We start from the raw sequence: 72,089 nt of genomic DNA on the forward strand, positions 1-72,089 counted from the left end.
TCCAGAAATAAATCCTCAAGTTTATGATCAATTGACTTTCAACAAGGGTCTCGAGACCATTCAGTGGAAAAAAAAATGTATTGTTTTCAGCAAATGGCCCTGGGATACCAGTCTCATTTAAAAAAAACGCAGGACTTCTCCTTCATACATGTACAAAAATTAATTTAAAATAGATCGAAGACCTGCATGTAAGATCCAAAACTATAAGACGTCTAGAAGAAAATCAGATAAACATATGCCTGACTTTGGATTGGGCAATGACTTCTTAAATTCAGTACCAAAAGCTGGACTTAACACTTTGTACAGGAAAATCTTTCCCAGTTTCAAATTCAATGTGGATTTCTTGGTTCTTCATGAGATCATCTGGCGCCTAACCAGCCCCACTACCATGTCTGTCCTTGAAAGGAGGTGTTGGGGTTCTGATGCAGCAACACCGGAGGGGTGCCTGCATGCTGATTTCCCTGCCCCAGCTGCTGGGAGGGAATCTTTGGCCGTAGAAGGCCAATGACCACCGATGAAGGTGATCTTGTTCTGTCTTTTCTATGTGAATAAGACAGTCTACTCAGTGCTTGACTGACTTTTATTTTCCGTGGTGACTCTGATACCAAGAGGGAGTGGGCAGGAAGACTTGGATTTCTGCTCCTGGTAATTTAGGCAGCAGGTACCACTTGCCTAGCAGTGATGGATGCACAACTCTGAATATACTAGTGGCCATTGAATTGCACACTAAGAGTGTGAATTCTTATGGTATATGAATTGCATTCCAATAAATCTACTTAAAAGATGTGTTATTGAGGTGATTAAATGGAGTAAATAATTAAACTGCAATAAGATAGATAAGACAATTCATTAAAATAACGTTATTGTAAGCATTTGATAAATATTAATTCTACCACTTATTATTTTGTCATCCTCCTCATCCAGTCCCTCCCAACGTTTTTATTAATAACTTGAAGATATCCTTTATTTGAAATGCATGATTTGTCATTTTGTTTTGTTCTTAACTGAATACTGACATTTTCACGCAGAAGGATAACTATTTACAGATCTAGTTCTGCTTTTTCGTAAGAAGCTATGGCTAGTTCCACTAACTCCTTTGGAAAGTAGAAGGAAGCCCTCAGAGCTGGAGAGCCGAGGCAATAGAACAGGGCACCTGTGTTGGCCAGTAACAAAGTCAGCCCACTGGTACCCTGGGCAGCATCCATCCCTACACCCCCAACATGGGCACAAGAGCAGCCACTTGTATGAACAATAAAGTTACCTTTGCAGATGTAAAACCACTCAGTACACCAAGTCAAATCTACCTTTTCTGACAAAGTGTTTATTTTGCAATATTAAAACTAATTTTCTTTAATTATAAACCCCTGTAAGTGATCTAAATACTATTTTCTAAAATCAGATATATACATTTTCTGGGTTTACAGATGAGCATCAAGAAGTCACTATATGAGACATATGCTATTAATCTTTTTTCCATAATTTATAATAGCAATTTTTACTTTTTCAAATTCAAAATTTACTTTTTCAAATACTAATACATATTAAAATAGAAAAAAGGAAACTATAGAAGACATAAATCAATACAAAGATATCCCATGCTCATGGATCAAAATACTTGATATGGTAAGATGGCAATACTTCCTAGATTGATCTACAGACTGAAGACAATCACTATCAAAACCCAGGTGATTTCTCTGCAGAAATTAACAAGCTAATGGTTATATGTACAGCCAGGCATCACTTAAAGAAGTAGATATGTCCTGACAAATGCTCCCTTAGGCAATTTTGTTATTGTGTGAACATGATAGAGCGTACTTACACAAACCTGGATGGCAGAGCCTACCACACACCTAGGCTATGTAGTATATCCTATAGCTCGCAGGCTACAAACCTGTACAGCACGTTACTGTTGGAAAGTAATAGTATTGAATACTGTAGGAATTAGAACACGATGGTAATTATTTGTGTATCTAAACATAGAAAATCTTCAGTAAAAGCACAGCATAAAAGATTTTTAAAATGTCTAGGTCTAGGCCACTTAGCATGAATGAAAGCATGAATGAAGCTTGCAGGACAGGAAGTTGCTCTGGGTGAGTCAGTGAGTGAGTGGTGGGTGAACATGAAGGCCTAGGACATTCCTGCACTATGCTATGCTATATACTTTTATATGACTGGCAGCACAGTATCTAGCATCACCACAAACACCATGTGAGTAGCACATTGTACTGTGACTTACGAGGGCTACAATGTGACTAGGTGATAGGAATTTTTCAGCTCCATTGTAATGTTATGGGACCGCCTTTATATACACAGTCTGATGACTCACATGTCTTTTACACAGTGCATGATTGTATATGGAAATGCAAGGAACCAGAATAGACAAAAACAATACAGAAAAAAAAAAATACAGACAAAAACAATACAAAAAAAATACAGAAAAAAAACAAAGTTTGGAATCAAAGACTTCTTGATTCCAAAGCTTAGTACAAAGCTACAGTAATCAAGACAGTATAGTACTTTCATAAGATTAGACATGTAGATCAATGGGAAAGAAGTGAAGTCCACAAATAATGCCAAGTGCTTAGTGAGGAAGTGGAAACATTTCAGCACTCATTCATTACTGGTGGAAATGTAAAGTGGTGGTGCAGTCACCTTGGAAACAGCTTGGCAATTTCTCAAAATATTTAAGATACAGGTACAATATGTCTTAGCAATTCCACTCCACACAATTCCACCCAAGAGAAATGAGGACACCCACACAACAACCTGTGCATTAATGTTCATGACACCATTACTAACAATAGCCCCAAATGGAAACCACCCAAATGTCAACGATAAGTGGATATTTTGAAAGTAGTTTATCCATATAATAGAATAATATTCAGCCATTAAAAGGAATAAAGTTTTGATTCAACATGGATGAACCTTAAAAATATTATGCCAATTAAAAGAAGCTAGTCACAAAAGTGAACTTACATATATTCCATTTACATAAAATGTTCAGAACAGGTAAACATGTAGAGACAGAAAGTAGATTAGTCATTTCCTAGAGCTTTATGGGGTTGGGAGGTGATATGGTTTGACTGTGTCCCCACCCAAATCTCATCTTGAATTCCCACTTATTGAGGGAGGGACCTGGTGGGAGGTGATGGAATCATGGGGGCAGGTCCTTCCTATGCTGTTCTCATAATAGTGGGTGGGTCTCAGAAGATCTGATGGTTCTAGAAGGGGGAGTTTCCCTGCACAAGCTTTCTCTTCTTGCCTGCTGCCATCCATGTAAGACTTGACTTGCTGCTCCTTGCCTTCTGCCATGATTGTGGACCCTCCCCAGCCATGTGGAACTGTAAGTCCAATAAACCTCTTTCTTTTGTAAAATGCCCAGTCTCAGGTATGTCTTTATCAGCAATGTGAAAATGCCCTAATACAGAAGGTAAATTTTCTAGAGCTTTGGGGTGGAGGAGTGATGGTTGATGTGTATAAAATCTATTTTGGGGTTAATGAAAATGCTTAAAAATTGCTTGTGGTGATGGTTGTATAGCTCTGTGAAAATACTGAGTTGTACACTTGAAATAGGTGAATTGTATAACGTGAATAACATCACAATCAAAAGATACAAAGGTACCACTGCATCTAGCCAAACAATTGCAATGTTTAAAAAATTATCAAATAATTTAGAAGGCAGTTTATTAAACTCAAACTATTTATTCTATACATACTAATGGCTTTCTTTATGTTTTTTACTACAAATAAGAAATTTTAAAAGATGACACAAAAGATGTGTGCTTTTGTTCCTGGGTGGTATCTGTTCACCATCATCCAAACCTCCTAACACATCAATGAGGAAACCATGATATTTTCCAGAAAAAGTGATAGGTAATATGCAGAGACTCTTTAAAATAGGTGATAAGGAGGTGGCATATCATTCTGTTTTACAAATTCAATTATTGGTAAAACCTGGGACAAAGTTTATCTAAATTAAATGTTTGCAAACCACAACTGGAAAAAAATAATATTGTCAGTATTATTGTTAAACAAGATTGGCTTGTTTACTTTGTGATTACTTTTTTGAAAATAAAATTTTTGCATGATTACAAGAAATAATTGTAATTAGGATTTGGAAGAGCAAGGGGAACTAAATTTAAAATGCTCATCTTTTATTAATCACATACATTTTTTATAAGGAGGTTATTTTTACTGGCTCAGGCTAATCGAAAACCGTTATTTGACAAAATTGTGGAAACAATTGGCCCATGACAATTTAATGCTGTTTTTCAAAACTATCATCTGGCATAGGCTTAGATTAGCTAAACTCACATGGGTATTTTCTTAATTTCTTAATCATAGACTATTTGCAAGGTAGTTCCAACAGGCTAGCAGTTCACATGCGGCTGTAGAGTGTTATTAGCTCTGGTATAATAATCCCTAATTTCCAGTACAATGCTCTGAGTAGGAAAAGAAAAACAGAGAGCCACAGCTGTGGGCACTATCCAACTAGTTTCCCCAGGAATGTGTTCCCACATGGAAGCTCCTATCTTCTGAGCTAAATCGCAAGAAGAAAAACTTCCTGCCTGAAGATTAGAAGAGCAAGACTGAATGCTCAGTGCACTGGAGTTTTTAAATTATCCTTGATCTCTCCATGGCGTATGACATCACAGACACAGAACAACAGAGAAATAAAGCAACTTCACACAATCTTGGCAGGAAGCCATATCTGCATCGCGAGAAGCGCTGCATCTGGCTTTAACTAGGAGCGGCTGAATCAAGATTCAACCTATGGCAACCGGACTCAAGCTCGTTATCTTTCCACCATACACTGCTGTATCTGTGTTTATTGGTGGGAAGTGGAGTTTTCCAGGTGCCATAGAGAGGCGTAATTAGGAAAGTGTCGATTTTAGAAAATCCCCCCTTTTTTTTTTGAGACAGAGTTTTCCTCTTGTTGCCCAGGCTGGAGTGCAATGGCGCGAACTCGGCTCACAGCCACCTTCGCCTCCCGGGTTCAGGTGATTCTCCTGCCTCAGCCTCCTGAGTAGCTGGGACTACAGGCGTGTGCCACCACACCCGGCTAATTTTGTATTTTTTTTTTTTTTTAGTAGAGATGGGATTTCTCCATGTTGATCAGGCTGGTCTCAAATTCCCGATTTCTGGTGATCCACCCGCCTCGGCCTCACAAAGTGCTGGGATTACAGGCGTGAGCCACCCCGCCCGGCCTAGAAAATGCTTTATTGAGAGAATTAAGTACAAGGCTTTCAATGAGGAGGAGGTAACATGAGATTTTGTTTTCAACTCCAGCTAACATAAATCCTGATTAAATACTATAAATATATAAAAGAGTTGTGGTTTTACGAAAAAAGAAGTCTAGATATTGGCCGTTCATGCCGCGGTGGTTCATATTGTATTCAAGCGCCCAGCCTCCTTCTCTCTGCTTTCACCAGCTTCAGCAGGTGACTCCTGTGGTGTGGGCATGAAATAGCTGCTCTATCACCACACTTTACATTTATACTCCAAGGAGGTAAAAGAGGATACCACCAACAGGCTTATTCTCATAAACCTTTGCTTTTAATTTGAATAGAGCTGCTTTCCCTAAAAATGTTCATAAATGGCTTTAACTAGGTCACATGATGCTTAGTTGCAAGAGGATCTGCAAAGTATTTTTACTCTCAGTCTGTGTGGTAAAGAAAGATGAAGAAGGAGAAGCAGAAGGATGGTGCCAGAGAAAGTGTCCATCATAAGGGTCCGTCATAAGACACTTAAGATACATAAGACATAAGACAGTGTCCATCATAACATAGTGAATCTTATAGTAAATAAAGTATTAATGGTTCTTCAGGGAAACAGAACCAATATGATAGACGGATGGATAGATAGATAGATAGATAGATGATAGATAGATAGATAGATAGATAGATAGATAGATAGATAGATAGATGATATAGATATAGATGTATAGATTTAAGAGGATATTTATTATGAGAATTCACTTACGCAATTATAGAGGTTGAGAAATCCTAGAATGCATCATCTGCAAGCTGAAAAAACAGGAAATCAGTGGTAAGATTTAGTCTGAGTCTGAAGGCCTGAGAAGTAAGGCGGGGTGTTATTCTCCATCTAAGTCCAATGGACTGAGAACTGGGCCACTGGTATAAATCCTGTAGTAGGAAGTCCCAAAAACGGATACTTCCAATGTCTTAGGGCAGGATAAAACAGATGTTCCAGTTCCAGAAGAAAAAGAGAAAAGTTACTCTTTCTTGGCCTCTTTATTCTATTCAGATCCTCAACAGATTAGATAATGCCCACTCATAGTGGTGAAGATAGATCTGTTAGATTGTTCTGTGTGGGAAACGGGCAAGGGGAGAAGCAAAGGCACAGACACAATACCTTTAAGGGTAAACAAGCTTTATTCCACGTAAATGGCAATTGAGATATAATAAGCAAATGATATAAGAAGGAAATTTCAATGGGAGGGGGAGAAGGGAAAAAAAAAATATATATATATATATATGTGTGTGTGTGTATATACATGTATATATTTATACTCACCAGACTATTGAAGATTCACCACCAGACTGGGAAGTAATAGCCTGGGATCCAGAGTCGGCGACTTGTCCGTGCACAAACAAGGAGAGGTCTCATGAAGCTTTGCTGCAGTCTGAGACCCTAGCTCTTTTTGTAACAAGTTGTTGGGCATGAGGCCCAATCACAAGGGCCTTTCGTGACTTGGCTCAAGGAACGCAAAATGGTCCACCTGTTTTTGCGATTGTCTATTGTTTTTCAATAACTAACATATAGGAATAGATTGAAATAGAGATTTTTCTGAAACAGCACTAGATGAATGCCTCAAGGGGCTCACACAACCCATTCCAGGACTTGGTGACCATTGCTTGTGTCCATGTTCAACTAAGTTCAAATTTAATATTTAACTTTTCCTCCACGTAGGTGCCAATCATAATCCCAAAGTTAAGACAGAATTAAGATACAGTCTCCAAAAGATACAGCCTCCAACATTATCATCCCAAATGTTGAAATCCTAAAAAGTCAAAATTCCTGAAGACCAAAATCCTTAAAGTCAAAATTCCTTAAGACCAAAATCCTTAAAGTCTAAATTTCTCAATTCTAAAACCCTGAAAATTACTTGTACACATTTCTTTATGAATAGGGTTCACCTTCTCATTACCACTTACCCTTGTAACTATCCTTAGTATGTCTGAGTGTTTATGCTTGCAAAAATATGTGTGTTATTATTGCCTGTTTTATTATGTAAAGTGGTCTATGCAGTGTTCTGTCATGGTTTAATATGTTTCTTAAATAAATCCCATTTTTAAAATGTAAATAAATGCCTTTGCAATTATTTTAAAATTATTTTCCCATACTTATATTTTCAGAATTTCGATCCTTCCAGATCATGGTTCTTGGAATTTTAGACTTAAGGGATTTTGCTCTTTTGGGATCTCAACATTCATCTTGACGGTGATTGAGACTGCCTTTCGTGCTTATGGGCTAAAGCTTTACCAGCTATCTGGGCATCCCTTAACCCAGTCCAGTTGACACATAGAATTAACCATTATAATAAGGAATGCTCCCAGAACCTCAACAGAGTAAACACAAATTCCTAGTTTGTATTTTCAATGCATTTTATTTTATCTTATCTTAGAAATTATCACAGATACTGATGACATGATTTTGACGATTTTTTTTTTTTTTACGAGCATACCATTAACAAAAAGCATAATGATGGTTGCAGTAGGCACTCATGCGGTAAAGTAAGTATATAGTGGGTAGGGAAATGGCCATCAGAAGATGGAACTGATGAATTAGTGCTAAATATGAGTTTGCTGTCCAAAGAGAAATAATGAAAAGAAGAACAGTGTAAATTATTAGGTTTGTGGCACTTCAGTTCCACTAAAAATACATAAATAACCAGTAGACAGCTAATAAAGCTGATACTGACATAAGGGTTTGCTATCCAATGGAAACCTGTGATACACAGCATTTAAAATAAATCTGTTTCTGAGAGAGGCCGCCGTTCTCTTCGACATGATTGGGTGTTCCTTCCATGTGCGAACTGTGTATCTCACACATCAGTGAAAGCAGACAACAGCGTGTAAACTTTCCTATTGCATCTGCAGGACAACAACATATCCTTGTTTTATGGAGGTATTTTTGTGCTCAGTACCACGGCTAAAAGAGATAATAATTAAGACAGGGTGAGAACAAAGATCAAATGAGCTGTAAAGTTCTGCAAAACCATCCTGGGAAGCAGTTGCCATGCTAAAAGAAGACCTTGTACTCAACTTGGCAGGAAATCGGGGTCCCCTGGGTTGCAACCTGAAGTGGCATGTTTTCAATTCCAAAGCATCAAGCCGTTTTGAAGGATTCCTTTGACACTTTCATCACTGTTGTTTTACTTCTATCGAAAAAGAGATGCAACCTTGGAACATGTTAGAGACGAAGGCTGTAACTTCCACGATGGTTTTTCTCCTTACTTCTTGGTGGTCTGTGTAGCCATACCTTCATTCATGTTATTTCTTCTGGCTAGAAATCCCTCCCTCCAAACTTCCACTGTTGAGGAGCTTCAAACAGAAGTGCAGACCTGGCTCTGGAATAAAGAGGAGACACAGGTTAGAAGGAAATGATCCAAATGCTCAGATATCGCCAAGGAAGAAGCTGTCATTTTATATTCATTTTGGTCAGAACGCTAAATATAAAATATAAAGGCTCACATACATATTTTTGCCTCAATTAATCTCACTGCTTTTTCTATTTAACACGAGGATGGCATCTCTAAGAAAGACCAATGTGTCCTTATCTGGCGATTTCAGTCCATCTACAGAGATCAAGTTTCACACACAGTAAGTCATGTCTACTCATGAAAGGACACAAAGACCTCAGTAAACTCTGCTCTTCTTCCCTGTCTCAACAAAAATGGCGCATTCTCTTTAATTCCTTTGTTTCTGGAAGTAGAACTTCTCCCAAAGGAGGCTTTAAAAGATGAGCAAATGCTCTCAGATCCAAGGATGTGTTACATCTGCACTGGTATACTGCCTGTATTCCAGTCCCATTTTTACCTCTGGTCCAGAAGGAAGCCTGTGTCTATCATAATTAAAAACACAAAGAGAAATTACAGCCAGTAAAGACTGTTGCTAAAGGATTCCCTGCAGCTCCTCCCTGCCCACACTGGCCCACTCCTGAGATCTTTCTGCATCTCATTTTGGTTTTACAGGCACACGCGTGCACATTTTCCAATATTCCCTCATTCTGTACTCGCCCTGGTTGCATTTCATTCTGTAAACGGACCAGACACATGCTCCCAGCCCTTCACTGACAATACTGTGCAGCTTGTTATTGCTTCTTTGTTATTGCTCCAGGACAGAAACAGTGATGTCCAAGCATTATTAGACCCAACCCTCCCACCAAGCCTGTGAAGTAAGTTTTAATGTCGTCCCATTTTACAGAAGAAGAAACTGAGACACAGAGATGAGTCATTAAGCCATTAAAGTTGAAATGTAAGCCAAGGCAGTCTAACTCCAGAGTTTGCATTCTTAACCATTATACCAGGTATAATTTTTGTTTTCAGAAGCAGCTGCTTATGATGGGAGCAGTATTTGTGGCTAATCTGATGGCATAAAGCAATATCTAGAAGCCGTTACCTGGTCGAGGATTTCCTGCTAGGGACTAGTTCTTGACTGGCATTGAGCTCATTAAGGATTTAACACTATACTGAGCATATTAAAGGTGCAGAATAAATGTATGTAGATGTCCATGAAGTAGGAAATTACTGAGACATAGGAACAGTATTCAAAATATGTTGAGTGCCCCCACAGTAGGACAAATATGCATCGTACACAGTAACTGTGTTAGATAGAATGCCAGGTAGGCACATCAGTTTGTGTTTTAAAATAATACTCTGGGCAAACCTCAATCAGAGTGAGACTTTAATAATGTTTCACAACACTCCCAATGTTTCCATGTCCTTTCCCTTTAGACAACACTTCCTTCCAGGCACTTGAGTTCAATTCCTTTTTTTTTGGATACAGTCTTTCTCTGTCACCCAGGCTGGAGTGCAGTGGCGTGATCTCGCCTCACTGCAACCTCCACCTCCCAGGATCCTTGTGCCTCAGTCTCCCGAATAGCTTGGATTACAGGCTCGTGCCACCTACATTTTTTATAGAGATGGGATTTTCCCATGTTGGCCAGGCTGGTCTTGAACTTCTGACCTCAGCTGATCCTGCGGTGGCTCACGCCTATAATCCCAGCACTTTGAGAGGCCAATGTGGGTGGATCACCTGAGGTCAGGAGTTTGAGACCAGCCTGACCAACATGATGAAACCCCCTCCCTACTTAAAATACAAAAATAGCAGAGTGTTGTGGTGCATCCCTGTAATCCCAGGTACTCAGGAGGTTGAGGCAGGAGAATCACCTGAGCCCAGGAGACAGAGGTTGCAGTAAGCAGAGATTGCACCACTGTACTCCAGCCTGGGAGTGAGACTCCATCTCAAAAAAAAAAAAAAAGAAAGAAAGAAACTGGGCAGCAGCTTCTGCTTCTGGTTTTATTGGTATCAATGGAAAAGAAAATTCATAACACTTCCACATTCTTCAAACATTCTATGCTATAAATTACTGTAGGAATCAGCATATAGGCACACTGTGCATTGGGTTTGGTCCTGGATGAGCCCAGATTATAGCCTAGCACAATAAGTTTTAAAATCTTCTTAGGGTGATAAACTCCAATACCGGAGTGAACAGCAAGTGATGAAGTGTGAGGTGTGGGAAACCACAGGGACCATGCCGAACCCAGAAGCCCCTGCAGGGTAGAAAGGTGCACTCTCAGCTGTGGCTGATTGTTGCCCAGTAGGAACTCAGGCCAAGAGTGAGCAAATCTTCTAATAAAAGCAGAGGAGGCTAAAATATTAATGTTTACCTGAGACCCCACTATTACAAATTGTTGGTAATTAATTAAAATTAAATTTAAACACAGAGCATTTGAAGAGAAAAATATAGGGAGGATTTTATCTGAAAATTGCCCTTTTGCAATCTCTGAACTACATTTGGTAATTCATTAAAAAGCCATGGTGTCTATGAGAATATATGACATCATCAGATTGAAGTCTCCTCTTTCATTGGTGTAATGTTTCCAACATACTTTACACTTAAATTTAAAAATGCTTATATGGCTAGACTTAGAATTATATAGGGAAATGCAATCTACATTAGAAACCCAAAGTGATATACAGATGCTCCTCGATTTATGACGGGATTACATCCTAATAAACCCATCCTAAATTGAAAACAAAGGAAAGAAAATTAAGTAACCCCAGTGTGAGAAATCAGAGCTACCAGGTGTACTATGTAAAATAATTATGCATGCATTTAAATCTGCTCTGCTCATTGAGCTGATGAAATTGTAGAATGCTATTTTACATTCATAGCTACAAGCACATTAGGTATGAAGGGCTTTCTGGAAATTGTTATACAAAATTACTTGTTTTTCATATTAATTTCAATATTAAAATGACCGAGATTTTTTTTAAAAGACTTTACATTCAAATGAAGCTGGTTTAAAGAATAAGATTTGGAAAATAAGCATGTTTCCCCTAGACCCGTGTTATTGGAATCCAGATGTGAATTTAATGAATCTAATTAAATGTATACGTTTCCATCAAGTGTCAACTCACAGCCATTTTTATTACATTATGTGGAATTTGGGATGACTGAATAATCTTTACTATCACAAACAAGCTTGCAAGTCATGATTTTGGATTTTTCTTTGCTTTTTCATAATAGAAATTATCTTGCTCTCTGTTATAATTCCTAAGTTCTTAGAGTTGGCTTATGAGTGGAAGTAACAGGCATAGGCATATTTCAGAAAATGAATATCTTTTGGCTGTAAAGTACTGGGAAATAAAGTGCCTGGACCTTACATTTTCAGCTTACTTTTTGCTACTACAAAATCTGGTTGAATAAAAATTGAGATTTTTTTTAAATAGACATCTTCATTTTCAGCTCTCTCTTTTCTTTTTCTCTTGTTTTTTCCCCTTCTTTTAAGTAATTGTTGCAACAGTACTAAAATTTGAACACAAATGCCATCAACACCTGCGAGGGGGCCTTTCCCATGACTAATAATGGCCTCATCAAGGCACTGATAGAAGCCCCAGGAGAGTGTGGGGCCTACAGTGATCTTTATTTCTGGCTGCAACTCCCTGCATCCATGCAAAGGCTGAGGGGCCAGATTCTGAATTGGGGGCAGCAGAAATAGAAGCCACAGAAGAGGAGCAGTGTCACCTTTGGAGCTGGCTTTGCAAGAAAGACTTGTCTTGTTATTTGGAGAAAGTGAGGAGGCTATGACTGTTCCCATATTGATAATCATGACAACTGTTGCTCTTGTTCACATCTCTCTTTGCTACTAAGCTAAGGGGTCCTGGAGGAGAGGCTCTGTGAGTACTCAGTACGTGCTCAACAAACACAACTTTAGTCAATGAATGCTCCACTAAAACTCCAGGTTACTGTGGAAGCTGAGATCCTCACACACTTGAGTGAGTAGCTGAGCAGGGACCGGAGCCCACCATCTTGTGTTCCACATCCTGTAGTGTAACTTACTGTCTGAAGGGTTGTTGTCCGAAGCTTAGACAGAACCAATTTACCACGACAGAGGAATTGCAATAGAGAAAGAGTTTAATTCATGCATAGCCAGCTGTATGGGAATACTGGAGTTTTATTATGCCTCAAATCAGTCTCCCAGAAAATCCGGGGGTCAGAGTTTTTAAGGATAACTTGGTGGGTAGGGGGTTGGAAAGTGGCGAGTACTGGTTGGTTGGGCTGAGATGAAATCTTAAGGAATTGAAGCTGTCCTCCTGTGCTGAGTCAGTTTCCGGGTGAGGGCCATAAGACCAGACCAGCCAGTTTATAGATCTGGGTCTTACCAGTGGATCCATCAAGAACAAGGCCTGCAAAATATCTCAAGCACTCATCTTAGGTTTTACAATAGTGATGTTATCCCCAGGAGCAATTTGGAAAGGGTCAGAATCTTGTAGCCTCTAGCTGCATAACCCCTAAATCATAATTTTGAATCCTGTGGCTAATTTGTTAGTCTTGCAAAGGTAGCCCAGTGCCCAGGCAGGAAGAGGGTTTGTTACGGGAAAGGGCTGCCGTGGTCTCTGTTTTAAAGTTGAACTATAAACTAAATTTCTCCTAAATTTAATTTGGCATATGCCCAGGAATGAACGATGACAGCTTGGAAGTTGGATGCAAGATGGAGTGAGTTAGGTCAGATCTCTTTCACCATCATAATTTTCTGTTATGATTTTTTCAAAGGTGGATTCAGTAGTAGCCAAGGCCGAGAGCAGGGTCCTCACCTTGTGAAGCCCTTGTCTGGGCCAGGAAAGAGGAGTTCGCACAAGGTCAAAATATGGTGATCGGTGCCCAAGCCCCAGATGCCCTTGCCCTCACAGGAGCACATTCAGTGCTTAGACGAGGAGCAAGAGGGCCCTTCCCTACTTTCCTTGCTTCTGCCTTGGTCTCTTTCATATGCAGATTAGAGGAGCCAGGGATCACTGGGTAGCTGTGGGCAGCTGAATATGCAAGGGGAGTTCAATGTCCTTGTCAGCGGTTCCCTTTGGAAAAATTCTGAGTGAACATTAAGTCATCTATTTTAATACAACTTGAAAAAGTAAAACACTCAGTGGGGAGGCATTAGAGAAATGACCTGGCCTAGAAAATAGAGGCTGGTAGGATTCTTTCCTCCATCTCTTTCTCTCCCACTTTTTATGTGATACTAGTCGTTTATTTTGGAGAGGAGAATACATTAAGGCCTTTCACCACTATCATTCATCAGAAATATCCTCCTCTTTCCTAAAAATGGAAAGAAATCCATCCGTTTAGTGAACATGTGTGGAGGATCTCGCAAATGCGTTCTCAGAGCAAACAACCATAGGAAGGAAAGTGTCTTTTAGCATGCTAATGCATTTCAATGAGCAGCCAGAACGACCAGAGTCACTTTTCATGGTGGGATGCGGCTGGCTTCTTTATCGCAACCTGTTTTATCAGCAGGGACTTTATGACCTGTATCTTGAGCCAAGCTCCTTTCTCCTCCTGTGACTAAGCATACCTAACCTCCCGGGAATGCAGCCCATAGGTCTCAGCTTTATTTTATCCAGCACCTGTTCAAGATAGAGTTGCTCTGGTTCAAACACCTCTGACAAAATCATCTCCTGCTAAAAGACACTCCCACCAGTGCCATGACAGTTTACAGATGTCATGGCAACATCAGGAAGTTACCCTATATGATCTAAGAAGGGGATGAAACCTCCCTCGGTTCCAGAAATTGCCCACTCTTTTCCCAGAAAACTCATGAGTAATCCACCTATTGTTTAGCGTATAATCGAGAAGCAACTTTAAGGACACTAAGTCTAGGAGCCCATGCCACCGTTCTGCCTATGGAGTAGCCACTCTTCTATTTCTTTGCTTTTTTTTAATTTTTATTTTTTAATTTTTATTTTTTTTTGAGACAGAGTCTTGCTCTGTCGCCCAGGCTGGAGTGCAGTGGCGCAATCTCGGCTCATTGCAAGCTCCGCCTCCCGGGTTCACGCCATTCTCCTGCCTCAGCCTCCCGAGTAGCTTGGACTACCGGCCCTTGCCAGCATGCTCGGCTAATTTTTTTGTATTTTTAGTAGAGATGGGGTTTCACTGTGTTAGCCAGGATGGTCTCGATCTCCTGACCTTGTGATCTGCCCGTCTCAGCCTCCCAAAGTGCTGGGATTAAAGGCGTGAGCCACCTCGCCCAGCCTCTTTGCTTTCTTAATAAACTTGCTTTCACTTTACTCTATGGATTTACCCCAAATTCTTTCTTGAGTGAGGTCCAAAAACCCTCTGTTGGGGTCTGAATCAGGAGCCCTTTCAGGTAACAGTTTCACAGAGATATTAGCTAAGTGTCTCCATGAAACTACTCAGCATATTGCAGGCAGATAGGTTATTATCTAAGTGAAGTTTGATAAGAAAACTTTAAAGAGATAGCTGAGGTTATTTGGGGGTCATGTGTCAACTTTCACATATAGAATATTCAAAGATACTTAAAAAGAGGGACGAACCAGGGGCAAAAGCCTCCAAGCTCCCTTGAACACCTTCTGTTCAATTTTATCCAGCTTCCTTCCACTCTACATAGGACTTAACTATGTATTATTATTATATTTCTATTATCAGGATGTAGGAAACATTTTCTTGCTGAATACCTGAAGCCCTAATTGTTGCTAAAAGCAACTTGATTTTGTGTTTCCAATCTGGTTCACACAAACTTTTACATCAAGTGGCTGAGGCGCACACTTTACAGAAATTATTATAAAAGAACTCAGTAAGGTATCACCACTTATTCAAAAACGACACCGATATTACCATCCCCAACCTTCTATAAAGATTTAAAGGATGAAAGATTGAAAGGATTTTTAACTCAAGAATGACCAATGAATGACATTCTTAAGTTAAAAATAACAAAACATTCAGAAAACTTTGAGATCATTTAACCAATGGCACTAGACCTTATGCCAATTTGGTCCATTCCTTCAATGACATGTGAGTCATCCTCCTGTGACTTGGTAGCTGGAAGGTTCATTTAAATAGGGCTTTCGCCTCTTGATAACAAGACTCTTCTCTGCTGCACAGGGATATGGCATTCCTATATTCAACAGGTTCAGGTCACCTTCCCACAACACTCTTCCTTAGTGATCTTCAATCCAGAGAATTCATTGGCCCAAAAAGATATCAGGAATAAACTTCCTAGAACCCCTTTCGGAAGTGACCATATAACATCAACAAATATAGCAGTGGGTTCACAGTTTGCAACTTAATGTAGAAATTCAAATTCTACATGATGGGAAGGCTACTTCAATCAAGGGCCTGAAAATGAAGTTTTCAAAGATCCTCTAGAATACCCCACATACAGCACTAAACAGTTGACACAAGACATTCTGAACCAGCTGATGACCTTAGATAGCAGGCAGCTTCCTCCCCACATGTAGAACCAAGACCCTTGTCTAATTCCTGTTTTGTTTTCACCTGCTTTATTATAATCACTCTTCCTCTCGATGTCTATATATCTCTGGCATCCACTCATAATGGCCCTTTTACTCTTTTCTTTCCTCTATAATTGTTGGTTCTGAACATACTCATTCTAACGTTACCCTTAGATTATTCCAAACAGTAGCCTGTGCCCCTCCCCTTACTGGCTGCTGGACATGTCATCATCACCAGACTCCCATGACAAAAATTTCTGGGCAATTTTGGTCTCATTGCATGAGACCTTTGGGAATTACAGCCAACGGCCTTTCAACTTTCACCTACCTAGAAAATAACATCCCTAAACAAATCAACCTCTCACTTTTCTTGCGTTCATCTCTTCAAGAAAAAGAAGGAATTATTACAATCTATTGTTCAGACCCCATGTAATTCTACATTTGAATTCAACAACCTCCATAGTGCAATGGGCCAATTACTCATTCCCAGAAACAGACTAATGGAGATTTCAAATATTTCAGCTGATGTTAGCCCTTGGTCGGACCTGATGGCATTAGCAACTCCTCTTCCCAGATCTCCATGGGGCTTTCTAGACACTGCTTCTTTAGTGCCCAGGACCCCTGGTCCTGTTTGCCTCAAATTAACCCCTTATGCATGATAGAAATTGTATCCCAAGACTTGATTCCAAAATCACCAAAGCTGCATATTCTGACTCAGACATTAGCTCCACAACAAGGCTACCCTTAATTAGCTATTTAGGCACTCTAACTAGGGGAATTGTTGACTTATTATTTATGCAAACAATCTGAGCAATGTTTTCAATGGTGAGAGTCATATAAACGAAACACACTTTGGGCTCAGTGGTTCATGCCTGTAATCCCAGCAATTCAGGAGGCTGAGGCGGGCAGATCACTTGAGGCCAGGAGTTTGAGACCAGCCTGGCTGACATGGTGAAACCACATCTCTATTAAAAAATACAAAAATTAGGCCAGGTGTGGTGGCTCATGCCTGTAATCACAGCACTTTGGGAGGCCAAGACAGGCAGATTGTGAAGTCAAGAGACAGAGACCATCCTGGCCAAAATGGTGAAATCCATCTCTACTAAAAATACAAAAAAATTAGTTGGGTATGATGGTGTGTGCCTATAGTCCCAGTTACTCAGGAGGCTGAGGCAGAAAAATCACTTGAACCCAGGAGGCAGAGGTTGCAGTGAGCCAAGATCACGCCACTGCCCTCCAGCCTGGTGACAGAGTGAGACTCCATCTCAAAAACAAACAAACAAACAAAAAATTAGTCTGGCGTGGTGGCATGGGCCTGTAATTCCAGCTACTTGGGAGGCAGAGCCAGGAGAATCACTTGAACCTGGGAGGTAGAGGCTGCAGTGAGCCGAGTTAGTGCCACTGCACTCCAGCCAGGGCGACAGAGTGAGACTCCGTCTCAAAAAAAGAAAAACAATATTAAAAAAGTAAAATAAATAAATAAATAATACTGTAAGAAGACTATAATTAAGCCTGGCAGAAGTTATTAATATCACCTGCAGCTCATAGGAGAACCAGTCGCCATCTGAGAAGGCTACAGAGGTTTTCATCACTTTTTATGATGTATCAGTTCACTTCAAAACAGTGAAAGAAAATAAAAGGCTTTTGGGGAGTGATTTCCAGAAGCGATGAAGAAAAGCATTTAATATGAATATTTATCTGGAGAAGACAATCAAACACAAGCATTTTAAAAGTAGAAAGATGCATAGCTTCTTTTCGGATTTTTTTTCTTCTCTTCTCTTGATGAAAGTGAATTATTTAATGCCATCTATAACTTCCCAGTTCAATTTAATGAGATTTACCAGCTCCCCACATTTGACAATTTATTTTCTATTAGGCTTTCAACTAAAATCCAGAAATAAAAGTATGTTCCTTCAAAGCAATGTGATTTTCTTTTTGTATCCAATATATTCAAATGGCATAAATTCAGACATATTGTATCGGACTTCACTGAAAACCGTATTAAAAGTTCCCCTGTTTGTTTTCAACGTCCCTGTAAATCATTCCCTTCCAGGCTATATTGACCTTTATGAAAAAAAAGGAGTAATGTTTGTCTATGTAGATAAACTTATTTGCAAAAGCCCACAAATATAGGGTCACAACAACTAAGGCAAATCTTGAAAGTGTAAGAGAACGCATAAGAGAATTAACAAAATAAAAAACGCAAAAAGCATATAAAGGAATCTTAAAAAATGGAAAGTCGTTGACCCCAGGTTTAGAATGAATAGAGCAGTTCTGGTTACTTACTTTGTCACTGTGTTCCATGTGAGTTCTGTTTCCAGAGCCCACCCTCCAGCACTAGCACCTCCTGCAGCCCACACAGGTGGGAGCTGGGGGCAGAGGACTTGGGAAGAAAGGAAGGCTGTGGCCAACTCTGCCATTAACCCACAGGCCTCTCAGTCATTTTGACGAAGTAGAAATATTATAGGCCTGGGTTTTCTAGGCTGAAAGATGTGGTGAAGTTTCCTTCCTCTCAACTCAGAGGAAATGGAATTTGCATTCTGTACAGGTAACATGCTTTTGGGTCAAAGATTGCTTTGGAAATGCGCAACAGAGCTCCCATCTGTCCCTGATGGCTTGTGCAGAATCAGGTTATGAGCAGGTGTGGGACAGGTTTGGTTCGAACTTGGCCTTGGCATGCACTATTTAGTGTCTTTGTTCAATGTGCTTCACCCCTCTGACCCCCAGTTTTCTCATTTATAAACAAAAACTTGTTGGTACAGCAATTCCTCTTCCCAATGCTGCTGTACAGGTGAACCATCATCGTGCCTTTACAGTGGTTACCTGGCATATACTAACACCACTTATCATTACCATTATTGAAAAATAATAACCAGGTTTTATGAAGCCCAACAGAGTTTGTGAGTTATATTTGCAAACATCAGGTTATTTTGTCAATATATCATCTGTAAATTCGGCTAGCCGATAAGAACACCTGGGTTGGGAGAAAAGTAACTGCCTCAAAGCTGCAAGGCCAGTAGCGAGAGGAGAAGCGCTCACACCTATGGACAATCTTTCAGTTCCTAAGCCCGTGGTCTTCCCTTTCTGTCCTGTTATCTCTTCAATAGTCAAAGATCCAGGGTGCCCAGCTCATGACACTCACACATATAACATTGCAGAAAAAGGTGCATGAGATAAAGTGTCTCAATCTCAGAGTTCCTTCCAGGAATTGCAAAATGGTTCGTGTAGCCAGACTGCAGATGGTGTGTGACTGTTTAATTTGGCTCTCAAGCATTTTTTTTTAATTTTCTATTATGGAAAATTGCAAACATACAGAAAAGCAAAAAGAAGAGTATAATGAATCCCTGTATACCCATCATTCATTTTTAGCAATGCCAACTGGCTTACCCCTAGAGAGCATTTAAAGGGTCTCATAATTGGCACTTATTTGACTTGGAATCAGAGCAAGCAAAATTAGTAATTATTGGTTTAATCCAACCTGCCTTATGCATTTAGTTACCAGCCTGGATAGTGACGACGTGTGTGTTTGGGACCTTTTTCAAATGTTGATGCAAAATAGAGATGAAAAAAGTAGTTTCTGACTTCAACTCACATTCACATGAGATAAAAAATAAAAAAAGACAAACCATCTACAAACCAAGTACTGACATATGGGGCACATTAATTTGTTAGGGAGTGGAACGTGTTATTTTGGCAACTGATAAATTGCAGGTAACTTGGGGCTTCTCAATCTGGAGTAACTGCAGAGAACAGAAATAAGAGCTTCATGTCCTCACTCAAATCTCCTTCACCCCAAATAACTACCACTCTTGCCGAAAACCTACAATCAAAAGACAGGCACTTGAAGTTTTACATGGGGAATATTTTGCTCTGGCAAATGTTGAACTGAAAATTATTATTGCTGAGGAGGAAAAGAGGTGCCGAAAGTGAAAGGGAAGGAAATACACTTTAACAACCCTGTCTCTGTGAATTCGGCAAACATGTGTTAACAAGATAAATATTCACCAAGGAAAGAATCAAGTCCGACATTCATTCAATTTTTATTTATTGCTACACAATTCTGGTTGGTGTTTGTTGATAGCCTTAAACATGTCAAAATTAGGTCTTTAGATATTATATTTCACAACTTAATTTAGGAAGATAAAGTAAAATATTCAAAGTAAAAGATACCTATAAGTATACCCTGATTCTATCGGTTTTCTAATACAGAAATCCAAGTATTTGGGGTCATCAAGGATTTGTTTTGAAATAATATAAAATAATGCTTTAAGTTTACCGTGAAAGATACAGACATATTTATGTAGCCACCAACAACATTGAATAGTTATAACTGGGTATTACTTCCCATAGAACATTTGAAGGAAAGGGCTTGTGTCAATATTGATAGCAGAAAGTGGTTTGTCTCACACGAGTGCATCTTCAGATGCTCTGGTCCATCTCCTCCGGACCCCCTAAGACCTGTTCTGTTCATATTGTTACTTTCTCCCCATTTTCTCCTTTCCTAATGGCTCTTTCTCATTAAGATTTTTAATAAACTGAAAACCAATTCCACATGAAGGAGAATCAAACTCTCTGGCTCTCTATTCGCCATCCCCTCTCCCTCTTCCCCTTCTCAGCCTAACTTTTTAAACCCCTTTTTCCCTGATCATCCCAAATGCACTCCTCAATCCACTGCAGTCTCTTTTGGTTCCAATCACTCCACTGAAACTGTTCCTTAAGATTAGTAAAATTGGGCCGGGTGCAGTGGCTCACACCTGAAATCCCAGCACTTTGGGAGGCCAAGGCAGGTGTATCACATGAGGTCAGGAGTTCGAGACCAGCCTGGCCAACATGGTGAAACCCCATCTCTACTAACAATACAAAAATTAGCTGGGCATAGTGGTGTGTGCCTGTAGTCCCAGCTACTAGGGAGGCTGAGGCAGGAGGATCACTTAAACCCAGGAGATGGAGGATGCAGTGAGCTGAGATCATACCACTGCACTCCAGCCTGTGCGACAGAGTGAGAAAAGAAAAAAAAAAAATCAGTGAAATCTCCATCTTGCTGAGTCCAGGACATTTTCAGTTTTCATTGTGATTGAACCCGTGAAAGAATTTGACATTGTTAGTAATGCCATCCTTCTTTAAACACTGTCCTATTTTTGTTTCACACATTTATAGAATTTCTTCCCATGCATCTTTCCTGCTCCATCCTAATCTGTTTGATGGATCCTCATTCTCCACATACCCTTCAATGCCTGACTCCTTCGCACACAGTCTCTGGATTTATTTTCTCCTCTTCAAGATGAAGAGCTTGCACTCATTAGTGTCTAGAAGCACCACCCAGAAACATATTGAAATGCATGTTCTTTGGACTTACCCAAGAAACAGGGCATCAGTTTAGACTAAGCCCTAGAAAAAACGTTTTTAAATAAACATGTCAAGAAATTATTTCTACCTGCTGGGCTCACTGAGTCCAGGGCCTCCATCGCTGTCTAATTTTGACAGCTTTCATTTGTATGCCTCCACCCAAAACCTCTTTTCTTGGCTTCAGACCCACACATCCACCACCCGGGCAAATATTCACACTTGGAAGTCATCAGAGAACTCAAAGGCGAATAACTCATAACAGAGATCATCATCTTTTTTCCAAAGTTGGTTCTCCAACAGCAGGCTCTATGGGAAACAAATGGAAACTTTTTATCTACTGGGCACTGAGAATAATGTGGGAACTATCCTTTATTTTTCTCTCTCCCTCTTTTCTTTCCTAGCCAAATGTCTAGTACAATTAATTCCATCTCCCAGATATCTCTTGACCCCATTAATTTATCTCCATGTCCAGCACCCTAACAAAAATCCAGGCGACCATCATCTCTTACCTGAATTATTAAGATAGTCAAAAGTCTCTGCCCCTCTACTCTTGTTCACTCTCATGTATTCTCTACACAACAACCAGAATGATTTTTCTAAAGCAAGATTTTTATCATTTCATCACCCTGATAAGTACTTTGTAATGATTTCCATTGCTTGTAGGGTAAAATCCAAACTTCCTAGTGTGACTTTTCATCATTTCTCTCCTGTCTACGTCCTCAGATTCATCTCAAACCAGTTTCTCTGAATTCTGAGACTTTGCACAGGCAACTCCCACTGACAGTAACATTCTCCCCTTCCTCCTCAGACTCTGGTCTCAGCTTAAAACCCTCTATCTTGGGGCCACCTCTCCTAAGCCTTGTATGTTTCAGGTCCCTTGTTGTGTACCTCTAGATCCGCCTCACATAACACTGGGCATATTTTATTTAGTATTTGTAAGATCTGCTTTAGCCACTCCAGGATAAGCTCTGTGAAGGCACAGATGGCAACTACCTTCTTCTGTATCTCCAACACCTGGGATGATGCCTGTACACTTCATGTTCCCAAGATACCCATGTGAGTGAATGATTCATAAACTATCCCAAGATTCCCGGTCTTTCCTTTTCCCTACAGTTGCCTCTGGCCAATCCTGTAACAATATCTGATATTAACCTTTCTGTTAAATTATTTTTAACATAGACCCTAAAATATGCCATTGAGCATCCCAGATTTAACTGATTGAATGTACTTGTTCATGTACTCTTTTCTCTTTGCCAGATAACCATATATCTTTCTTTTGCACTTAGCATAGATTCTCATAACCTAAGGAAAAAATGCTTCTCCAACCGGGTAAACAATTATAAGTTTACATAGGAAAGCACGTGTCTCTAAGAAAAAATTCTGTCTATGGGATAGATCATATAATTTACATGGTCATCTTATAATCAGACCCCTATAGGAAAAAGTCAGGAAGGCTGTGACTGAGGAAAGAATTGTGAGAGAAAGGCAGCTTTTGCATCTTCACAAAATTTTATTATGATGTGAAGAAATATAAACAGGTAATATACTTAGGGCTAGTGCATAATATTCATAAATGTACTTACTGTCATATTAAAGGAAATAAGTGATACAAAATTATATGCACTAAGGAGAAAAGTATATTTACATAAATGTAGAAAAAGCTTTTGGCAAAACATGCTGTTATCCACAACAAAAAAATAACTACAAAACCTGGAATAGAGAGGAATTATATTAATCTGATAAATGGATTGAAGGATGTGGACTTCCTGATTGGAAGATTCTACAACAGGCACAGCACAATCGAGAACAATAGAGCACAGCGATTTCGGAACACTGGAGACAGTCAGAGATCTGTGAACTTCCAAAGACTAAAACATGCTAAGTTCTGATGAGACATCCACCCTTCCCACTAGGACAATTCAGTGCCCCGATGCCTTTCCTCAAATTTCTCTTTGCCTCAGGATATTCCTGTCCTGCCCAAAGCTCCTCTCTCCCTCAAATACCCCTGCCCATAGGATCTCAGATGTTATACATGATGTGTGATCAAAAGGAAAAAGATTGACTTCTGTAAAAAGAGGCAGATATATCAACTCCCAGTCCTACCCCCACCACCAGTCCTGCTAAGAAATGCTTATTTGCCAAGGTCCCTAAACAAGTTTTACGTAAGCTAAGAAAAGAAAAAAGAAAAAAAAAACCCTTCACGTCATTACCGTGTCTGTCCCATTTTTTTCTTCTCACCTGCCAGTAATCAGGGCATAGAAAAGTTGAATTTGAAAATTCTGAGTCTTTATTTCTATTACCAAAACAACAACAACAAGAATTACATTGTCTACGGTCTTCTCAATAGCAACATCAGAATGTCAAAAACAATGGAGCAATGTCTTCCAAGTTGTTAAGGAAATTGATTTTATGTTAAAGTTTAATATGGAACAAATAAGAATAGGATAGAATAGGTATTTTCCACACATGTAAGGTCTTGGAAATTACTTACCATGCACCCCTTTTCAGGAGGTTGTTGGATAAAGTGCTCTACCAAAATGAGGACATAACCCCAGCAAGAGACATTCATAGAAACTGTTAAAAAGAGGAGCTTATACAGGAGAAAGGCAAAGGGAGGCCCCATAGGATGTTGAAAAAGGTCCCTAAAATGGTAAGTGTGTCCAACAGGCATGTGTCAGAAGACTGCAAAACTGGATCTTTCAGGAAGGCCACATGAATGAAATAACTAATTTTTCTAAACAGAAAAACAAGAGAGTTTGACAAATGGCAGAGAGTTTGGAGTTAATAGTCAATGTATAGAAAATCACGCACATATATCTGCACACAAAAGAGATAATTATTAACTCAAGACAAAACAGTAAGTATTCAGGAAAATGAAGTGTGTATAGGAAACTACACAAGGCTCGGCTTGAATAAGATTTGCATAGTGCTACACAATGAGCCTGAATACGCAGACAGAGAGCTGGAACTTGTGTGGCAGTAGAACTCCCTCACAAAGCTCAGGCTCTGCAACAACCAGCACTGGAAAGCCCAACCTCAGCCTCCACAGCAATTTGCCCAGAATGCTCAGAACTTGGTGAGTGACTTCCAGTTTCCCTGCAATTCAAGACCAACTAGAGAAAGCCAAAGTTGCTCCCCAGCCCATTACGTAAGATACCTTCTTCTAGTTAATTCACCTCCAGCTTCCCTGGGCCAGTAACCTGGGAACTGAGCATACCTGAAGCCTTATTTTTTCCCACTCTAAGCTCTCCCACTCCTCCACCTGTGATCTAGTCCCTGCCAAATGCAAGGGATGGTCCCTGACGCCCCAGCCACCGCAAGCACTGAGTAAATAGCTTGTATTGGTTCCCATTTTGGCCACAGCAAGCTCTGAGTGAATAGCTTGTGTTGGTTCTCGTTTTGATGGTCTTCATTTATTTCCACAACAGAATATTGATTTAGCCACAATGTATTACTACAGTGGGGGAATGGAGGTTGGAAAGGAGGGATGCGGGAAGACGGCAGGCATATGTGAGAGATTAATACGTGTCTTCTAGAAGGGGAAAGCATAAACAATGACTAACACTGAAAAAAATATTCAAGCGCCACTGTAAGTATGTTACAGAGAGATTTGGAAGTAAATCCCAAAGGAATCAGCTAGAAATGCTTTCCATTAGGAGAGAAAGAGGAGGATTGTAAAGGGATGGCTGACTGACAAGCCTTTTAGAATTATCTGGTCCTATGTGAAAATATGGCTTAGGTAAGACTAAAAGAAACCAAACCATGTGTATTTAGAAATCTCCAGATTAATCCTATTCATGTTAAGTAACACACACAAATTCAAAAACCACCACCACAACAATACATATTGTACAAAGCTACAACTCCTAAACAAGACATATGTCTATGTCTATACGACAGAGAATGAGATGCAAGTAGGAATCTGAAATGAAGAAAGAAAATGAAATAAAAGAAATGCAATATCCTGCCTAGGGCAATGGGATGTGCCTTGAAATGAGAAACGTGCAAAAATCAAATCTCTGCATTGGAGGTTAATAAAAGGGTGGTGGCAGGATAAAAAAAGACTCTTAGAAAAGAAGAGAAGAGAAGAGAAAGGAAAGAAAAAGAAAGAAAAGAAAAGAAAAAAGGAAAAGAAAAGAAAAATTAAAAACATCTTTGCCGAAAACTCTTCAACCCTCTGGAGAGTGACTGTGAATCTCTTAGCAAATCTTGTTCTGACATAGGAATTAAAACATTTGTAGTAATATTAACCCTGACCCTAACCCTACCCAAACCCTAACCCTAGCCCTAACCCCAACCCTAACCCTAAACCTAATAATTAATCCAGTGTTCAAACCTCATCCTACCACCTACTTTCTACGTGATCTTGGGCACATTTCTGAGGCTGTTTCCTCATCTGCAAAGAGGAATAATAATACCCACTACTCAGTGTTGAGAATTAAATGAAATAATATGTAAAAATTTCTAACACAGGACTTGCCAAATAACGAATCTTAGTAAATGTCTGAAATTATAATTATCAGATGCTTTAGGATTATTTGTGTTTTCATTGGGATTTCCAAAATAAAGTCTAAGTCTTATAAGAAAAACAGATGTTTTAATCTCCTTTCTCCCTCTCATTCTGTAACTCTCAAAAAAGTCATTTGTGTATTTAATTGTCATTGAGTGAGAAGAACTCATTTTGGTAAGAATTACAAAGACTGCTAAAGAAAGAGAAGAGACCTCATGAGTCTAGACTATGGGAATTGGTGATGTGGGGTTTTTAGCCTGTAGATAAAATACTTGGACTGAGGTGACTATTATAATATTCTTAGATAAAATTTTTGAAAGTCAAATGTCACCAGGGCCACTGTTCTGGAAATTAGCAGCTCTCTCACTCAATATTTTAAATAAAGTCTCACTTTAATAGAGACATAGGTACAACACATATTTCTCTTCATTATTTCTATGGAGGAAACCACAAAGTGTGAAGATTAATGGCATCAGACATGAGTCCCCAGTGAGGGGGAGAAACAGTGCATGTCAGTAATTTGTCTACTGAGGACAGAGCAGCTCATGTCTGTTGAAAGGAGGAGGCTGAGCTCAACTCCCTCCAAAGGTGCCCCATACATAGAGGGCAGACGCAAGGGTGGCAGGCCTTAGATCATACAAGAAACTCTATGAATGCAGATTGCAGTATTAAATATCCTTAGTTTTAAATATAGGCTTACATATTACAAAAATCCTAGGTCAGCCAAACAAAATGCGTTACACATCTGCAGACCAAATATAGTCCAACAGTTTGATAAATTTTGATCATTTTTCTAAACTCACAGGACAGGAATTATTTTGTGTATTTTTGATAGAGATTGGAAGACTGAGGCCCAAAGAGGGAGAAAAGTCTTCTCAAAGTCAGTTGTGAACAACAGTCCAGGCATGAACAGAAGCCCACTGTATGAGTCTGTTCTCACACTGCTTATAAAGACATGCCCCAGACTGGGTAATTTATAAAGGAAAGAGGTTTAATGGACTCACAGTTCCACATGGCTGGGGAGGCCTCACAATCATGGCAGAAGGTGAAGGAGGAGAAAAGTCACATTTTACATGGTAGCAGGCAAGAGAGCGTGTGCAGACGGACTCCCCTCTATAAAACCATCAGATCTCATGAGATGTATTCACTACCACAAGAACAGCACCAGAAAGAACCACCCCCATGATTCAATTACCTCCCACTGAGAGGTGACAATGTGCTGACAGCCCTCGCTCTCTCTCAGCACCTCCCCGGCCTCGGCGTCTGCTCTGGCTACGCTTGAGAAGCCCTTCAGCCTGCCGCTGCACTGTGGGAGACCCTCTCTGGGCTGGCTGAGGCTGGAGTTGGCTCCCTCTGCTTGCGGGAAGGTGTGGAGGGAGAGGCACGGGCGAGAACCAGACTGTGTGCGGTGCTCGCAGGACAGCACAAGTTCTGGGTGGGCGTGAGTTCCTGTACTTGGAGCAGCCGGCCCCAGGAAGTGAGGGGCTTAGCACGCTGGCCAGCAGCTGCGGAGGGGGCGCCATGTCCCCCAGCACTGCCAACCTGCCCGAGCTGCGCTCAAATTCTCACCAGGCCTCACCTGTGGGGCATGGCTCCAGACCTGCAGCCCACCATGCTCGAGCCCCCCCACCGCCCCGCCCAGCCCACGGTGGGCTTCTGCACTGCCTGAGCCTTCCCGACGGGATCCGCCCCCTGCTCCGCGGCACGCAGCACCCGCTTCCATCAACCGCCCAAGTGCTGAGGAGTGCAAGTGTGCAGCGTGGGACTGGTGGGCAGCTCTGCCCACGGCCCTGGCACGTGATCCACTAGGAGAAGCCAGCTTAGGAGAAGCCAGCTGGGCTTCTGAGTCGGGTGGGGACTTGGAGAACTTTTATGTCTGGCCAGAGGATTTTATATGCACTGGTCAGTGCTCTGTGTCTAGCTTGGGGGTTCATGGATGCACCCGTCAGCACTCTGTGTGTAGCTAATTGGGTGGGGACTTGGAGAACCTTTATGTCTAGCTAAAGGATTGTAAATACACCAATCAGCACTCTGTGTCTAGCTCAAGGTTTGTAAATGCACCAATCAGCACTCTGTGTCTAGCTCAAGGTTTGTAAATGCACCAATCAGCAACCTGTGCCTAGCTCAAGGTTTGTAAACACACCAATCAGTGCTCTGTGTTTGGTTAATCTGGGGGGACTTGGAGAACTTTTATGTCTAGCTAGAGGATTGTAAATACACCAATCAGCACTCTGTGTCTAGCTCGGGAATTTTAAACGCACCAATCAGCACCTTGTCTAAACAGACCAATCAGCTCTCTGTAAAACAGACCAATCAGCTCTCTGTAAAATGGACCAATCAGCTGTCTGTAAAATGGGCCAATCAGCAGGATGTGGGTGGGGTCAGATAAGGGAATAAAAGCAGGCTGCCCAAGCCAGCAGCGACAATTTGCTCTGGTCTCTTTCCGCACTGTGGAAGCTTTGTTTTTTTGCTATTTGCAGTAAATCTTGCTGCTGTTCACTCTTCGGGTCCATACTGCCTTCGTGAGCTGTAACACTAACCGCAAAGGTCTGCAGCTTCACTCTTGAGGCCAGAAAGACCATAAACCCACTGGGAAGAATTAACAACTTCCGACGCGCCATCTTAGGAGCTGTAACACTCACTGCCAAGGTCTGCAGTTTCACTCTTGAAGCCAGGGAGACCACGAACCCACCAGAAGGAAGAAACTCCGAGCACATCCAATGTCAGAAGAAACAAACTCTGGACACACCATTTTTAAGAAACTGTAACACTCACCGCGAGGGTCCGTGGATTCATTTTTGAAGTCAGTGAGACCAAGAACACACCAATTCTGGACACACCACCAAGTCACTCCCATGACACATGGGAATTATGGAAACTACAATTCAAGAGGAAATTTGGGTGGGGACACTGCCAAACCATACCACCTGCATTCTCTGACCTCCAGTCCAGAGAAAAGAATACAAGGGAGACACAAGCCTGGCCTGCAACATGAGGTCATCCTCCAACAGGAGGGAGCCCAGATCTCAACCCTCAGCTGTACAGCTTCAAAGTCAGAATGTGGAAGGGTGTTGTAGGGCCTGTGCATTTGGCTAATAGGTAACTTGTAAATTATGAAGAGCATACATATATTGACTTATATTATTAATATATTAGGAAGTGTGAATTATTAAAATATAAATATTTAAAACATTTTTGTCATATTTTTTGATACTTCTTCATTTTTGACATACTGGGGGGCCTGAAAAATAAAAGTGGTCTAGTCTGTCTGCACCTGTAAGAGATCCTGGCTAGATTTCATTGGCTTCTTTTCCCTGGTGTGGAAAATGGGGAAGGTATTCTTTTATCCAAAAATGGGGAAGGTATTCTTATATCCAATGAGTATTCTGAAGGCAGGCTGTACTACATATATTTATTAATCCAACCTCCCAATTATCCTAGAGCAGAATTACATTTTACATATTAAAAAATCTAGTAACATGCTCTTATTTGAAAACAAAATTATTTTCCCTCTGCTTATGTAAACTAACGAATCGTGTACCATTCTCAAGTTGTTTTATATGCGTTAAGGCATTCTATCGTAAGAGAAAGTTGTAAGTCTGTTCTATAGTTTTTAATATAAATAACTTCAGTTGTTTCTAATGTTGACATATTGATTTGGTCACCTTCTTTCTTTTCTTATTAAAAGACCACAGCAGAGACACATATTATCTCACATCTGAAGAAATTTCAGAAAATATTCTTCCCGTAACTTCAGCCTATTCAAAATTAATTTCCTATATCTTGTCCCACTTTTGTATTCTTATCCACAGATAAACCTGTGGCTCTCAATGGTAGCGCAGCATGCTTTGAGGATCAGGATTCAGTCCACGTTGTCATTCTCAGGGTTTACTGCTGGTTTAACTTATCTTTCCATTCATAATCTCCTTACAAAGAGAAAATATTCTATGACTTTTATTTAAGCTACAGTGATTTGACTGTTGCAGTGATCAAACACATATTTTGTTAGCAGATATGTTTGCCAGTAAAGACATTCTCAGGTTCATGCGTTTGTGTATATTTACTTAAATTGCACAAAAGACTTCATAATTACGAATTAGGAAAGCTTTAGGAGGTGAGTGTAAATTCCCCCATGTTTCTCATCTGATGAGTATTATTTATTTTAGCAAAATTTATCTGAAAATGTTCAGATAAGAATAAGACTTTGTTAGGCAAAGAGACTCAGAGAAGGACTATGATACAGTTAATTGAAACTCTTTTGTTCTAGGAGGACAAGGCGGCATAGAAAAAGCTGCTATCCAAGGTAGAGAAAGGTAAGGAAATGGATGAGATGCAGCTCAAATGCCCTAGTGGGCCAGGCTGGGAGCCTTGGGTTTTCCATGGAGTATGAAGGGAATTTGGTGTGTGAAGGAAGTGAATTTTGAATTGGGCTTGAAAGATGTTCGTGCCAAGAAGGAGGAAAGCTACTGCTGGTGATGGATACACAACAAACACAGAAGCCGCTTTATAGAATGCGCACTTAATGGGATTATGTCACCCAGGAGGTAAAGAGCTTTACACTTTTTAGGTATAAAGCACAAATATACATACAGCAGTAAAAAGATATGCAACATATTTGGGGTATTAAAATAGCATGTGGGATGATTGTTTAGGGTAACAATAATGAAAGCTGAGCAGCACTGCTTCAGAGATGTAAGATATGTTCCATCTGGAATATTTACATTTTAGAAGACAGAACATGATGGGTAAAAGTGTTCTCTTCAGTGAGGGAGGGAGGAAGAATTTTCTGAACTGACCCCAGTGGCCAAAGATGGCTGCATATATGATAAACGAAAAGCAAGGGTCTAGACTTTCCCCAAAACCAGGGGTACTGCCTCATGTTTTACCATTGCCTGTCACTTCCTTGGGTTTATAAAACAATAGGTGATGATGGTCCCAGAGTAATTAAGACTTCATATTGATTTTATAGACCCCTGAACAACCTGAAGAATCACATATGAACATATACTGCATGGATACGTCTCAAAATTGGCGTTAAATGAAACATTCTAGAAACAGGACAAGAGTCCAGGCACCATTATTCATACTAAAAACAAACCCAAAATTTGCAACTTGTGTTCTATGCATGTTTTGGGACAATTGCCAAACACATTAGTATCTCTGGGAAGAAAGGAAATAGAAGTGAAGAGAAGGAAAAAAACTAGCATGAAGCAAAAAGGAAGCACTTCACATAAACCAACAACAATAGCATGATATTTGTGAAATACTATAATTGAATCCACTCTGAATCTGCAGTCCAAATTATTTAAAATAGGAAATAGGTGAATGAAAGAAAGTTCATAGATTCTTATCTTGATGGGATCTCAGCACAGATGTCTGATTTGCCAATTAAATTATTCGAATTCAAGATTTTCATCTCTGGACTTGTGGAGTAACTGGGACCTAATATACCCTTTAGTCTTAGCAATTTTTAAAGAGTAAAATTATTTGAGATGAGTTTTCAGGCCTTAGATAACAAAAAATGCAAGGTTAGGAGTTGAGCACTTGGGCTGAGAGAACGTTGTAATTGTCCACAAGTTTACCTCTAGTTTAAACAGAAGTTTGCCCACCTGTTTTTGCTTCCTATTGAAATTATTGTGAAATGTACATAAGCACTGGGTTAATTTATTGTGGGAAGGGATGCACTTCAGAAGGAATATTTGAATTGTGAATTAGAAAAAAGGGTGTAACAAAATCTGTGATTTCTGGGGAACTATTTTAATTCACTTTTGCTTGAAATGGGAGGTGGTACACAGCATCTGTCAGATTCCCTACTACAATGTGAATACAATGTTCCATTTGTATTCTGTTTATATATTTCTTTCTGCCACCTCTCAAACATTCTCTTATCCAGTGAATGGTAAACGGTTACAGATATAATTTTAATTACATATACCTGGGGCTGGTATGGACAGAGTGTCATTTTGATATGTATCATGATTTGCTTAAATTATTGCTCCAGCCTGGGTGTCAGAATATGATAATTATTGCTTGGCACAAAGCAGACATCACTGTGATTTCTTCCTCCTCTTGCCACTTCACCTCCAAGATCTGTCCCTTTATACTGAATTCTAGCAGATATAAACCAAGTTACCTGAATACTGTCACAGAGCTTCCGGGTACATTTTTCGGTGTGGTGGTCACCATAATCATTGTTTCGTAGCAAAGCCTTCTTAAAAACCTATCCAGCCATGTGTTCATGCCTGTCCATGAATAGGTGGAAAAATCCAACCTGTTCAACGTGGGAAATGGCTCCGGGTTCAACAGGAATGCTAAGGGAGATTTCCCTTGTGATAAAACACAGTGCCAACTTCTTAGCTGCATCACTGCAATATGAAACAAGAAACAGTCTAGGGAAGTACCCTTCTAGAGAAAATGGACTTCACCTTCAGGAACTCCACAGGTAAAAGCTAAAACCTGCATTAAGCACAACCATGGTTTGAAGCTTAAGATGGCCCCAGATAAAAGTGAGTCCAGTGTGAGCAGAGTGAATTCTAACTGGGTGACTCTAGTTAGGATCAGGTGGGGATTTTTTTTTTTAATATACTTGTCAGGTATTGTAGGGGCAGACAGATCCACAGTTGGAAGCAGGAGCAAGGTAAGGATATGGAATTCATAAAGGTTTTCTGCACTGTCTGTGGCTCAATTTGAGATCACTGGCTGACGGGCCTTTCCTGATATTGATCTTACAGGTGATGCATAGCAAGAGATGCTTTAACACAAAGCAAATTCACTGTCTCTCTCTGATCAGAGGACATCAGTCACTCAACCTTTCTATGTATTTGTTGCCATACATGATACTTAACCCAATTGCAAAGTCCCACAGATGAAATACAAAGTTTAAAAATAAAATTCCTACACAATGTGAAACAGCTGTGCCTGGACCACTCCACTTCCTATCATTTTATACTTTTATGTACACACATTCTCACTGTCCTTTGAAAATAATCCCACCTCCCGTAATTAGAGAGAATTTGTCATCAAGGGCAAGAAAATAGTTTATATTTTGCCAAATGCTGGAAATCAAGCATCTGTTCTACACACAAGTTTAAGTGATCGGCTATCATTCAGATCAAAGAGAAAGCAACCAGAAAAACCTAAATCTAGATCAACTTCAGATTGGTCTGGAGTCTGCCTTCCTGTGACATCTGGTGTGCTCTGCTTGTTTGGTACGTATCAGCTATGAACGTGAAGACTGAGTTGCAATTCTAAAAAATAATGCACATTCAAATGGCAGCCAGGTACTAGAAGCAGACATTCCTGCAAATGCAACTGTGTCTTGCATACCTGGATATCTTTGGTACATAGCATAGACATAATGCTTAATGTTCATTGAATTAACTAATTATCCAGATAAAATGATAAATAAATAGGGTGCAAATGAGAAGGCCAATGTACTGAATAACACTGGGGAGTTGGAATCTAGTTTTAAGTCTGTCACTTCTTGACCTTAAATAATATAACTTTCTCCATCACAGCTATAGAGAAACCCTCTAACTAATGAAGAACTGACTTGTGTGCTGTATGAGGCCCTGGATTTTTGTCATCGTAATTATATTCCAGATCAAAGATAGGCATGGGTGTCTACGTGCAAGGTTATGACTATGGACTCTAAATGAACCAAATGGGCAGGCCAAGGCTCAGTCTTAAATGGTCTGCGGTAGGGGGCATTGCTTTGATTTGGAGGAAGAGGAGGTAAGCAATTGACCAGTTCTGGTTCCAACAAGCAATATGTCAAGTCACATTAGTTGCAAATTTAGACGCACTTTTTGGGAGATAATGTTACGTGGAAATGCTTTTCTACCTAATTTATTTTCTTTTTTGGATATTTTACTGCTTTCATTTTCAGTTTTATTTTAGCTTCTAGCACATAGAGATTTCATATCTTTCTTGAAGCATTTGCTAGGCATTTATGAAAAAAAGATCTCTAATCTAACATGTCTAGGTTATTGCAAATGAAAGTATTTATTGGTCATTTTACTCTTATTGTTTCCTTTTTCTTTTCTGGATTTTTTTTTTCTTTCTTTTTTTGAGACAGGGTCTTTCTTGCTCTGTTGCACAGGCTAGAGTGCGGTGGCACGATCATGGCTCACTGTAACCTTGAACTTCCAAGCTAAAGCGATTCTCCCGTCTCAACCTCCATAGTAGCTGAGAATATAGGCATGCTCCACCACACCTGGCTAATTTTTTATTTTTTTGCAGAGACTGGGATTCTCGCTGTGTTGCCCAGGCTGGTCTCAAGTTATCCTCTCACTTCAGCCTTACAAAGCACAGGTGTGAGTCACTCAGCCAGACCTTTTGTGTTCTTTATACTTTTGTGTCTTTAACTGTTTATTCCAGCTTCCTGGAACCTTCATATATTTGAGATTGTTACTTTCCCACCATAGCTTAATGGCCTCTTTTCACTCGCTTTCCCTTCACAGTTAAAGAGTTTTTGGTGTTCTCTCCTTATTTCTTATTTATCAAAAAGCCCTTTCACCTTATTTATCTCATGAGGAGTTGGTTTTTAGTCCACTGAGAACTCTTCTTTTTTTCCCCCTTTTTTTCAAACAAACATCTATACAAGCCAGGGTTTCTGATGGGCAGAAGCTGGGCCTACAAAATAGTTCTCTTACTTGGACACTCTGGGCTTCTGAGTTACACAGTTGACCTCCCAGGATGAGGTTCTTACTACCTTTGGAAAACTGCATTTTCCAAAATGGCCACTGCAGTTTCTCCCACCCCGCATGCACTTGCTACAATCAGGGGTTTTTAGTTTTGTTTTGCTTTGTTTTCATTTGTTTGTTTTTGCTGGAGTGCAGTGGCATGATTTCAGCTCTCTGCAATCTCTGCCTCCCAGGTCCAGGCAATTCTCCTGTCTCAGCCACCCGAGTACCTGGGACTGCAGACGTGCACCACCACACCCGGCTAGTTTTTGTATTTTTAGTACAGACGGGGCTTCACTATGTTGGCCAGGCTAGTCTCAAACTCCCGACCTCAAGTGATCCACCCGCCTCAGCCTCCCAAAGTGCTGGGATTACAGGCATGAGCCACCATGCCTAGCCATAGATAAAAGAAAGTGGCAACCAAGGAGATGTGGACATAACTCTCACATTGTGAGACATTAAATAATTTAATGGCTGTATTTATATTCTTGTGGGGAAATAAATGCCAAGGTACAGAATTTAAAGCCATGACCTTCTTTATCATTTATAAAGATTGGACTGCAAGAAGAGTGAAGCCTTCCAGAGGCTGAGACCAAAACATTCTAGTTCCTAAGACACCAAAATTGCGAGCTTTTCTTTATGCCTGAATTTATCCAAAATTTCTCCAGTTCCCTGAATCATTCTAAGCATTCTTTGTGATCTTCAAGAGAGAAGGGACTTTTTATTCATTAGGAATATAGCTTTGAAATAAAATTTAATATGCACTTAAAAAGAGATCAATATATTTTTTGAAAAGAGATGAAATATACCTTTGAAAACAAGAGGGGGTCTCAGTATTTGTTCAAAAGAACAAAAGAGAGTGTGACTTTGAAATTCTATAAAGGGGTTATGATGTCTGTTTGCTTGAAAAAGAGAAGCATTAGGATATTTTTAATCATTGGGTTTTTAAACAAACCAATGTCAGGAAATTCTTTTGATTCTGGAGACTGCTGTCCTCGTCTATATCCCCAATATTTGGTATGGTGTAGGCATGCATTCAGTGTTTGTTAAATAAATAATGGCTGAAATCATCAAAGGCCAAGCATTCAATATTCACGTTAACCTCACGATGTGCGGAAGTACCACTTATTATCAACTATTTACTAGATAACCTAACTATGGCATAGGAAGGATAAATAACTTCTCCAAAGACACATAGTAAAAAGGCAGAGCTGGAACTTCAACCCAGGCAGTCTGACTTCAGGGTCTAAGCCCCAAATTCCCAAGAACTAAGTGCCAAGAGGGGACGCAGAAAGTAGGGAAAATAAAGCAGAAAGAAGAAAGGTGAGAAAGAAAAAAAAAGAAATGCTGTTGGCCATTAGAGAATCATTAACAATATTACGCAGGGCAAATTCAGAATATTTGGGCGAGAAGCATGAGTGGAGCAAAATGAGGACTGAATGAGGAGACAGGATGTTGAGATGAGATCTAGTCCTTTGAGACAGAGAGGAGACAAAGACAGACATGCTATGGCAGATAAGGGCAACAGGTGGGACAGCAGAGGCAGGGGAATCCTACCTGAGTTCCCTGTCCCTCTAGGAATTGAGAAGCAGGTGCTTTCCAATAGCACAGAGGGTAGGGATTAGCTGGGCGGTTGGGGGAAAGACCCAGTGAGGAAGATGCCTGGATTCATGTCATAGAAGACTTGGGTGGCCATGAGGTCAGCTCAGGGCTGGAGACCACGAACTAGCAGAGAAATCAAGTCCACTCCTCTAGGATATTCTCCCAATAGCCTTTGACAACCTAGGTGCAGATATCATCTATGTGGGTGTTGGAATTTGTCAAGAGTTTATAATTGGCTGGGTAGGCACAGTGGGAAGATAAGAGAGCTAGATGTTGATGATCTTTTTACAAGATAATTAAGAGGAGATCCTGCGACGTCTACACTGGATAGGAAGTTCATCAAAAGGAATTTAATTGACTGAAAGAAACATGAAGGGGTTGAAAGAGAATGGGGCTAAGTGAGGTCTAAGGGCAGGTATTAAGAAGGAAGGTGCAAGAGAACCTTTGTCTATGGAAGGTGTGACTCAAGATGGGGGTTCACCCACATTTCAATAGGAGACCTCACAGGTGGGGCAGGGTTCAAGTGCAGACCATGAGAAAAGCCTGCTGAAATGCAGCCAGTATCCTTCTGTAAGCCACTCATGAGCACACCAGGCTGGGACGAGGCTGCTGAGTTCAACCCAACATCTTGTATAAAGCAAAGACTTCACTGTCTTCCTCTGACAGTCTTCAGAGGGATTATGAAAATGTGTCAGGGAAGTGCCCATGTAGCCAGTAAAAAGAAAAAAAAATACCAGTCATTCCAGGATTACTTAGGAATTATTCAACTTGAATTACGTTGTTTCTTCAGGAATGAATCTCTCATGTGAAATATATTCTCCCTACATGTTTATATACTTTAAGTATTTCATATAAGCTGCTATATAAACTGTGATTTTACTACTCTGAGCCTGTGTTAAATTGCTGCAAATTAAGAATCATAATAATGCCTGCATCAAAGAAACACCATAAGGATAAATTTAGACCGTATATAATGCCCCCTCTCTCTTTCATTTAGATCCCAAGTTCTGATGTCAGGAAAAGTTAGCTGAAAAATCACTGGTATTTTTGCTTTCTTGGCTAAATAAATTGTCACCTTAATGGAGCAATGTCATTAACTAAGTTTACAATCTATTCAGCAAACCAGCTGTGAAATAATGTGATTCTTGATGCTTTATTACTAATTTGGGTGGTATCTGTTATTTCCAATTATTCAAATCAAGTAATATTGCATTAGCATTTCACGTCACATAATGGTTAAACTGGCATGTCTTCAATTTGAATGAAATATAACTTCAATCTGTATTTACAGAAATGGAAAAAAATCTCTGTTCATTGATTTACACAAGACCTTCTCTTTTGGAAAAGTTACTCTCGCTGGGAAAAGTCTTGGCAAAGGTGCTTGGGTTGGGAATGTCTCTGACTAATGGGCAACACTGCCTCAGGAAGGGAGAGATGAGGGTCCGTGGCAAGGTAACAGCTAGGAACCCGGCTCTCCTGGGATCAAGGGGAGTGGAGGTCATGGAGTGGTGAGAGAGGAGGATGGAGAGAGATGGGGATGGGGAGAGGTGAGAAGAGGCAGCTGGAACCCTTTCCTGAGACCTTGGATGTCCTCAGTAAAGTGAATAAATGGGGTTTGTGAACCTGGACATGCTGATGTTTGGAGCTGCCAATCATTTGTCACGGGAGGCTGTCTAATACATTGTAGGATTTTAGCAACACCACTGGACTCCAACCAAAGGATAGCTGTGGCATCCCCCTTCACAGTCCTGCAAACCCAAAATGTCTCCAGATGTTACCAAAATTCCCCAGGTTGAGGGGAGAAAGTGGTGAAATTTCTTGTGGCTGAGAACCATTTAACGGAACTCCTGAAATCCTCGTTGGGACTGGACATTTACGGAACCAGAAGAAGGGGCTCAGTATGGTGGCTTGATTGACTCATAGTCAAAATGACAAAGAAAAAAAAAAACTTAGCCAAAAGAACTGTAAAGAGGTGACCATGAGGAAGTAAGGCCACAGATATTTCAGACATTGTGTGGGGATAGGGGACAGTCCCAGGTCCTGGCAGAGCTTCACCAGGTGTAGTTCTGTAGGTTACTCAGAAACCTGGGGGCTCATAGATCATATTCATAATTGTGTTTTCTTGTTTGTTTTTAAATTCACACTTTAAAAGAACCATTCGAGTGAACTATAAAACGGGACCAAAAAATCAATTTAAATTTATGTAAATATTTTAGGGAAGGAGAGGTCTTACTGAAAATGGTTGGGTGTTGTTAACACTGCTTCCAACTTGAGCATGGGCTCTGAGGGAGGTGAACCTTGGGTCACTTTCTCATTATGCATTTATGTAGAGATACTCTACTACTTTTATAATTATAAAAAGAAAAAAATGCAGCAAAACTTAAAAGCACCATTATAATTGAAAACACACAAAAAAGTCTCAGTGTTTCAGAATGAGGGCCTGTTGGGGGCCTGAAGTGGCATCACTGTCTTAGAAGCAGGATCACCCTGCAGGTGCAGACGCTGCAGGACATTTTAAAACATATTTAGACCCCGCCACAGATTTGCTATCACTTTTCTCTGCGTAGCTGAATGGAAGCTGCTGTGCCAGGCATGGAGTGTAATCCCAGCATTTTAGGTGGCTGAGGCAGGAGGATTTCTTGAGCTCAGGAGTTCAAGACCAGCCTGGGCAAAATAGTAAGACCTTGTTTCTGAAAAAAGTCAAAAAGGAAACTGCTTAACATAATGAGGTAATGAGGCCTCTGGTCCACATGCACCAAGAAGGTGTTACCTTTTCTCATCACCTTGAAGCATCCAGGTGTTGAATGGGGCAAGGCTGAATCCCTTTAGTTTGCAAGTTTAGGGGTGGGCAATGGACTAAATGAAAATGCATTTGATGAGGAAGATGACGCATTTCTCATATCCACAGAAGCTATGCTCACTCCTTTTGTTAGACTATGTATGTCAGATACAGGCTCAGCTTACATTAGCTTCTATCCAGTCAAATTATAGGGGTTTCCTGCCTGGATGTGATTGCCAAATATTGCAATTTTCTCCCCAGACCCATAAAAAACTGTCTCTGAGACCAAAAGGATGAAAACAAATTGTTTTATCTTTAACTCAAAAGTGCAAAGAGAGCTGCTCTGACTCACTCCTATCTCCATATGTGCAGCTCAAAACCACATTTGTGGAGGAGTCAAAAAGCATTTAACAAACTCCTGAATCTTTCTTTAAAGGGACCACTTATTTACATTGTTTTTGCCATTAAAAAAATTGCATATATTTAAGCTGTATAATATAATGTTTTTTATCTTAATATACATATATAGTGATACAGTGAAGTGATTACTATAGTTAATGACAACAACAGCAACAAAAGAAGGAGATCCTGCTATTCACAATAGTAAACTGGATGAGCCTAGAGGACATTATGTTAAGTAAAATAAGCCAGACACAGAAAAAAACAAAAAACAAAAAACAAAAAACACTGCATGATCACACTTACATGTGGAATCTTAAAAAAAAAAAAGAATACATAAAATGGAGACTAAATATTTAACAAGGGCAGGGGGTGAAGGCAGGAAAGGGGAAGATGGAAATCAGTGTGCGCAGCTGCATTTACGGGGCATAAAAAAGTCTAGAGACTTACAGTGCAACATGAGGACTATAGCTGTAAATATTCTATTATAGACTAATAATTTGCAAAAAGAGTAGACTTTAGGTAGTCTTACTATACACATACACAAAATAGATAGTTTGTCTTTAAATTGGTGTATTAGTCCATTTTCACACCGCTATACAAAATACCTGAGACTGGGTAATTTAAAAAGAAAGAGGTTTAATTGACTCACAGTTCTGCATGGCTGGGGAGGCCTCAGCAAACTTACAATCACGGCAGAAGGGGCAGCAAGGCATGTCATACATGGCAGCATGAGAGAGAGACAGAGAAAGGGGAGGTGCCACTTTTAAACTATCAGATCTCTTGAGAACTCACTATCAGGGGAACATCATGGGAGAAACCGCCCCATGATCCCATCACCTCCCACCAGGGTTTTGCCTCAACACATGGGGTTTACAATCCGAGATGAGATTTGGGTGGGAACACAGAGCCAAACCATATCAATCAGACTCCAGAGTTAACCAGGGAGCACAGCAGGATGAGCTCAATGTTCCTTATTACCTGAGACATTTTGGACATTGAAAAATCATTTTTAAAAGATTTCCCTTGGTATATATACAATATGTGAATTCTTGCTCACACATAGCACACATAAACAAAGTCATTGAAACCTTCCCTCTATTAAAAAAATAGACTTAGAAAACAGCTTCCAAACAGGAGGAAAAGGCTGTCAGCTACACTGTTTCCTTTTCAAAAGATACATCAAGAAAATAACCAACTTTATTAAATGGTTCCACCAGTTTTGAAGGAAGCCATTGAACTTCTTTCACAAATTTCATCTCAGCCATCTGAGAGAGAGGACAGTTTTACAAAACTGTGCCATAATGCAAATATTTTAATTGTGTCTCAAAAAATTAGAAGCATTGAATCTATTATGCTATGTAGATAATAAACATACAAAACAAACCAATTCAGACGTACAGACTTCCCTGTGAACTTTAAGGCTGCTCTGGGAAAGGAGGTTGAGGGTGTAAGAGGCCTTAGGACCTAAAAGGATATGGAAGAACACAATATTTGTTTTAATTTAAAGAAATAGCAAAGTTGAGAATGCCAGCCCTGAATAACTTGATTTGTTTGTTCACTATGAAATGAAAGTTTCAGGAGAGTGTGGAGACAGAATCTGGTCTAATAACTTTACTTGCCACTAATTTGATATCTCATGACACAGGCTGTCAACTTTTCCATGGAAGTAGAAAATTCCAGTGTTCAGGATGGTCTTGGAATTCTAAACTGGCTTTGTTCATACTGGGCATGGCAGGCAGAGGGGGCATTGTAACCAATCACAAATTTTCTTTTGCATCATTGGAGACACAAAAGGACATGTCCTTCTCTGATTTATTCAGGGTTGTTTTCTACCAAAGGAGCTTGCATGTTAATCTGTTGAACATTTGTATATCTTCTTTTGAGAAATGTCTGTTTAAGTCCCTTACCTATTTTTTTTAAATCAGGTTATTTGTTTTCTCACTATTGAGTTGTTTCAGATCCTTATGTATTTTGGATATTTTGAGTTTGTTATTGTATACGATGTGCGATAAGAATCTAATTTCATTCCTCTGCATGTGACTGTCTAGTTTTCCTCAGTACCATGTGTTGAAAAGATTGTTCTTTCCCCACAGTGTGTTCTTGGCACCTCTGTGAAAAACTACTTGGCTATAAATGTGTGGGTTTACTTCTGGGCTTTCTACTCAGTTCCATTGGTTAATGTGTCTGTTTTTATGCCAATACCATGTTGTTTTGTTTACAATAGCTTTGTAATATATTTTGAAGTTAGGTAGTGTGATACCTGCAGCTTTATTCTTTTTGCTTAAGATTGTATGGTCTTCTGTGGTTCCCTATGATTTTTAAATTTTTTTTTCTAACTCTGTAATTTATTTGTAAGTGTAGGGGCCTTTTCTTTGTAATGTCTTTCTTTATTTGAGCAGGCGAATTTCAGAGAATGTAGTACCTGCTGATATTAAGGAAGTTCTCACTTGGAAGCAGAGCACACAGAAGCCTGCCTGTCCCTCTCATACCCTTGAGAAGGACCAGTCTGTCTTTAGGGGACTCAGGTGCCTATTCTAATGAAAACAGAAAATTCGAGAACTGGGGTAGAATCAACCCTGCAGAGGCAGTTGGACAGGGCTTCAGCACAGGTCTGTGCTTTGTTCCTGAGTCATAGAAGTGGCATCTCAGATCAGCCTGTTTACAGGGCAACTGCAAAGCGCTTTACTCCCAGCTGTTTCTGATCTCATTCAGGGGAATGGTACCAACCATGATTTCCTACTCTTTATTGCCTCATGTAAACACATGAATCAGTATCGGTTTGGTAGACTCTTAATAACCTGATGAAACTATTGAAAAAATATTTGGAGCAAGTAACATATGTCAACAATGAAGAAAATAGTGTCATTTCACTGGTTACATATTAATGGACAGAAAGAAATAAAGTAGATTACGATATTTCCCTCTATGAGCTAGGAATCTTCTGCTTATATGATGAATAAACAGCAGGGTTTCCTTCACTTGTCCAGCAAATAAACAAATTGGATAATGTCATTTTTTGGCTCAATATTAAAACTAAACATTGGATGTGATTCCAAGTGGTTTCCTGTCCTGCTTAGAATAAAGTCTAAAATCCATATTAGGACCTTCAAGGTCCTATGTTGCTTCTGGATGTCTTGACCATGGTGTTCCCAGATATTATTCATTGGATTCTTGCCATATTGTCCTCTTTGCTTTGCCTCAAATACCCCCAAGGACACACCTGCTCTTCTTTCTTCCTGGAAGTCAATTCCCCAAATATTTTCCTCACTTTGTTCAGTCTCTGTTCAAATTCGATCCTTTCAGAGTGGGCATCTTGAACTTCCTGTATGAAACAATACTATTTGTCATCCTTTAACCCCTTGGTCTACTTTAAATTGTTATCTTTCACCATTACTTGATATTATATGGCATCTATTTTTTCTTTTGTTTATTTTCAACTCCCTATACCAATTGCTTTCAAATGATTTTGTTCATGACTCAGCATTGTGGTAAGAGTTCCTGTGAAAATAATAAGGGAAATAATAAGTTGGGCTAATGGATTAATTAGTATGGGAAGGATGTAACCAACATTTTCGGGGTATGGACCCAATAGCTTATTTAGCTGACCTTACTTTAGGACATGGTGTAACAGGTAGCAAAAAACAACAAACAAACAAGTGAACAAATGAAAAAGAAAAACAATCTCATGACTCTATATACACACAAATGTTCCATTGATCAATATTCACTTCTACCATATACAATCTGACTCGGAAATAGTGTATTCTGTTTCCTTTTTAAAAAAATGTTGTATTCGCCACTGCACTCCAGTGAGATTTTGTCCCCCAAAAAAATCTCCAGCCACCGAATTAATTTTATGGTCAATGGACTTCAAACTGCAGATGGGAAGGTCCTGCGTTAGACTATGAAGTCTGTGCAAGGAAGGGCTCAGTGAGTTTTGTACACTGCTGCAAAACAGGTTGCTACTGTTTTGATACCACATGGAAGGGGATGAAAACAATTTGTGTTGAATGAATGAATACATTTAAAAAGGGTTCCTCTTATGTCCCTGGTACTGAACTAGGCACTGGGAATATTATGATGAAGACTACAGATATGTTAACAGTTTGTTACACGCAGATCAGGACGAAGATTAAAAAGTAAACACATGCAACCATTTTGTATATTTAGTCAGCAAATACAAGGCTGCAAGAGCCCGCTAGTTGCCAGAGGTATGGGATACAAAGATGGATAAGCCTTACTTGATGAACAGTGCAAACTGCTGTCAGAGTGGCCGGCAACAGTTTCAGAATAACTAGTTATTTTGTCAAGTGTCATTAAATGAAAATCTACCATGGCCCACTGTCATCAGTGGTTGGGTTCATAACCCTATGGAACACATGTCATAATTTAAGCAATTCCGCTGTACTGAGGATATTGAACAATGTTATTGAAAAAAAATCTGTGATTCTTTGTTTGCAAAATGAAAATGCAGACCAGAGAGCTTTCTCTAGGCCATTTTATATCTGTTTGTGCCAATCGAAAGTCCCACAAAAACATATTGATGTCTGCTTTGATAGAAGAATAAAAATTATTTTAGTGTGCCTGCAGCAATTTAATAATGGTCAGACTAATTGGAGAGTCTGTTTGTGACACTTTGTTTCTCCATAACTATGACAGTGTTTTTGCATACTTTCCACTGACGTTTTCCAAATTTGCAGAGCTAGAATTAACAGAAAAACATCAGTAGCTGTGAAACTACATAATGCAGAAAGTCCATTTTATTAATTCCTTATTTCAAATAAAGATACAATCCAAGTGCACAGGCAGGAAACATTAAAATGGAAGGTAATTCCATAAATACGCATTAAGCTACCACTGCATTCCCAATACAGCCCTAGATATTCAGAGGCTTCAGTGATAAAATGTTTGTGTATTTGGTTGTTTGCTTGATTGGTTTGTTGTTGCTATAGGGTCTTGCTCTGTCACTCTACCATTATTATTTTTTTTTCTTTCTTCACACATGTTTTGCAAAAATATTCATTTTGCTCTGAGAACTGAGATCCCCTCAGTGAGAGGGGTGAATGTCCCACATGGTGAAGCTCTTACCTGATGTATTTTGGCCAGCCCAGGGTTAACCCAACTTTCTCTCTCTCTGTATCATTCGCTGGTTAGTAGTAAAGGTTTCGTAATGGCTGTACAGGTAACCCCCAAATTTTAATGGCATCAGCAGTTTTCCAAAACACAGATGTATTTCTTCTTCAAATCGCAGTACAAATTGTATTGAGTGGTGGAGAGACTCTGTTCCACACTTTTTTAAGAGACCCAGATTCTTTCCACATTTAAGTTAAAGACTGAAGTCAGTTCACAATGAAAAAAATACATCATGGAATCCCCTTTATGATATCTATGGTTGGACTCATAATTTTGATTGGTCAGAACTCAGTCACATAACCCCATACTAAAATTATTTTCATTTGCCAGAACTCAGTCACATGACCCCCTGCCCACATAATTTTCATTGGTCAGAACTCAGTCACATGACCCCAGATTCACATCATTTTATTGGCCAGAACTGAATCACATGACCCAACCCAAACTCAAGAGAGGATGGGAAAATTAGTCTAAGGCAGAGCCCTAGAAAGGAAATTAAGTGGGTTGGTGAGTGCATTGTATGATCCTTGCCATTACCTGGACTAACAGTCTTGAGCTTGTTAGTTCTGCTTTCTCAGCCAGGAGTTACTATGCTTTCCATGCCCCTGCTGAGCATTGTCATTCAGGGAAATGGCAGAAATGTTCCCTCAGTCTGTCAACATTGCCTGTTCCAAAGGCCAGGGAGGTCTGACCTGTTAGCTCAATTGCAGCTGGCCCTGGAGAAAAGTTACAAGTATCAGAATATTAAAATAGAAGACCTTGCTGCAGGAATTCAGCCTTATCAAACCCTAACATTGCTTCGTACTTTGACAAACAGGAGAAACGCGGCCTAAAAATTAATTGCTGAATTTCATGTGCAGAGAGCCGATCCTTTCTTCCAAAGTTAGTCCTACCAATGGACTAAAGCAGCAGCATTTTGTAAACAAAATCTAATCTTCAGACACACATCTGGAAGTGCAAACTTCCATCACGTTTCTCATAATTATCAGATACTAATAACACCTCAGGCACAAGAAGAAAGTTGTATTTAGAAGCACAGTTACCCGGAAAAGTAATTCTCCTCTGAGCTGGATGATTCTGAGTGAATTTGATGCCAAATATTTTCACACCTCCAACACACAAACTTAATCTACAGTCCTTCTATAAATAAAATCAGAAGTAAAGTGTATGCTGATGAGAGTTTTATGTTCTTGAGTTTTCTTCTCTAAAACTTAGGTAGCAAAGAATTCTGTCCAATCCCCAGTCAATGGCACATAAATATTGGTTCATGCATGGCTGTCTCTTAAACTTTTCCCATCTCTATCCTTATCTCCGTCTCCACTAAATTCTCCTGCACTACCTCCCCGACCCCATCTAATTGATTGATTCATGTCCTTGGGTGACATCTTTGAAAAATATGTGGTAAAGGTTTGTGTACACATGCATCTTAAATTCACATCCTATTGTGCCGTAGAGTTTGTTTCTTGGTTTTCTTCATTCAGCACTATGCTTTGGAGAGCTCTCAAGGGTGCTGTTGGTTTCTCTAGTTCATTGCCACTGTGAGTTTTAACTGATAGACCTCTATCTTCCTGCTCCCATTCGTAAATACACATCACAAGAATAGTCCGTGTCCACTAAATTCAAGTAATTTCTCAGTCCACTGCATTAAGATAAATTTCCATTGCCTGAAATGTGGCCTTAGTAGAGATAAACACTCCATTTGCCCACTTATTTTTAACTAATATTTCAATTTATTGAAATGAAACATTCAAGATCCATTTTTTCCTAGGTGTTTAAGTTCAACTTACAAACCTCAATATTATATTTATAAAGCTAATACATTTTACAATTTAAGCTAAATTAAATGTAAATTTAATGTTTTGATTTATTTTAAAGCTATTGAGATGCTACATTACAAAAACTATGTAAGTGCTTAAATAATACTAATAAATGTAATATATTAAACTTTGAAATAGAGTGATCTGACGTTCTGTTAAACATGCTAATATTGTTTAAACTTAAATGCCTTTTTAAGTATTTCAACTTAGTTTTATATATATATATTTTTATAATACTTTAAGTTCTAGGGTACATGTGCACAACATGCAGGTTTTTTACATATGTATACATGTGCCATGTTGGTGTGCTGCACCCATTAACTTGTCATTTACATTAGATATATCTCCTAATGCTATCCCTGCTGTGATGTTCCCCTTCCTGTGTCCAAGTGTTCTCATTGTTCAATTCACATCACAAGCCTATATTATTTTCTAAGTTGTATGTTTTAATTTAGACCACAAGGCTAATCTGTCACCCCAGTGTGCCAAATTTAAATATTTCAAATATTTAAATACAAAATATATTACAATTCCATCTATAGCTTAACACTAAAATATTACTAGAGGCTTGATTCACTTCAATATCTTGCTTCTTACTTCTAAACCTTCCCAGTATGAAATGCCCACAGGAAATAGCTTTACTGTCTCCAGCAATCAGGGCCAGTTGCCTAAGCCAGTGGGGAGTTTTTGTCCCACAGTGATCAAGGGTCTTTCCTCGGTGGGGCGTGATTACTTGTTGACCAGAAATGTTCAACTGAGAAAAAATCTGGAACTGCAAATATCACAGAGGTTATTCTCACCACCCGGAGGGACTCCTTGAGGTTTTCCCAGCATCTTTATGTCAAGCTGGGATCTGAGTCCATGCCCTCCAGGAACCAGACATCTAGAAGATTCAAGTCACACAGTAGCCAAAGGTAATTTTATAATGAACTCTCCCATCCAGGATGCCTCCCCATAATTGGTATCACCAAATGTATTTAAGCCTTGTTTGTGTCCTGCATTATTTTTCCATCTTGCCTGTCTATTAAGACCTGTGGTTGGAGCCTGCACATTTGTTGTGTTCTAGTCCTTCTAGTTGTTTTCTTCTAGTTCAATAATTTTTAGCATCTGAGGCACTTCATAAAGATGACCGCAGCAATTGTTATTCCTAAAAATAGCAACTTAGAAAATAGTTTTTAAGCTTTGATCATCTGTTACTAGCTTTGTTAAGTTTATTGATTTAAATAGCAGACTTTAAAATTTAGTATGGCTGGCTCTTTTTAATGTTAAAGTACCGGATATGACAAAAATAATGCATACAAATTCAATTATTGTAAAACATCTTACTACTATACTTTCTTCTTAATATATTCTGAAATATCAACACAACAGACTATTCATTTTTTCATTATTTTACTAATTTGTTACTATAAATACACACATATACATAATTTAAAACTGTCAATGATTACGATTAATAAAAAACACTAGATTTTAATAGAATATGAAATATCTATGTGTAATAAATATCCCCTACATATTAAAAATAATTAAAATACATATCCTATTATAGTCTTCAATGTTGCATTTCATACTGGTAATCCTAATATTACATATATAATAATTAATGTCAGTAACAGTACTAACTCAATGCTTGTCACAAACAACTTATTGCAATTACCTATAATTATCATTATTATTTTGTTGTTGCTGTTTTTGGTACTCAAGATCATTAAAATACATCCAATTAAATCATTTTAACTAAGTGTTAAACTGTTTTCTGCCTTTTGAATGTCATGCTGAGTTTTTAAAAATTGTTTTTTTTAAGCATCCTTGCTTGCTTTCTGGCAACATTCAAAAATCATAACCTCTTCTGATTTACTTTGTTGTCTGTTTGTTGTCTCAGTATTTAGAATCAACAGCCAACCCCTGCATACCTCCTGGATTTCTTTAGCATGGAATTGGTGCTGCAGGTCAAAATCTGGACAATATGGGTAGTGATGGCTGGCAAGCGGCTTCTTCTATTCTTGGCTCATTTTTACATTCTGATCTGGAGAAATTACATATATCTTTATGGTCATGAATTTAACTTGCAGTTTCAAATTTAACGTATTATGTTGCTATCATTAATTCTTCTCAAGATGCCAAGTTTTCTTAATCTCTAGGACTTTCTTCTGTGTTATTGACTCTTTGACTCCTCACTGGGTATACTTCCTGGGTCAGCTATTTGTTTTATAAGGCTTCCTAATATTTTGATTTTCTTTCTTCAGCCCATTGTTTTCCCAGTGGACTACTCCCCATAGTGGTTGTACCTGCTCTCATGGCTTGAACTACTGACTATAAGCTGTTAACTGCCAAGTCTTTACCCTCAGAACTCATACCAGAGATTCAGACTCACATCACCACCTACCAACCAAGTAACTCCACTTGGATTTCCACAGACACCCAAAGGATCTCATTATCTTCTAAAATGTGTTCCTCTTTGGTCTTGTCATCATGCCTTTTCTCTCTTAGTCAAAAATGCTGCCATCTCATGTCATCTAAGATAGAGTTCTTAATGTCATCCCTCATCTCTATCCAACCCTAAAACCAGCCTTCTCATTTTGCACCCCCAAAATATTTCTTCCATAGCCCTTAAATAATCCTAGTATGTAATATATTAAACTTGGAAATAGAGTGATCTCAAGTTCTGTTAAACATGCTAATATTGTTTAAACTTAAATGCATTTTCCTTTTTCCATCACCACTACTATAGCTCAGATCCTCATGGATCATTACCCGGACTAGTGCAGTAGATTCCTAAGTGATCTTGCTTCAAGATCACTTCAAGTCAAGCCTCTCTCCTAATCACTCTCAACATTTCAGCCACAATTTTATTTCTAAAACATTAGTATATTCATTTCACTCTTATGATTATTTTGAGTCACTCTGTGAAACCCTGTTTGTTTCTCTGAGTAAAGTTCATCCTCAGTGTTGTGTTATACAAGGCTGTTTATATCATGATTAACATAATAAGATGCTTAATCATGAAACTTAATGTGTCTGCATCCCACTCCCTGGGCTTCAAGAAGAAGGACAGAAATTGCATATTTTTGAAAAGGTTATTCTAATGTACAGCTGTGTTTGTGATCCACTTATAACCCCTGGAAACCACTAACCTGCTCTCCATAATTTTGTCATTTCTGGAATGTCACATAAGTAAAATCATACAGTATGTAACTCTATGGGATTGGCTCTTTTTTTCTCTCAGCATAATTCATCCAGGTTTTTTGTGTTTACCAATAGTACATTCTTTGTTATTGCCAAGCAGTATTTCTACATATGAATGTATCATAGATTTTATAGCCATTAACTCATTGAAGGACATGTGAGTTGTTTCCACAGTTTGGCTATTATGAATAAAGCTTCTACAAGCATTTGTGTACAAGTGGTTGTGTGAACATCCGTCTTCATTTCTCTGGGATAAAAGTCCAAATATACAATGGCTAGATCATATGGTAGTTGTGTGTTTAGGTATAAAAAGAAGCCAAGACTTTTGGAGATTAAGGGAGAAAATCTGCATAAAGAATCTCTAACAAAACACTGAGTAAAATATGTCTATCGTTATTGATGTTACTGTTAGTATTAATAACAGAAATGCCAACAGTGAGGACCTACACTTGGTTATTCAAGGCATGTGATGGGGGCATTGATTGCCATCTGGTGACAGCATGCTTTGGTCATTCGCTGTTCTCTTTCAGGTGAACCAAACTTGTGATTACTTTATTTTCAATTATAAATAGAAAAAATCAACCAATCAACCAGACAAACTAACAAAAAAAGAATCAACTGAGTATTATGTAATGCAGTGATTGAAAATATTAAGGAACAGTTATGAATGGTTGTGCTTTGTATACCTCTTAGAAACATGATGCTATTAAAGGATATAATTATATGTATTATTGCATGTATAGATAAGTGAAGATTGACCATTATATTAGCATATAATTATCATAATCTAGAATATGATTACTCTTGGGGAGACCAAAGACAGATCCAAATTAAGCATTACTTAAAATGATGTTATGCAATCAAATCATTAAAATAAAAAGCAACAATAAGCGACATTCACCCAACACTTGGGATGGAGGGGCCTTCCCTACCAGAGTCTTGCTGATCTGGTAATTAAGCAAGAGGAAACATATTTATTTTGGATCCTGTAGCAGAATCTCTCCAGGCTCATGACCCACCCACCTTTCTGTTCTGCTCTCTCCTAGCACTCTTTCCACTGCCCATCCTCAACCCTCACCCCCAGGAGAAAATCCTTTGCTAGTTTTCAGATCAGGACACTCAGTAACTACATTTTCCCTTCTGACCTCAGTCTGGGGCTTTAATTATAAACCAATGGAACAAAACAGGGGGTTGAGTGAGAAAGACACAAAAGGAAATAAAAACAAATATACGCTGGTGGAATATTTTTATAGACTCCAAGATGAGAGTATTATTATTTATACTTATTAATGGGTGTGATAAAGACTAAATGAGGTGGATCAGTTTTGTGGTTTGACTCTCAGGTTTTAAAGAGGAATGGCTGTTGGTTTCTCAATTCCCAATGAGGTGACTTGCTAGGGAAGAAAGGTTATTTCTCAGAAACTGGATCTGTCAGCAAGTGTGTTCAGTTATGTACAATTCTTTACATTGTACAATACAAAATATTCTTTTATATCGGGAAACATGACTGTCTCTCTCTTCTGAATAATGCACTTTTCTTCTTAGCAGAAATAAGGCATTATCATTGATTGCATGTTTCTGAGGATAGCACCCCAGAGCCTGTGGGTTGCTGTGGGCAGCAGTGAAGAGTACTGCAGCACTTTTCAACTATATTCTTGGATCTTATTTTCCTCTCCCCCTCCCTCTCAGCCTCTCATCTAAAGTAAACTCTTCCAAAACAGTAATTGAATAAGCAAATAAAATGCCAAGGCACCTAAGTCAACTCTTTTCCAAAACAATCATGGAACAAGCAAACAAAATGCCAAGGTTATGATAACAGCAGCTTTTGAAAGTTGTGTAAGAAACACAATCAACCCTCCTTTTCCATGAACAGGGAGTGATTTCCTGTAATTTTCTCAGTACTTGAGGTTTAGCCATTGTGAAAAATCTTTTTTAAAATGAAAAGAAGGAGGCAGCATGGACGTTCAGAGAGGGAGGCTGAACACGAGGCACCCCAGGCTTTCTCTGGGCCAAGGAAATCGTCATTTGCTTCCCTGCTTCCCATCCTGTGATTTTTGCATTAAACTACTTCCTTCTCCAGGTCAGTCCAGAGGAGGGAGATCATTCACTATTGAACTTAAGATAAATTTAAAAATTCAAAGATGTACATTCTGGGGAGAGAGAGAGAGAGATTGAGAGAGAGAGAGAGAGCAATTCTTTATAAACCTTGGAATTTTGCCATATTCTGTTCCATTAGAATTGTCTTCAGGGAGAGCCTCAGGGGTGAGACAGGAGATATGAATAAATACTTGCTTCTTCATGAAAACTAAGAATTAACGTTTTCTTAGTTCCGCAGCCTCTCCTCCCTAGCATCTCTCTGTGTTGAGCATATTTTTGACCTATGTTTGTCATATAACATGGTTCCTAAAAATAACGTCGCAGTTATGCAAACAGCACGTAGCGATCCATTTACACCCTATAGGGAAACTGGGTTCCACTGGGTCTATTGAGTAATGTTAACTAGATGTTGTTTTCATTTGCACGTTCTCTTTCAATCCCAAAGCTGGAATAAGGTGTCCTTTCATCGGTCCTTCCACCTTGTCCAGGATGTTGTTTCTATCTGTATCTTACAGAGGAAGGAAGCGTCTAATCTCAACTCACTGGTGTGTGCTAGGGCATCCTGTGTGATTTGTCCTTCCTGTCTCCTAGAATAGTAATACACACACACACACACTTTGTTTCCTCTCTTTCTGCATGAAGCACACAGTTCTGGCCAGCAGGCCTCACACTGATTTTTGGAGCCATGGTGATGAGCAGGCCTAAAGGCCTGACACCTGGGCATCTGGGTTCCCCACATCTACTCTACAGACACAGGTTTCACTGTGGAGGCTGGGTGTAAAGGCTGTTTTCTCCTGGTCTGTGGCTGTCATGGGAATCTGGCTTAAGAAGGTCTACCCTGGCTGGTCGTGGTGGCTCATGCCTGTAATCCCAACACTTTGGGAGGCTGAGGTGTGTGGATTACTTGAGTTCAGGAGTTTGAAACCAGCCTGGCCAACATGGTGAAACCCCATCTCTACTAAAAATACAAAAATTAGCTGAGGGTGCTGGTACACACCTGTAGTCCCAGCTACTCGGGAGGCTGAGGCAGGGAGAATTGCTTGAGCCTAAGAGGTAGAGGTTGCAGTGAGCCAGAACAACTGAAATGTGGATCAATAAGTTAATGGCTATACAAACTATGATACATTCATAGGTAGGAACACTGCTTGGCAATAACAAAGAATATACCATTGGTAAACACGAAAAGCCTGGATAAATTACGCTGCGTGAAAAAATAAAGCCAATCCCATAGAATTACATACTGTATATTTTTATTTATGTGATATCCCAGAAATGACAAAATAATGGAGAACAGATTAGTGGTTTTGAGGGGTTATAAGTGGATCACAAATCCAGCTGTATATTAGAATAACCTTTTCAAAAATATCCAATTTCTGTCCTTCTTGTAGCCTAGGGAATGGGATGCAGACACATTAAGATTCATGATTAAGCATCTTATTGCGTTAATCATGATATAAAGAGCCTTGTATAACACAAAAGCTGAGATCGTGCCACTGCACTTCAGCCTAGGTGACAGAGTGGAATTCTGCCCGCCCCCGCCAAAAGAAGGTGAAGGTCTACCCTGCAAGAGGTGGAGAGAGAGCTAGTGGCTTGGACCTTTGGGGTGCACATGGGAACTGGGGGCCCACAGTGTCTGGTGAAAGTAGGGGAGGCAGGAGGCCTTTTCCTTCTCATATAGGGGTTGAGTGGTGGAGTGCTACTGCCAGTCATTCCAGAACACGTGTTGGGTTCTCTAGGCTGGGGGATGCAGCTGTCCAGGTGTCCCATACCAGTTACCAGGCAGCAGAGAGTGATGGAGACTGTAAAGACAGCAAGAAACGAGGGAAATAGACATCACGGAGAAAAAAAGAAAAAAATGTGACATCACAGCGAGGCTAAAATTACCACCAAACCACCACCTCCAGGCTCCCTGTGAGGGAACAATTCTTGTTCTTATGGCTGAGCCAAAATTGCTTAGAGTTTCTATGATTACGGTGAAACATCCTAAATAATGTGTTTTTTGTTGTTGTTGTTTGCTTTTGTCTTAACCATGGAAGTAAAACATTCTCATTCTTAAAAATTCAAGAAAAATAGAAAACCAGAAAAAGAAAACAATCACCTGTAAGCTTACAATTACTCGGCTGTCTGGGTTTTTAATCCTCATCTCTAATTCCATTTCTCAGGACCAAAGCAAGGAGCACACATTGAATTCAGTGTCTCCCCTCAGTCTTTCCTTTGATCCTTCAAATTTCAAATGAGAACAACTGTACCTTTAAGTAAATGCAAAGCCTTAGCTTTAAGATCCTTCTTTCAATGAATGCCCTCCTGTAAGGGGCCATGCTCCTGCTGCTCTTGGCATTGGAAAGGCACCCAGGAACTGCTCTCAGGATGAATAGGAAGCATATTGGAATGCTGCTGATCTTTCTTAGGTGAGAAGCTAAGACCTGCTTATTTACACTTACAGAAAGTCACTTGTTTGCTTTCTTTCAGGCTCAAGTCACTTTGGAGGATTGGCATCCTGAGGCAGCCACATTCTGACAGTGAAATAAGCTAGTCACAATGACAGACAAATCTTCAGAAACCTAAAATCACCATGCACTGAGATTTGGTTCTGAACAGCAATTGATGAACAAGGTAAATAAAGCTCTTTGAGTGACTGCTCTGGCCACACAAAGGGAGCAGCCTTGGTACTGATAAGGGAGTAATTGCAAGTCAATGAGGGTGGTAATTAAGTGGTCTTTCAGAAAGTTTACATTTTCACTGAATATATAAATTTTGAATATTATTTGAATTTGAATATTTGAGTTTAAAAGGAGATAAATAACCTAGAGTGAAAAAATACATACATTGACTTTAAGACTACTTTTAATGTCAACCATTTATAAACACAAGGCTAAAATAAGCCATGCAACCCTTTATTTTCAGGCACTATTAAAAAATGAGGCTGATCTTGACAAAAGCTTGAAGGGTGCTATTGTGAGGTTTTAAAAAAATGTGTTTGTATGTGAGTTGTTGGATTCTTAAGTATGCAAATCTGTGCTCCATAAGGATGGATGGTACTTATTTTTTTTAATGCCCTTATAGAGTATCGATGCAGTTAGAATGGAAAGAAGCACATCTGACCAGGATGCACCTATGTTAATAGTAGAATTTTCTTTATCTCTACATGATATTGGGGCAGTGGCAATCAAAGTTAAAAAATCGTGGTGGCGGGCGCCTGTAGTCCCAGCTACTCGGAGAGGCTGAGACGGGAGAATGGCGTGAACCCGGGAGGCGGAGCTTGCAGTGAGCCGAGACTGCGCCACTGCACTCCAGCCTGGGCGACAGAGCGAGACTCCATCTCAAAAAAAAAAAAAAAAAAAAAAAAAAAAAAAAAAAAAAAAAAAAAAATCACTGTCTCACTCTCTTCAAAACAAATCATCTTTGTGATCTAAGCAATTAGTTTATTACTTTAAGTAACATAGCTCTATTTAGATTTATTTCTGTACATTCTAAGCAAAAAAAAGTATTTCTGTATATTATAGCTGAGGAATTGTTTAAATTTAAGTAGCTACAATGGTCAATTATGCTACCTTTATGTGGTTACGTGAGTTTGGGGAGTGCAGCAGTTACCAAAGGCAAATTATACAGAAGTAATAAACAACCCCTAAGTCACAATGGCCTAACATACACTGGAAAGGGCTGTCACCACGTCTTGTGGGTGTCCCCATAACTAATCCCAAGTCTGATGTTGATTATCAGGACACAAGAAGTGAACACATCAGTAACAATGGCCAGATATTTCAGGGTGCAGTCACTTTCAAAAGTCATCTCCAGACTCTGCATATGAAACTAAGATTCTTGTGATGATGGGGAGGATGTCACTTTGGGGAGAAAGGATACAAATATGAATGCAAGGACACAGATGTATAGAAAATGAAATCTTCCTTACATTATATAGTTCAATCGACATTTGCAGTTCAGTCTTCATGATACCAGGTTGGCAGACATCCTGAGCCCTGCCCTGGGCCAGAGTACTTGAAAATCCAGAGTCCAGAAAGGTCCTGGGATCTTATGAGTGGGTCTGCTGCTTCTTCTTCCTTCTCATTTCATACTTACAAGGTTCTTACTGTATTTTCGTACTTCTCTTGGTATGGGGCAATGCTTATGAAACAAATATGTTGTATGAGGTGATAAACCACCACTGATCCAGGGTTTCTTCACCCAGATCAATTGTTTTAAACTGTGGCTGGACTTTAGAATCCCACAGAAAACTTTATCTATCTATCTATCTCTCTATCTATCTATCTATCTATCTATCTATCTATCTATCTATCATCTATCTATCTATCTATCTATCTATCTATCTATCTATCTATCTATCATCTCTCTCTCTCTGGATGCCTGTACCTCATGCCAGACCATTGAATCAGTCTATCTAAGGGCAGTAATGGGTCTGTGTCTCCACTCAGGTTTTATGTGGCCTGAAGATTATACAATTTTAGAAACCCCCTTTAAGAAATATAATACAAAATTTACAAATAAAAATTAGTACAAATGGTTGGATATAAAAATGTTCTAGGAATAAATGCTTGGTGCCACAAAGTGAAACCAGCACTCACGCAAAAGTTCTCTCAGCAAGGCAATTTACTTCTGCAGAAGTGTGCCGCTCATGTCAGTCAAGATCACAAGAGCACAGGGAACAAATGAGAGCAGCGAGCTTTTATCTCTGACGGTAGTCCCTACCTTTGTATCACTCCCCAATGGGCTGGGGTTGGACTGCACAATCTGAGCTGGCCCTATTGGCTACTTGCAAATATTTTTCTAAATATGGAAGGAAAGGGGGACGTGAGGTACAGTGGTAAAGCATGTGAGACATGCAGTTTTGGGGGAACAATGGGTGAAGGTAACCAAGGGAACAGATGTGAGTTATTGATTAGAGTGGCTGGGAAGGGGGTAGGCTGTTTTACAGTAACTAGGGGCAAAGGGGAACAGGAAACTTGAGTTTGAGAACAAAGAATAAGGAGGTTAGCAGGCTAAATCTTTAAAGAGAAACTCAGAGAAATTCATTGTATCTTATAATTCCTCTCTTTTAATTTTCTTAGGATTCTTTTTCTTCAAACTTTTTAAACATGTCTTGGCTTTGCCATTCGATTTGATCTTCCAAAAGGAAAAGGTTACTTGAATAAGGTGGAGGAGAACTAAGTGCTGGTTGTACAATCCTTTGTATTAGCCCATGGATGCATGGTATAACACAGCACCCAACAAGAATGAGTCCACCTATTGTGATTGCAACAGAAATAAGAATTGAGGCTGTGATTCCTTCCCATTTACTGAATCACATTCCTAGCCATACTGAAATAGGGTCATTTACTCCAGAATTTTTAGCTAATTTATTGGATAAAGCAGTAAGTCCTTGTAAGGCCTTTGTTATGCTCCCTTTGGGGGCAGTGTTGTTTAGGATGAAGGTACAACATTGGGTTTTAATCATAGCGCAAACCTCACCTTTTTTGGCTCTAGAGCTATCCTGTTTTCCCAAGCCATTTGGCTAGTAGGCCTTAATTGGTTGGCTATTCCTTTGATAGCATCCCTGGTGTAATTAATAAACTACTGCTGATTATAATAGATGTAATTTATCCGAGCTACATTTTTATTCATAGTTACCCATGGAAATATGGATTCAAATCCTGCAGCTATTTGGTCTCAGACTTTGAAACTGTCAGGCACTTCTCATGAGACTCCAATGGCATCTATGTAAACTTGAAAGTCAAAAGACCCATAAGGGGCTTCTCTTATTTTTTGGTGTTGTGGTTTTTCTTTTTATGGTTGATGAAATGCCAGGGTGAAAGGGATAGCCAACTGGACAAGAGCACAAGTGCCACTCCAGTTACTTGGCAGAGTGTCCAGTAAGGGTCCACTGCAATACCACCATACATCTGCTTGAGGATGACTAAGGGCAGACTGATGGGTAAGCTCTTGGAAGGGCCTAAGCCCACTGCATCCCATTAAGCTTCCAAGGAATGCCAAGTTCTCCCCACATCGTGAGAGATATGAGGTGAAATTGATGTTGGGAGACGGAAGCTGAATTGCCCTCAGGGGCTGACCTGCAGGGTGTTGGACTTCGGGATGTAGCAGAGAGAGAGCCTGACATGATTTGTTGCCCCAGGTTGTGGAATCCTGGAAAAGAGCTACCATACAGCCCATGCCTGGTCGATTGAAGGACCATCCTAGTGGAAAGGGGACAATCTGGGCCTCTGGTCTGCCGTGCACACAAGCATAACAATTGTTTTTGTTCCAAGTGTGAATGGAATATTCCATCTATTCCAACCAGGCATTTATATCTTGACATCCTGTTTCAATTGCTAGAGTTTGTCTTAGATTCTTCACTTTTACAATACTTACCTTGGCATTGTTGTTGTGCAGGGTAGAAGGTTTAGAAGGAGAAGGAGGGTCAGTAAAGCATATTTTAAAGAAGCCTATAGAGTCCTATTGATTGGTCTCTGCTCCCAAGACACAAAAGCATTCTAAAAGGGGTGCAGGGGCGGTGGAGGTAGGGGTGTTAACAGAGGTAGTTACTGGGTTACAACGGTCAAGTTGACAATTAGAGGGGGTGGCTCCTTTGGTAAGGCAGAGGTAAGATTTTAGGTCGGTACAGCCTTCTGGGGAGGTCCTGCCGTGTTCACTGATAGTCAGGATGACATCTGCCCATTGAGAACATATCTCCCAACTTGGGGTGGCTTTATAGCCCCACAATGAGCAAGGCGTGGGGTCAGTGGCTTCGCTGAAGGGGCAGAGGTATTTTTCTAAAGTAGAGACATACCTTTGCCATTGGTCATTATCTTCACAAGGCATAACAAGGCAAGTATTAAAGATAACGATCTGGGGTGAGTCTGACTTAGTTACATTGATCACAAGGTTAGTAATAGAATGAGGAAAGAAGAAAGGGGAATAGAATAGATAAAAGAGAGTTAAACTTTTCTTAACCTTAGTTTGAGGGGGTTTTTCCTTTAAATAATGGTCCATGACCTGGGGATGGCAGTGCTTTTTTGACTCAGGTTTGATGGGCCCACCTTTTCTTGATGTTTGGACTGTAGTTTCAGTGGTTAGAAGCACTAGGTAGGCTCCTCAGGCTGGTGTTGATGTACTGAGAACTCTAGGGGCGATGGCTGTACTGGAAAATTTTGAGTTCTGAGGGAAGAGAAAGTGGAAGATAAGCCAAGTACATAGGAATGTTGGCAGTGGATTGCTTCCAGAGGTAGTTTGGATTCTTACTAGGGCAATAGGAAGACAGAAGACATTTGATCTACGGCAACCAAGTCTCTAGACTCGTTTGGCTGAAGGTATAAATTCCTATGCATGTATAAACTTTGACTGTGTAATACTTGGGGTCTTTAATGGGTAATATTTTTTTTAGTTCCCTTTAGCACCTACAGGAGAAACCTGTAACCTGTTCAGCTTATCTGATTTGCTAGGTTATTTTAAAAGACAGGCTTTTCTGGTGCTTGGGGACGTAGACGATAGACACGCAGGTGATTAACTTCTCATGAATAAGGCTTTGACTTTTATTATTAATCTAATCTGAAAGTTTTTAAACATATGAGCCACCATAAAGGTGTATCTAGAATTAGTATAGATGGTTCTTTCCTGGTCCTGCAAGTACTTTAAAGCTTGACTGAGTGCAGACAGCTTATAAATTTGAATAGACTAATTATTAAACATTCTGACCTTAGTTTTTTAGGAACGTTTTTATTAATTACTGAATACCTGTTGCATTCTTTTTTTCTTAATCATTTCTGAAGAGGGTTTTTCTTAAGTTTGGCCAGACGTTTGTAATTAGTTAAATCTAAACATCTGTGCTTTCTTTTTAGCTTTGGATCTCTCGTTAAGAAACTTGCCAGGTGAAGCGAATTATTAGTCGTTAATGTTAAACTATTTTTTGAACAGAACAGCCTTATAGTTATACACATGTAATACTTTTCTGGTGGTACATTTTAATGTAAGTGACCTTAAAGAATTAAAGTTCTTTTTGGTGGGTATTTTTACTTTTAACATTCACCTGACCATAATAAATGTTAGTGGATATACTGGCTGAAAGATTATCTACTACTTGCTCAGGAAACTTAGCTGCAGGGATGCGCAGCTGCATGGAGCCACAGCTGAAACCCCCTATTACTTGACCTCGGCAAAAGGTAGGCAGATGTCCCGTAATGTAATTTGCTCAGGGTATAGGCTGCGGCCCGTTGATATGGTGCCGGGACCTTGGACCAGCCGGGGGGCAGGAGCATGGGCTTTGCCTGCTGCGGGGGCGCACTATGGGCGGGACAACGCCGACAACATGTTGCGGCGGGTGCTTGGTGTTGCTAGCCCGGCAAAAGCCACCGGTCGAATTAGGAGCTTGGAGTTCTTTTGGAGAGTGAGACTTAGGCTGGGCCTGAGGAGATGGGTTGGGGGTATTAGGTGGGGGCCTAGTCGTCTCAGGTGGAGGATGGTCTAGGGGATCCTGGGTGCTGTTCTCTTTGCCAGGATCCCCTGAGCCCCTTCCTTCACTGCATGCACTGTATGCGCAGTAGGGGCAGGTGCGTAAGGGAAAAGGGAGGACAGGTTTTTGCCTCTAAAAAAGAGCATAGTTCAGTTTTTGTTGAGAAATTGGGCTTTTATTATTTACATGTTGAATTAAAAGTTGACATAGTACATCCTCAGTCGACCCAAACTTTGGCCAGAAGATTGAGGGATTGAGGATAAGTCTTTGAGTCCAAACAGAACAGCAGTATGTTATCATTTGTTGCTTTTCTTATGTTTAGTTCTTTTATTATCTTCCCAACATTTTAGCATGAGACCTAGGGGGCTATCAGGTGGCATATTTTTGTTAGTATTCTGACCTTTTTTATGAGACCTAGGGGACTATCGGGTGGTATATCTTTGTTACTATTCTGATCCTTTTTGCTTGTAATATTTCCCATATTGGGTCATGGCTAGGCACAATCCCTCGTATTAGGAATTTCTTGCCTAGTGGGGCTTGCTGTGGGTCAACCCCTCATATAAGGATTTCTTGCCTATTTGGGGGGGTTCCTTGTGGTTCAACCCCTGATATTAGGAGTCTCTTGTTTATTCTTCACTGGAAGTTTTACTAAGGCTCAATTCGCCTACCCTTTAGCCCCACCTGCTGGAGACTCCTTGCATCCTTCTTCTGCTTTTTCCGCTCTGGCCGCTTCCCTTGCGGGAATATTTTAGGTCCCTCTTAGCATTGATGGTGGGTCAATATAAACCCCGATGGGTCCCCTGAAGGGCCACCCTAAGCCGTATGAGGTGACCACGGAACCACAGATTGGACTCACTCACTCTGCACAGCAGTAATGCTTGTTACCATTCATGCACTTTCAACCTCCAGAATGCCCTGAGCCCCCGACCCCCGACCACCAAGGAAGTACTTTGATGCTTCTGCAACATTTCTTACCTCGGTCTGTGCACAGAGTTTAGCTGGTCGCCACGATACTGCAAGCCTCTCCTCCCCGTGTTGCTGAGAGTTCAAGTTTATTCATAACGACGGGTGGGTCTTGATCTCCCGTCCCTGAGGCCACCACAATGGGGCAGTGGGACACATCTCCCCTGGGTAGAGTGACTGAAGACCCCTTCTTGAAGGAGAATGGGGATCCCGGATGAGCCCCCAGAATTGTTGAATATAAAAATGTTCTAGGAATAAATGCTTGGTGCAGCAAAGTGGAAACCAGCACTCAGGCAGAAGTTCTCTAAGCTAGGCAATTTACTTCTGTGGAAGGGTGCCAGTCGTGTCAATCAAGATCACAAGAGCAGAAGGAACAAAGGAAAGCAGTGAGCTTTTATCTCTGATGGTAGTCCCTACCTTTGAGTCACTCCCCCACAGGCTGGGGTTGGACTGCACAGTCTGAGCTGACCCAGTTAGCTACTTGCAAATATTTTTCTAAATATGGAAGAGAAGGCGGATGTGAGGTACAGTGGTGAAGCATGTAAGAGGTGCAGTTTTGGGGGAACAGTGCGTGCAGGTAACCGGGGGAACAGTGCGTGCAGTTAACCAAGGGAACAGATGTGAGTTATTAATTAGAGCTGCTGGGAAGGGGGTAGGCTGTTTTACAAAGGGCAAGGAAAGTTAAATTTAAGAACAAAAGATGAGGTGAACAGGCTAAATCTTTAAAGAGAAACTCAGAGAAATTCATTATATTGTATAAAATATGAATAATTATTTAGCATATGAAAATGAATCACAACAGGTTACACATTTTAAAAAGCTGACAAATACCAAAAATATCACAAGATTTTAGGAAATGAACACAATATTGGTAATAATGAACTGCCTGGCACCCCTATTCTATACTATTGATATGAAATATATATTTTTGGATATTCCTTGAGAACATCTTTATTCGAATGATTTTAAAATATCATTTTACTATGATATAAAAAAGCCAAACATTTCCCTTTTTTATGATTGATATTTGTGGTGCCTAATGTCTGTAATATAGCTGCAGTTTGTTGTACTGCTTCATGTTTTCTGGTAAAGTCTATTTCATGCAGTCCTCATCAAAGTGGAAAATAGCACGTGATGCAGGTATAGTTGTATATGCTGCAGGTTCACTTATATTCCTGTAGGAGAGGATTTCCATTTTGATTAGATATCAGTGAAGACTGAATCTTCCCCTTATGATATTACTTGCCTGATAGTTGGGAGAATTTTGCGTAGATGAGAATATGACTCCAGGCACATCAAATTTTGCTTTCTTTCTTCTACCAAGTGCGTTGGTGCAGTGGGAGGGAAAGTCTTTGTATCAATAACTTAGTATTACACAGATGCAACTGCTAACCACATAACCATGACCCACTAATCCCCATTGAAATGCATTTTCGACTCAACTTACCTTAATCCAGATCCAAAAACTGTGCCTGCAGCCACTCATCACCAGCCCACATAATGGAAAGTATGATGATGAGGCAGCCATCTTAACGGATTGAAGTTCAAATATCTTACTTTTACAAAATTTGCAAAATCATGTGACTATGTAAACACATTTGTGGAGCCATTCACAAGGGCTTGAAAGGGCTCCTGCAAGTGAGGCCCCTGAAGCTTGAGCTCCATTCGTTTCACAGTAAATCTAGCTCTATCTAGTGGGTGGAGCCACTGGTGGAAGGAAGCCCCTCAAGGACATTTCTGCTCTGATCTCGTCTCTAGCTCCTCTATTCTAGAAATCCATCCATCTCTATTCCCTACCATACCAGCCACAAAGACATATTTTCAGTTCGAATAACCTCTCTACCTTTATGTGCATAGACGAAAGACTTTAAGTATTCCTGAGAAGTCTCCTGGCTTTACTTCTTAGTATAATTACTTAAGGATTTTGGGAAGATAGTTCAGTGTTGGGAGGCAGGAAAGCTTGAGACACCTTGTAGTCTCATCCTGCAATGCATGGAATGTGAAATCTGATGACTTGTGTCCACATCTCATCTTTGTCACAATAGCTGTGCAAACCTGGGTGACTTATTTAACACCTCTGTGCCTCAGTTTTATCTTCTGCGAAATAGAAATGAGGATAATAGTATTGCTCTTGTCAACAAAAAGAGTCAAACTCTGTAAAATATTACAATAAATTTATTCTGAGCCAAATATGAGTGACCATGGCTTGTGACACAGCCCTCAGGAGTGCCTGAGAACATGTGCCCAAGGTGGTTGGGGTGCACTTGACTTTATACATTTTAGGGAGGCATAAGACATCAATCAAATACATTTAAGAAATACATTGATTTAGTTCAGAAAGGCAGGACAACTCAAAGTGGGGGTGAGGGTGAGGGGGGGGCTTCCAGGCTATAGGTAAATTTAAACATTTTCTGGGAGAAAAAGACCTAGCTATGTTAATAGAGATTCCTTACAGATGCAAATTTTACCCCACAAAGGACAGCTTTGCAGGGCCATTTTAAGATATGGCAAAGAAACCTGCTTTGGGGCAAAATATCTTGATTTTCTTCCTTGTCTCATAGGTTATGCTGAGTCAGGTTGGAAAGAAAGTCATGATATGTAGGGTTAAATAAAACCCATCTGATGGGAACTTAAGGTTTGTAGGGCATGACTCCAGACCCCTTAGATAGGAATTTGGGCAAGATAAAAAAAAAATCAGAGCTTAGTCTTCACTCTCATAGGATGGATATAAAGATTACATGAGTTAACAAATGTGGAAGGTTGAGAACAGCAAGGGGCATAAGGACAGCACTCCTTCAGTGTTAACTGATGAGACTGTTGCTGCTCAAGTCTTTCAGAAAACAGCCAAAGACTTCTAGGGTACTCCTGTGTTTCCTGCCCCTGTAACTCTCCTGAAGCAATGAGTAGACAGCCAACTTGTAATGTGAGAAGGTGAATAAAGGTTACTATCTCACACTATTTTTAACCATAAATAAGCAAAGTTAGCCTGAAGACATTCACCCTTAGATACATATATTGTTCTCTCTTAATAGCTATTATAATATAAAATGTTACAAATGTGGTCTGCTCCACATAGGCAAAGAAGGCAGAATTTGTCTTCTCAGTTATTTGGAGGTCTAATGAGAAGAGCATCTCTTTAAGAATTCTTTTGCTGTCATAATTTTATTTTTCTGGCAATGCTCAGGGTACTGCTAAAATGTTAAAAAAAATATAGAGTTCCCTAAATGGCTTCTTCCTTTAGAAATGACAGATTGCTTTTATGCCCTCTGTGCATATCAGATATTGAAATAGAGAAAATAATTCTTGAGTAATATAATGAAAAAGGGCCCTGAAGTTATTGCCTTCAGATATGTTGAGGGCTGGGGGTAGAAGTGAGCATGATGAAAATACAGAGGTGGGGGTTCCATTCAGATGCAGATATAAGATGCTCTCTCCTGATAGCATTCCTGCTGTCCCTTCTTACATTCTTTATTCATTGCATGCCCTTTACCACAAATACTTTTGGTGCTTAGAGATGAAATCACATCAATTGATAAAGTTCAGGAGAAGCCCTGAAGTTGGAGGGAGGAATTATAATGACTGAAGCTACTATAAACTTTGGCTGATAGGATTTTGTGTGTAGATATGTCTTCGTGACACGGGTAAATATCTGGGAGAGGAATTCTTGATCATATGATAGGTGTATGTTTAACCTCATAATAAACGCTCATGGGTTCCCAAAGTGGCTATTACTTTTTGCCTTCCCACTAGAATTAGATGAAAGTTTCATTGTTCCACATCTTCTTCAGGACTTGGTGTTGTCTGTTTTGTTGTTGTTGTTGTTATTTGTTTGGAGCCATTCTAGCAGATATGTGATGCATCACATCATTTGCATTTTATTAATGAGTAATGATGTTGAATGCCTCTTCACGTACTTACCTTCCATCCATGTTTCCATTTCAAATACTTTCATATTAATTACGAATGATGATGTTACATGAGTTCTTTGTATATTATGGGTACTGGTTTATTATTAGAGAAGTACTTTACAAATTCAAAGTGTGGACTATCACCTCATTTTAGAACAGCTGGAAACCCCACATTCAAGCTCATGAGAAAGCTGATGGGCAGGGCACAAGGCCATAGACAAAGCTCCCTGGTAGTGCTGAAATTTTGTTGGATGTGTATCATCAGAAATCTTGACTTGACCCAAGGTCATGAACATTTTCTCCAATATTGTTTCCGGAAGTCACACAGTTATAGGCTTCACATTTAGGCCTTTACTCCATTTCAAGTTGATTTTTAATATGGTGTGAGGTATGGGTTGAGGTTTGTTTTTGTTTTCTCTCTCCTTTACTGTCATGTGTCACTTAATGATGGGATACATTCTAAGAAGTGTATTATTTGGCGATTTCCTTATTGTGCAAACATAATGGAGTGAACTGACACAAAGATGTACAAAGATGGTAGAGTTTAGTGTACATATCTATACTGTATGATACGGCCTACTGCTCTCAGGCTATAAACCTGTACAGCATGCCGTTGTACTAAATACTGTAGACAATTATAACACAACGGTAAGTATCTGTGTATTTAAACATATCTAAACATAGGAAAAATATAGTAAAAATTCCATAAAAAGGTAAAAAATGGCACATGTATATAGGGCATTTGCCATGAATGGAGCTTGCAGGAGTAGAAGTTGCCCTGGGTGAGTCAGTGAGTGAGTGTAAAAGACTAGAACATTACAGTACACTACCGTAGACTTCATAAACACTCCACACTTAGGCTGCACTGAATTTATTTAAAAATTTTTCTTCTTCAATAATAAATTAACCTTAGCTTACTGTAACTTTTTTACTTTATATGTGTTTTTATTTTTTAAACTTTTTTGACTCTTTGGTAATAACAGCTTAAAACAAGAACACATTGTAAAGGTATACAAAAATATTTTATTTTTTATATCCTTATCCGATAATTTTTTTCTATTTTTCTATTTTATTTATTTATGTATTTTTAATTTTTTTTGTAGAGACGAGGTCTTGCCACGTTGCCCAGGCTGTTCTTGAACTCCTGGGCTCAAATGATCCTCCCACCTCTGCCTCCCAAAGTGCTGGGATTACAGGCATAAGCCACCGTTTGTGGCGTTTTTATACTTTTTGAACATTTTGTGAAAAACCAAGAGATAAATACAGTCGATGTCTACACAGGGTCAGGATCATCCACATTACTGTCTACCCCTGCACACCTTCCCCATGGGAAGGGCTTCACAGGCAGTAACACACACGGAGCTGCCATTTCCCAGGCTAACAGTGCCTTCCTCTGGATACCTCCTAAGGATCTGTCCCAGGCTGTTTCACAGTTAACTTTTTTTTTTTAAATAAGTGGAAGCAGTACACTCTAAAATAATGATTAAACATATAGTATTGTAAATACATAAACCAGTAGCATGGTCATTTATTATCATTATCAAGTTGTATGTACTGTCCCTAATTGTGTGTGCTATATTATCATTATCAAGTTGTATGTACCGTCCCTAATTGTGTGTGCTATATTCTAGATGACCTGTCAGCACAGTGGGCTTGTTTACACCAGCATGACCATAAACAGTTGAATAGTGTGCTGTGCCACGATGTTACCAAGGATATGTCATCACTAGTTGATGGGAATTTTCAACTCCATTATAATCTTATGGGACCACCATTGTATATGCAGTCAATTATCGACTGATGTCCTTATGTGGCACATGACTGTATATATGTGAAATTATTCCAGCATTATTTATTGAAACACTGTAGTTCTCCAAGTGAATTACTTTGGCATCTTTCTTGAAAATCAATGGGCCACAAATGTATGGGTTACTCATGGACTCTTTGTTCTGTTACAGTGATCTACATTTCTATCCTTATGTCAATGTAACACTGTCTCAATGTAGCAGTATAGTAAGTCTTGAAATAGGGTGGTGAGAGTGCATTGTTCTTTATCAAAATTGCGTTGGCTAATACAAACCTTTTGCTTTCTTTAAAGATAAATGTTGAGTGCAAAACTTGCTAATTTAAACAAATAGCTGAGTAGAATTTTGATTTTAGATATCTTTAACTCTATAGAGCAATTTGGAGAGAAATTATTTCTAAAAATATTGAATCTTCCAGCTCATAGGTATAGTATCTTGAGTATGGTAAGCTATATTTATTTAGATCTTCTCTGATTTCTCTGGTCAATATTTTATAGTATTTAGCATATTAATCTTGTATATATTTTTGTTAAATTTATAACTTCATATACCTTCCAAAGTTTTATGCTATCGTACATGTTATTAAAATAATATCCAACCACTAATTGCAGATTATATGTATGTATTGATTTTGCATCATGTGAACTTACTAAATTTATTAGTTCTATTGGTATTTTTGAATGTTCTTTGGAAATCTATGTAGACAGTCATGTAATCTACACAAAAAGACAATTTTAAATTATTTTTTAATAACTCATATTACTTTAATACGATTTTCTGGCCTTACTGCACTTTCTAAGACCTTCAACACAATGTTTCATAAAAGTGATGACACTGGGTACTTTTGCTTTATCCCAGTATTTTGGGGGAAAAATTTCAGTTTCAAATAGTGAGTATAGTATTAGCTATAGGTTTGATGAAGATGTTCTTTAATCAGGTTGAAGAAACTCTGTTCTATTCTTCATTTGCTGAGAATTTTTATCATGATGAATCTTGACTGTCATCCCATCATTCTGTTTGCATCTATTGAAATTACCATGTTTTGTTTGTTTTCCTGTTTTTAATACGGTAAAATATACATATGTATATTGTATTTCTTAATGTTAAATTGTTACATTCCTGCAATAAGCCTTACTTGATAAGAACATACTATAATTTTTATGTACTTCTATTTTCAATTTGCTTATATTTTGTTAATTATTTTTGGACCTATGCTTATGAGATACACTGACCTGTAGAATTCTTTCCTTGTAATGTTCCACTGGCTGTTTGGTTTGGTTTGGGTGTCTCACAAAGTTAACTGTCATGTGTTGAGCCTTTTTAAATTCTTTTCTGGATGAAGTTATCTATAGTTGATATGATTTAGTCATTAAATATTTGGTTGAATTCTCCAGTGAAGTCATCTGATTTGGAGTTCCCTTTCTGCTAAGGCTCTTTACTACTAATTCAATTTCATTAATAGACATAGGATATTTGGGTTGTCTTTCATTCTTGAGTGAACTTTAATAGCTTTGATGTTTCAAGCAATTTGTGCATTTCACATAGCTCATAAAATATATTGGCATAAAGTTGTTATAATGTTACCTTATTATCTTCTCAATGGCTGCAGGGCTATAGCAATTGTTCTGCTTTCATTCCTTATATTGATATTATGCATCTTCTTCATCGTCCTGAGGCAAGATGGGCTAAATCTGTGTTATTATAACCATAGAAGCAGGGCAGGTGGCGGGGGAAGCTTACTGTTTCCCAGAAGCAGATGAGCTTTGCTTCCATCCCTCTCCTAGAAGAAATGACTTTTTTCTTGAGCCCTAGAGGTGAGAGGAGTTGCTGCCTCCCTCCCAGCAGAAGAGGTTATTGCTTAATAGGAGAGAAGGGGCCAGGCAGGGACCTGCAATTCCCACACTAAGGGCACACAATCACAGCCTGCACATTGGCACTACAGAAAGCTCTCTATGGTCTTGTGCTGTGCTCCTTGCGGGTAAGCATTCCCTGTAGTCCTGCGGTAAGGAGCTTCTGAATGACCACAAACTCCTCTTGCATTTGGAGCTTCCAGTTGCTATGAAATGGGTGATAGGTCTCATTGGGAATATGTAAAATTTTTACTTGATTTGTATCTGTTTTTATGAAAGCCACTTATTCTTCCATGCTCTGCCAAAGGTGAAAGAGTTTATTATGGTTGTCGTTGTGTTTAATCTTTTGTTTCCTTGGAGTGTCCTATCTAGGAGTGCTACAGCCAGATCCTTCCGGCTCCCAATGGCCGATTATGTAAATCTTTTCCTAACTCTAATCTTATTGACCACGTTACTAGCTTGAAATTGGCCACAGTGGGAATCTTTATCCCATGGAAACTTGCAAAGACTAAATATCAGGGCTGTTCTCCATCAGGAAGGGGTTAGCTAAACATTTTCCACCACACCAGTGGGCCTGTTGCTCTTCGGAATTTACTCAGTTGCCTTATGAATTCGACTTTATGAGCTCCCTGCTGTTCTCAGAGAAAATGATGACTTTGTAAATTCCCATCTTATTCTCATTAGTAGGAGAATTGGCAATTCTTCAGCTTTCTACAGCATAAGCACATTGGATTTTCTATGTTCAGGTGCAGTTTTAAGAAACATTGTTTCCCGACTTATTTATTAAATACACATATAAATGAATATTTAATAAAACAAAATAGCTCAGTACATTTCAGTTTTTAAAAAATTAAAAATTTCTTCATTCACTGTGTTTATTATGTCTTTCCTGTTTCCACATATTTTCTCTTCGGTTTTGAGAATTTTCCCAAATAAGATGAATTTATGTCTTAAAGAAGACCAAGTTATTTTTATTTGCAAACAAAGTTCCTAAAATGAGCAAGCATGGTATAATTTTAAGCATTTAGTTTAACATGAACATTACTAAAAATCCACACCTGGCACCATTATTATCTTTGTGGGTAAGACCTGGGTACTTCTGATTGGGGAAATAATAGATTAGATTATTTCTAAAGTTTCTCTATATTGGCAGATTTATAAAAAAAAAAAATAATAAAATGTTTTTGGTAGTGATATTTTCTCCAGAAACCTCTGGCCCAGTGAGTCCCTTCTAAGACTTTTGCTGTGATTTGGGGGATGGGTTTAGTGTTTGCACATTAACCTACTTTGGTCTTGATTGCTGGTCATCTTGGTCTTTGCCTGTCTGCCTTTGTATGATGCTGCGATTCAAGTTAAATAACTATTCTCTTTAACTCATTTTCTACGTAGCATGTATTGAGACAATCCTAGACACAGAAAGAGTTACCATCTCCTTCCCTTCCCCTCAGTATTTGATATTTTAAATTGCTCATCCTTCACCTCATACCCATCAAAATGGCTACCAACGAACCAAAAAAAAAAAGCAAAATAGATAAACAAAACCAAAACAGAAAACAGAAAATCAAAACTGTTGTCAAGGATGTGGTGAAATTGGAACCATTGTGCACTTTTGATGAGAATTTCAAATGGTGCAGTCACTATAATGATTCTTAAAAAAATTAGCAATAGAATTACCTATGACCCAGCAATACCATTTCTGTATATATTTTAACAAATTGAAAGCAGAGTCTTAAAGAAATATTTGTAAACCCATATTCATAGCAGCATTTTTTTCAATAGCAAAGAAATGGAAGCAACCTAATCCCCATGAATTAATGGATAAATGAAATGTGGCTCATCCATACAATAGACTATTATTCAGCCTTAAAAATAGACGGAAACTCTAAAACATGCTGCAAAATGGCTGAATCTTGAAGACACTGTGCTAAGTGAAAGAAACTAGAACAAAATTATAAATATTGGCTGGGCGCAGTGGCTCACACCTGTAATCCCAGCACTTTGGGAGGCTGAGGCGGGCAGATCACGAGGTCAGGGGTTCAAGACCAGCCTGGCCAACATGGTGAAAACCCGTCTCTACTAAAGATACAAAAAATTAGCCAGGTGTGGTGGTGCGTGCCTGTAATCCCAGCTGCTCAGGAGGCTGAGGCAGGAGACTCACTTGAACCTGGGAAGCAGATGTTTCAGTGAGCCAAGACTGCACCACTGCACTCCAGCCTGGATGACACAGCAAGACTCCATCTCAAAAAAAAAAAAAGTATAAATATTGTACCATTCCACTTATATAAGATGCCAAATGTTATCAAATTTGTAGTATCAGAAAGTAGAATGATGGGTGTCAGTGCCTGAGGTAAGGGGAGGAGGAGCGGGGAGTTGTTTTTTAATGGGTAGAGCTCTTGTTTTGCAATATGAAAACCTTCTGGAGATTGGTTGCACAATGATGTGAGTGTATTTAGCACTCCTGACCTATACACTTAAAAATGGTTAAGATAGTTACCACAGGCTGAGGAGGGCAAGGAGGAGAGGGGAATGGGGATGGGTTAGTCACAGGGACAAAGTCACAGTTGGACAGGAAGAAAGGGTTTTGTTGCTCAATCACACAGTAGGGTGACTACAGCAAATAGTACTGTATTATATATTTCAAGATAGCTAGATAAGGAGATTTTGAATTTTGTCACCACAAAGAAATGATAAATGTTTAAAATGATGGACATGGTAATTACCGTGATTTGATCATTATGCTATGTATACATATCATGAAACATCACATTGTACACCTTAATTATGTACAATTATGGGTCAATTATAAGTAAAAACATTAGCAAAACAAAAGAAACATGCACAGAAAAAAAAAGCTTTATGGGATGTGTATTTTACCACAAGTTAAATAGTAAATAAAACTTTAAAGTGTACCTCGTGATCAGCCACAAAAGGCTGTGGAGCATTTTATGCTCTCCAGAATGTCTGAACATCAAAGTCAGAAATGGAGGGGTTAGGGGTGGGGAAGGGAACAAATAACATGAAAACAATGACTAGTGAGTACCGAGTTCTCCTTTACCTTCAAATTTCTAACTGTGACTGTCAAATTCATCTGTTGAATGAGTGAATGGAGTGAGCACTAAACGGCTCACAAGATCTGTATCCCATTAATGTATGTTGCATCACTTTTCTATTGTTGCTACAGATAGAAATTTCACAGCTTCAAACTACACAGATATATTATGGACAGCACCGAAGGCCAGAAATCTGGATCCAGCATAGTTCAATTGGTTCTTCTGCTTAGAGCCTTGCAAGGTCGAAATCAAGGTGTCTGCTGGGTTGCATTCCTGCCTAGAGGCTGTATGGGGAAATCAGTTTCATTGCTCATTAGATTATGGGGACAATTAATCTGCTTGCAGCTGTAGGAATGACGTCCCTTGCTGGCTGTTGCCTGAGAGGTGTTTTCCACTTCTCGAGATGCCCACATACCTTAGCTTATAGATGCTTTTCTCCATCTTCAAAGCCAGTGAGAGTAAATGGAGCTACTCCCTTCTTCTGCTTCCAATCTGTCCCGCCTCTTCTGTGGTGGCATTTCT

The 72,089-nt window shown here is 39.4% G+C and overlaps 1 long non-coding RNA gene across 1 annotated transcript; it reads left to right on the top strand.

Annotated features, from left to right (window-relative positions):
* Positions 1-3,277: 3,277 nt before the first annotated feature.
* LOC129460872 (uncharacterized) lies at positions 3,278-34,168 on the top strand. Its single transcript, XR_008650322.1, has 4 exons — positions 3,278-3,343; positions 30,119-30,164; positions 33,369-33,585; positions 34,093-34,168. It is a non-coding gene; the product is annotated as an uncharacterized lncRNA (long non-coding RNA).
* Positions 34,169-72,089: the final 37,921 nt, after the last annotated feature.

Source organism: Symphalangus syndactylus, chromosome 13 (genome assembly GCF_028878055.3).
Source record: "Symphalangus syndactylus isolate Jambi chromosome 13, NHGRI_mSymSyn1-v2.1_pri, whole genome shotgun sequence".
NCBI lineage: Eukaryota > Metazoa > Chordata > Mammalia > Primates > Hylobatidae > Symphalangus > Symphalangus syndactylus.